The 60,948-nt window shown below is 43.5% G+C and overlaps 1 long non-coding RNA gene across 1 annotated transcript; it reads left to right on the plus strand.

Moving 5' to 3' along the window:
- Window positions 1–19,547: 19,547 nt before the first annotated feature.
- Window positions 19,548–44,651, plus strand: LOC142212657 (uncharacterized). The gene is made up of 3 exons (XR_012717206.1): window positions 19,548–19,601; window positions 19,637–19,757; window positions 44,406–44,651. It is a non-coding gene; the product is annotated as an uncharacterized LOC142212657 (long non-coding RNA).
- The last annotated feature ends 16,297 nt before the right edge of the window (window positions 44,652–60,948 follow it).

Genomic DNA, 60,948 nt, shown 5'->3' on the forward strand with positions numbered 1-60,948 from the left:
TGCCCGTACATAACTCTTTGGATTGAGGGTGTACCATTAGAAGCTTTAGTGGACACTGGGTCACAAGTAACAACTATTGGGCAACAAGCCTTTGAGAAATATTGGGACTCTGACATACTAAATTCTGGGGGTAAAGCGAAGTTATGTTTGATTGCAAGTAATGGTCAGCCTATATCCCAACTAGGTTACTGGGAACCTACCATTCGTATTGGTGATCGTGAATTACCACGACAAGGTGTAATTGTTACAGAGTCTCAGGGAATGGCTACACCAGTGGTATTAGGCATGAATGTTATGCGTCATGTATTCACTGAATTGCTAGATGCTTTGCATGCTTCTCTCCCTACTGCTACTCTTTCTTACAGGCAAGCTGTACAACGTACCATCAAAGTGCTCTGTGCCCAGCAGAAGTTTGCTAACCGTAATGGTGAAATCTGTCGTGTCCATATCCAGGATGCCAGACCCGTCACTCTGACTCCTAACAGTGAGACTCTCATCTGGTGCCGAGTTCGTCCAGGCATTAACAACGAAGATTACAAAGCTCTTCTTGATCCTATTCAGATTGTCGGGGGAAATCATAATACCCCAGAGATATGCTGTCTGTAAAGGAAAATTAATTAACAGGCCAAGATCGGCTGCCGCCATCTTTAGCCCGGAGAATCAACAGAGACACATGGTGGTCGTGTATCAAAATGGACTCTGATTTATTGTTACAGAAAGTTAGCATTTATACAGACAAAAGCAGGTTGGACTTTGACGTGATTGGTTATACATAAGCTGTGGCCCATAACTATTGGATAAGGTCTGCATCTCATTATTATACTCCAACCTGGGATGACCTTTCTCATGACATACAGAAGAATTTACAATATTTATGTGTAAACCAACATCTTACACTAATTCTAGATGTATATATCACAGCACGAGAGATAATGATCACATGCTATCTGTCCAGTCCGGTCTGTGGCTAAGGGTCAACTGGTTATAGAACCTGTTATGAGATTCTCACCACAAACAGATAAGGAGTTATAACCCAACCATCAACATTCCACACACCTTATCCCCTAAAGGGGTCTCTTAAACTCTAAACAGACATCCTTATGAAGCTTATATAAGAAAAAGCTTACAAAATGGCTGACAGAATACAAGATGGAAGATGTGATCCTAACAATTCCCCCATTTTGAGATAATTGGATACAGGAATTCATATTTAGGTACTTCAGTGACTTAACGTCTACTGCTGGACCTTTCCAGATTCCCCTCATATGTTCCTGTATTCCAAATTAATCTCAATCATAGTTCTGGCCTGTTATTTTCAGTCTGCTTTGTATTTTTCAAACACTATGTATCATTACTTCAAACATTTCCTGTTGTGTTATGAAAACAGCTATATATAACATGACTGAGGCTAATATGGGGCTATGAGTACATATCCTACAGGCTGACACATTCAAATCTTCATTCAAGATCATATGATGTTTAAAGAAAAAAACTTATTGTCCCACTCATTGTCAAATGTTCTATGCAGGCTTATCGCCAGAATAATCTATAACAGTAACATCAGGAGAATCTTCATCGCTGTGTGTAGAGACTTCTTTGCAATGTGAAGCATGGATACAGTTAGGCTTTCCGTCAAGTCTCATAGAAGTATTAGTAGTTAGCAGCACTTGGGGCGAATCATCAAATCTTGGTTCAAGAGGATTTCTCACGTGTCATCAATCTCTTGGTTCAAATGAATAGGTCCGGTCCACTAACTTAAAATCTGAGAGGGAGGAGAAAACTCAAAGCCATACATTAGTCAAATGTTTTTGCCAAGACATCACATAGTCAGTCAGTACACCATAATACAACTCTAACCTAGGGGCTGACCCAAAGAAAATTTGCTATGGGTTAAAACCAATTCTTCTGTCAGGAGGGTACCTTACAGAAAATACAAATACAAGTGACACACTACATCTTCAGTATCTGCAGCCCGCTTGTGATGGCTTTCTTCACCAGATATGCCTCAGGCCATCCTGAAGAGAAATAACTATACACACAAGCACGTACTTATACCGTCTCACCTTTAGTAGTTACTAAAGTTATAGTTATAGCATATAGTTATCCTGCAATCTCTGGAACAGGTACAAGGGCTCTGGGCATGGCTAAAAAAAACACTTTTCACTTTTTGGCCTACTTTGCACTTACCACATGTCATGCAGGCTCACATATATCTGTCAGTAGTGATACTAAATCCTGCAGCCGCCCATCCTCCGCTCACCAGGTCACACATGGCTACTACTAAACAGTGCACTTAGAAATGAGCTGCTTATGCCATCAGTGGGGACAAATGCTATCAGTAAAAATACTCTCTTACCACCGGAGATCAGGACTTGTACATCCTCTTTCAGTCCTGGACCATTTTTGGTGCTTCAGTGTTGTAAAACCTGAAAAGAGAGCTAAAAGGGGTTTTTGGGCCTAGTATAGTGACCAATTATCAATAAAGCATATCCCCTAGGCCTCTGCAGCTGGTTAGCAGCAGTGTCTGCCCACATGTTACCTCTACTTTCCTTCATATCAGCCTTGGTGTGTGTCCTGACTTCTGACTATACCCACCTGTGTGGGGGCAGCAGCAGGGTCCATCACTACCTGAATAGCCTGGAAATCCTTTTAGGCTTCACATTAACCCTACAGAAAGCTCTCGCTCTCCAGATTGGACCATAGTCCCACTATATCAAACACCTACCCTCAGGCCTTGTACCCTGTCTCAGTGATGGCTTCTAGTTCAGCTTCATGAGCTGAGACCCATACAGTTCTATAATGGTTCTACTTGTGCTTGGTTTTACCCTTGGTTTACCTCATATTCAGTGACCATGACATATCTGGTGCAGAATCCACCATCATTCCTAAATCGAGAATCATCTAAAATGAAAGAACTCTCATCAGAGTTAACAATAGATTCATCATTTACATAACCAAATTAGCAAAAATAAAATTAATTTTAAGTTATCTGACTTTTTCCTCCCCTGAAACCATTGTTAACAGGTTTAGATGGGACTTGTAGTGCAGCACAGAATGCAAAGCTTACATTAGAAGACATAAATAAGACACTGCAGTCTGAGATTGTTATCTTTGTTTCCACTGCAAGCAATCCTTGTGTCTTATCATGGAAGCAGCTGAGCTGGCTTTTCCCAAACTTGTTATACCTGTAGTACTACATATCCCAGCAGCTTGTTTAGACAATCCCAAATAAATTCAGTTCTCTAAAACTTCTAATTATTCCAGAATTACAAACTAATTCATTAATTAGATAAAACTTTTTCACAAAATAATTCCCGATTGTTAACATTCATAGATTTATAGTATAAACCCATAACCAATAAACATTGAGTACATAGCACATGTACAAGGTATATCAAGTACATCTCATATTCACCAGAAGACATATACTGTATATATATTCAACGATGGAAAGGAACTCATATCTACTTATCACCACCCTCTGTGGGGCTATCAATATCTTCATCTGCTCCCTGTGGAGACTGAAAATGTAACAATACAGACATAGGCAAACAGAGCATGTGCATATAGCAAATACATGTAACACATATGGGCCCATTTACTTCATACATACATGCAACCTTCACACTGGAGCTCCAGACAACACACATCCATTAAGTCATAAAGAACTTGTCAAGTTTTCATATATTTTGTACAGTGATATCATCTTATTCTTTTTTTCCTACAAGTAATCACAGGGTTAGTTATAATTCCTGCACAGCTCAATATTGAAGAAAAATAAACAAAACATGTGATTTAGATGCCTTCGTCTTCTCCTCAATGTGTATATCACTGGAAAATAAACATAATGATGATTATCTAAAATTTATGACATTAATCCAATTCTAAAGACATTAAATATGATTTAAACAGCCAATACTGATACCAACATTACATATTAATATTTCTGTGCAGTCTTCGAATATTTCCATGGCAGACCCCACTCATCTAGTTGCTACAGATGCTCAGAAACTCTTACACTATATCTGAGATTTGCCTTGAGGGCTGACTGCAAGACTTTTTGACACTTTACTTTACAAGATTCCAATCAAAGTTTTTACCATTGTAACACATCACAATAATCTTACACAAAGTCAAATACTGGTTAGAAACAGCTTACACTATACAGTTCACTTATTATTAAACCATATATTCCTAATTCTCCATACATTATACCAATGATGTTACATTGTATCACTCATAGCTGAAATCTTAGCTACCTGCCGTGTCTCCCCTCCCCCCTTCTGTTGAATCCTAGCAAAACCTGTCTCCTGTATACCTCTGCTGTGGATATACAGAGGACAATAGGAGGTGTGTGTGGGGGGGGGGGAGGCCTGACATTCATTGTGAATTATCCTGACCTCCATTAGAGACACACAGGAGCTTCTGATCTTTTTCTGCCATTTTTCCTTGCATAAATGCTTCAACAATCATGGTGTTTTTCAAAGCATTATAGACCTGATTTCACCCAGAATCTACTACCTTGGTGAGTAGTCTGCCACAATATACTTCAGCGGACTCTCCCTATATCTTTATCTAGTTACCACTCATATATAGTGCTAACATCACAATTCAGACCACATTTAATCCTTTAGCTGGACTGTGAGTGGGGGCTCACTATACATTCCCTTACACTAAGGAAAATATACAAACACTGAATACCTTATTTCTGTAACCATTCCTTACTTAATGTTTATCCAACTATCCAACATCTTATCAGCAGTTTCTCACCTCCATTTCTAACTGCTCTTTCCTTAAACTATCTTTTGGGTTGATTTCCATACCGGCTGACTCTGCACTCCCCCCATTCTGTTCTTCAATTAGAGCACATATCCCTTTGTAACTTATGCTCCTGTATCTGTCCTGCATGCTCTAATCTCCATTGGTTCCCAAAATTTACTATCAAACAATCCTGTTCTTAGGAACCCCTGCTCTCTTAAGGATTTTTATTTATTCTTTTTTTTTTTTTTCTTTTTCTCGGGCGGCAACTTTTTCTCGCTCTCTCTCTCTATTAGTTCATATGGGGTGTACCCTTTCTCAGAGGGTCCCTTCCCCATACTAGCTGATGGCCAGTCAGCTGTGAGCTCCCACCCCTCTAGGGCAATTAAGACAATAGAGGGTCACTCATGACTACTCGAGGGTCATACATATTTCTCCCCAGGGTCACACAGATCGCTCTGGGGGTCATACTGACCTCTCTTAGTGGGATCTCCCAAACAGTCACTCTGTTTTCACTGAACTAATCTCTAATGTACAAGTTTCCGGTATCTGTGCTCAAGGCAAAACCTATTCCGAACACCCCTGAATCTTTACACGTACTTGCGCAGATTCTACTCAGTCCTTAGTGCTTAAACAAGGACTTTTCAATCACTCAGTATTACGAATGGAGACTGACTCTCCCTTCTATGCCTCCCTATACACTTTATAACAGATGTATCAATCAAATCACAGCATGGACAGTATACAAAGAATGAGGTATAACATTTCCCACCCCCTTTACAGACAATACATATTCTTTTAGGTTCTTTGCAAAAAGCTTGAGCTATCTATATAAGGTACATATGTGTTTACCTCACACTCGGACAGGAAAACAAAAGTCCCTAGAAACACAGATCGGATTGGTAAGAAAAAAAGTTCTTACCTGCAGCGCTGACTTTTGTTGGATCTGTGGTCCCAGGAACTTCTGTAATCACTGGTTGTCCGGGGGATCAGCAAACCGTCTCCTTATTTCTCAAGCCGCACGTTGGAAGCGCCAATTTCTGTCGGGGGAAATCATAATACCCCAGAGATATGCTGTCTGTAAAGGAAAATTAATTAACAGGCCAAGATCGGCTGCCGCCATCTTTAGCCCGGAGAATCAACAGAGACACATGGTGGTCGTGTATCAAAATGGACTCTGATTTATTGTTACAGAAAGTTAGCATTTATACAGACAAAAGCAGGTTGGACTTTGACGTGATTGGTTATACATAAGCTGTGGCCCATAACTATTGGATAAGGTCTGCATCTCATTATTATACTCCAACCTGGGATGACCTTTCTCATGACATACAGAAGAATTTACAATATTTATGTGTAAACCAACATCTTACACTAATTCTAGATGTATATATCACAGCACGAGAGATAATGATCACATGCTATCTGTCCAGTCCGGTCTGTGGCTAAGGGTCAACTGGTTATAGAACCTGTTATGAGATTCTCACCACAAACAGATAAGGAGTTATAACCCAACCATCAACATTCCACACACCTTATCCCCTAAAGGGGTCTCTTAAACTCTAAACAGACATCCTTATGAAGCTTATATAAGAAAAAGCTTACAAAATGGCTGACAGAATACAAGATGGAAGATGTGATCCTAACAAGATTGAAGGACAGCCGCTGGTGAAAGCCGCCAGAAGCATCGTCACCGTCTCCAACGGTAAAGTACCAGTACGGCTAGTCAACCTAAGTGATGCACCTATTGAATTGCACAAGTTTAAGTCCGTTGCTCAACTGTATCAGCTCGATTCAGAAGACATCCTAGATGATGAAGCACTTGCTTATCAAAAGTCAATTCATGTCCCTGCCGGAGGTACTCACAAACCTACTACCTTCTGGTGGAATGAACTCAACATTGGGGATGCGAATACCCCTAGGGAACACATCAATGGTGTCATCAAAGTTGCGAAACGGCACAGCCAGGCTTTCAGCAAACATCCACTTGATTTTGGGAAAACCTCTTTGATCCAGCATAAAATCAACACAGGTGATCATCCTCCTATCAAGGAAAGATACCGTCCAATCCCTCCTGCTAACTACCAGCAAGTAAAGAAGCTGATAAAGGAGATGAAAGACACCAAAGTCATCCAAGAAAGTCAAAGTCCTTGGGCAGCACCTATCGTTTTGGTAAGAAAGAAGGATGGTAACAGCAGATTCTGCATTGACTACAGAAGATTGAACGACATCACACATAAAGATGCCTATCCTCTTCCACGGATTGAAGAATCCCTCACTGCTCTTGGTTCAGCTGCATACTTCTCAACTCTCGACCTAACCAGTGGCTACTGGCAGGTCCCCATGGCTCCTGAGGATAGAGAAAAGACAGCTTTTACCACCCCGATGGGACTTTATGAGTTTAATAGCATGCCTTTTGGGTTGTGCAACGCCCCAGCAACATTCCAGCGACTCATGGAGAGATGTCTTGGCCACCTCAATTTCCAGAGTGTTTTGCTGTATCTTGACGATGTTGTTGTGTATTCTCGCACTTATGAAGACCATCTGAACAACCTAGCAGAAGTGTTCCAGGTTCTTATTGAACACGGCCTGAAGATAAAATCTTCAAAATGCCACCTGCTAAAACCAAAGGTCAATTACTTAGGCCATGTAGTCAGTGCTGAAGGTATCCAGCCTGACCTTGACAAGATCTCTGCTGTCAAAGACTGGGAAACTCTAAGGACAGTAAAGGAAGTCAGAAGTTTTCTAGGATTCGCGGGCTACTACCGCCGCTTTATACCTCACTTTGCACAGGTAGCGGAACCACTGACAGAATTGCTACGTGGTTGTCCTAAAGAAAACTCAAACAGAAGACTCCTAATTGATTGGTCTGAAAGACAAGAAACTGCATTCCAGACTTTGAAAGCCTTATTGACTTCTCCTCCAATTCTGGCTTATCCTGACTACAGCCATCCTTTCCGTCTCTATACAGATGCCAGCTATCAAGGCCTAGGAGCTGTACTGTCACAAGTCCAGGACAACAAAGAGAGAGTCATCGCTTATGCCAGCCGAAGCTTGAGAGGTGCTGAGAAGAACGATCAGAATTACAGTTCGTTCAAGTTAGAGCTACTTGCTGTTGTGTGGGCCGTCACAGAGAAATTCAAAGACTACCTTGCGGCTACACCATTTACCGTTTACACAGACAACAATCCTCTAGCTCACCTAAACACAGCATGGCTAGGTGCTCTCGAACAGAGATGGGCTTCCAGATTGGCGAACTATTGTTTCGACCTCAAATACCGCAGTGGTAAGACCAACGTAAACGCTGATGCGTTATCCCGTTTGCCTATAGGAGAAGAACCTCCTGAAGAAGACATGTGGGAAGATGTTGAGATGCCTCCCTTCTATCAGAAGTTTGCTACGCAGAACGTCATTGCTGCTACACAGCCTGAAGAAGGTCCTCAAGAGAAATCTGACCCACTTCAAGAACTATCTAGATGGCAAACCCTCCAGAAAGAATCTCGTGTCATAGGTGAAATCTATGATTACCTAATCACTGGAAGAATACCTGTCAGACTCAGAAGACGGTATACGGATACTGAGCTCAAACGCCTATGGAGGCAGCGCAAAAGACTTTTCGTCCAGAAAGGCTTGATTCTGCGCAACACCTTAGATCCTGTTTCCGGTGAGAGGTTGCACCAAATTCTCATTCCTAGGCGGGATGCCAAGATCATTCTTGATGCCTACCACGATCAATCTGGACACTTTGGAGTGCAGAAAACTGAAGCCACCATACGCCAACGCTTCTATTGGATTGGAATGCGTGCTGACATTGAGAGTTGGTGTAGTGAATGTCCAGCCTGCAACCTTACAAAGGCTGGTAAGAAGGATGCTAGAGCACCACTACATCCCATCCATACTCAGAGACCAAACAAACTAGTTGCTCTTGACCATGTGAAGTTAGCCCCGACTCGTTCAGGCTACTCATATGCCCTTACCATGGTGGACCACTACTCCAAGTGGGTTGTCGTTGTGCCAGTTAAAGACCTCACCGCACGTACCACAGCCATCACATTCTACCGCGAATATGTGAGACACTACGGGTGTCCTGAAGCAGTCCTAACTGACAGAGGACCTGCATTCGAATCACAGCTTTTCCAAGAACTATGCCAGTTCCATGAATGCAAAAAGCTGAGAACAACTGCCTACCATCCCCAAGGGAATGGACTTTGTGAGAAGGTTAACCAGATCTTCATCAACATGCTGAGAACAGAATCTGTCACCAAACAAGCAGAATGGCCTCAACTACTTGATGAATTAGTGGAGATCTACAATAACACTACCCACTGTTCTACAGGCTATTCACCATACTTCTTAATGTTTGGAAGACAAGGTCAACTTCCAAAAGACCGTGCTTTAGGAATTCGGATACCAGATGTGATCAACCCTCTGCCAAAGACTGATTGGGTTCTAGAACATCAGCGCCGAATGCAAGAAGCGCAAGAGATAGTCGACTGTCGCATGAAGGAAGCTCACAGACGACAAGAAGAGAACTACAACCAAAGAGCTAATGCTACACCTTTACACATTGGTGACAAAGTATGGTTAAAGAAGTACCACAGAACTGGAAAACTTGATTCCCTTTGGGAAACAGAGCCATACACCATTACAGCAATTCCCTATCCAGAGTCCGATGTTTATGAAGTAAAGAAACCAAGCATGGCTCCACAAACAGTGCATCGGAACCGTATCAAATTGTGCACCAGAGAGGACTCACTGAGGATGTCAGCACCACCACAAGCTACAACTGTCTACCAACCAGTTCCTGTGATGGCAACTCCTCCAAGACAGCCTTCTGTAGATGAATCGATCTTCAGATCTCAATTTCTTATCCCCGGCTGTTACCAGTTTGTCCCTGTTCCGGTTCCTATCCCGACACATGTTCCAGTTCCAGTTGTTGCCCCGGAACCAACACAAGAGGGAATGCCGGACTCCAGTGTTGCTGCTCCAATTGCTGCTCCTGAACCAACACAAGATGAAATTCCGGACTCCAGTGTTGCTGCTCCAATTGCTGCTCCTGAATCAACACCAGATGAAATTCCAGACTCCAGTGTTGCTGCTCCAATTGCTGCTCATGAACCAGCACAAGATGGAGTTCCAGTTTCCAGTGTTCCTACGCAAGTAGAAGACCAAGTGCTGAGGCGATCAGAGCGAAGTACCAAGGGAACTCCCCCAGCTCGCTATAGAGACTGAGCAACCATATCCTTTCATGTATATATACTTTGCCTCTTTCATATACCTATGTTCTTATTAATTAGTTAGTTAGCAACTGTTTAAGCCTCCGTACCTGGGTAATCCCAAGCATTTTGTTATGTTCTTGTTTTGCATTACATATTTCTCTACAGCCTATGGACTACTGAGGACTGTATTTTGCCACATAGTGCCTACCCTGAGCCTTTCCATGGACAATGCCCTATTGCTGAAAGAGACTCTACTCACCTATTGGCATTATGTTTCCACTGTTTATTATGTTTTGGTTTTGCATATAATCACGGGGTATCGTTCTTGTACATAAGTCATGTCACATTGTTGTTTGCCATTATTCTGTTTATTGTTTCTCAGGTATCCAGCCCTACTACCTGTGCGCATCCCATCTCTCTAGGTTCCCCCGCGCTAGTTAGTCGCCAAGGACGGCTCTTTTCTTAGTGGGGGTGTATGTAATGTCCCGGTACTGCTAGTCCAATTCGCTCTACTGCAGACCGAGATAGCATGGACATTTTCATATAAGGTAAATATTTTCCTCCCCCTTCATTCCTTCTATATATTTCTATTCTTCCAGAGCCAGCACACAGGGGGTCTATTAATGCGCCATCTTGTGGATGTTTTTGTGAACTGCACCTGCCTATACTTTGCCATTGTAATTTGAGTTGTTACTGTAAAGGGAGTGTCCATTATGATTAGCTGACCTCCAGGACCAATCAGGCTCCCTTGACTGGCCTGGAGGGAGAGTTGAGTGACCACCCCTCTAGAGGGGGTTGGGGACGTTTTTGGCTGAGTTCTTTTGTGTGGGGCTACAAGTCTAAGACAGGAGACAGCTAGCAGACTGAGCACATGGAGCATGGATGATGGCTGCCCACTATCAGGGTACACCAAGCAGAGATGCCTTCTCCTCTGTCCTCAAGGCCCTTCTCAGAGAGTGTTTTCCTCTGAAGCTCTAATCTTACAAGCGCTGAAGTTGATGGACTTGTCTTATCCGTACATCTGGGACCTCACACGTATGTCTCTATCCAAGTAAGTCCTTCGGACCAATCTATAGTTAAGAAACCCATAGCTAGTCTGGCAGAAATTGAGGGTCTCCCGCTGACGAATTGTATCTCCTCTTCTATATACGTGTACCCAGTTTGTGAGGACTAACCCCCCTGGATACAGGCCATCTTTACAAGTATATACAAGTTACCTGCCAAGCAACTACTATCCAAAGCATTCTGCCCCATCCTCTGCTAATTGGACACTACCTACAAAGATTGCTGTATTGTATGTGAAGAAGTCCTCCATATGTACATTTGTATTACTTTGTCCTGCTAGTAAAAAGAAAAGCAACGATTACCCCCGAAGCCTGGTTGTCTGTTGTCATTGTCAGATATCACGCAGGGGAGGGTAGTCGGGGACATCAAAAGGGAGAGTTTGTGCACATTTGGGACCCATGATTAATCCCCTGAAAGCCGACCACATCGGATATTACCTGTGATACCAGCCCTGGCCCTCCTGAGTGTTGCAGATCCTAGATTATTTGACAATACCGTGTGCGTTTTCTTCTAGATCATAATCCAGTTATTAGGAGCACAACATTTTGATTTGCGTCTCTGTATGAGACCATTTTTGACCAGGTGTTTGGTAGGACTAGGTCATATTTGGTTTCTCAAGCCAGTTACATCTCAATGGTCTGGTAGAACCACAAGCGGATGGGTTCAGGTCTGGGATTTTTTAACTTTTAAGTTTTTATGCTTCTTTTGTTTACTATCTTAAAGGGGTTTTCCTATCTCTCTGTTTCAGCAGTTTGCCTGCTGTCTCTTCTTCTCACTTACTGTATTTCTCCTCCTCCCACCAGCTTGCTGAATGCAGCTTGCTGAAAAGGATACTTGAATTATCACAATACTTATGCAGGCCAAATAATATGCACATGGTTCTAGGGAATGGACTGAGTGTTAACTGTGTTTTTACATAGAGAGATAGCAAACAGGGTTTTATCAACAAACTGCAATTAGCTGATCTGATTGTCCTGCTGGCAGAGCTGTAGATAGCAGTGAAAGCAGTGAGTGATGTCACTTGTCCTATCACACAGGTCTGTGGTTATGAAAACGCTGTGTAAACAATGGGAGGAATAAGTTCACATAGCAGGCAAACAAAGCAGCATTTCTAAAGAATATATTTAGGAAAAGTCAATTTACATAAGCTACCAGTATAGATAGGATCTTTGAGATAGGAATACCTCTTTAACTAAAGAGGATATGTTTTTGGATAACTAACTCTGGACTGATTTATTTACCTTGAAGAACAAAGGCCTTAGTGATGCCTAAAAAGGGAGTACTGTAAAATTGAGTCCACATTTTCATTTTGTGCGTTTGCACATACCTTTTCTAGTTTTTGCAAGGTCTAATAAAGCATTGGATAACACAACACCTATCAAAAAATAGTGCCAGACTCAGTATATGAAAAAAATTATCAAAGATTTATTGAAACAATCACTAAAATTACAATATTTGTAAATGTAATGTTGGACACCTGAGAAGGGACAACAGGTAGATGAATGGTTTGTTTGCTAAATAAAAGTATTATTACTAACAACTCATATTACTTGTATCTAGATTTAAACCCATATCTGTATTTGTAAAACAATAAAAAGATTGGTTATGGATATTAAATTATTAGAGATGAATATTCGATCGAATATCAGGCCGTTCGAGGTGTTCGATTCCAATCGAACACCAAATGGCAAACTCACTAAAAGTTCAATTCCCCTCCCACCTTCCCTGGCGCGTTTTTTGCACCAATAACTGCTCAGGGGAGGTGGGACAGGAACTACGACAATGGAGGCAGTGAAAAAAATTGAAAAAACCTATTGGCTGCCAAAAACATGTGACCTCCAATTTAGATGAATGGTGAATTTACCATTCCTTTAATTTGGAGAAGTGAACTATGTGACTGTGAGACAGGGACAGATCTACAGGCAGGGTTAGCTAGGGATAACCTTTATTTAGGGGGGAATGTCACTCACCTAGCTCTTTGGGGCTCTATCTTGTCGGGATCCCTGTCAGCTTGCGATATGCGCGAGCTGACTTTTTCCCATAGGGATGCATTGACCAGCATTGATTGGCCGAATGCCCGTACAGTGGCCAATCAACGCTGGTCAATGCATTCCTATGGCTCGGAACTACTAAAGGAATACCTGAGCTGAACGTGTTAGTACTACTTAGGAATAGCCAGCTGAGTGTGCAGTGTGGGAGATTATCCTATTCACTACACAGCATGTACTCCATGCTGTGTAGTGATTAACCCCCTCCCCCCCACCCCCGGTGTCCGCTTACCTGAAGCTCTTTGCTCTTGGTCCACTTCGGTCCATGGTCCCAGTTTCAGAGCGCCCTGCCCCCCTCTCCCCGACTATTATTATAGAGAACACTCTCCTAAGCCCTGCCTTCTCTATAATAATAGTCGGGGAGAGGGGGGCAGGGCGCTCTGAAACCGGGATCATGGACCGAAGTGGACCAAGAGCAAAGAGCTGCAGGTAAGCGGACAAGGGGGAGGGTGGGGGATAAAGTGTTAATCATTACACAGCGTGGGGTACATGCTGTGTAGTGAATAGATAGTCGTTACAATCCCATCTCTGCTTAATCAACAAACAGTAGTGTCCGATACTACAAACTCAGCTCGACTATCCCAATAAACTGATCGTGTAGTGTCCGATACTACAAACTCGGCTATACCGATAAACTGCAGCTCTGCACTACACCCAACCATCCCTCCATCTACTCCTCCTCAGCTCAGCGCACACTCAGCTCTACTACATCTCTACAACAGAGTGTAGAGATGTAGCAGAGCTGAGTGTGTGCTGAGCTATGTTACACCAGAGATGTGTGTGACAGGAGGAATAGCCAAGCTGAGCGCACGGCCAGCTCTGCTTCATTTTGCCATAGGTATGCATTGACCAGCGTTGATTGGCCAGTCTTACAGCATTCGGCCAATCAACGCTGGTTCTGCTGGAGGAGGCAGAGTCTAAAATCGGACCAGAATGGAAACTGCTGTGGACGGCTCTTAGACTCTGCCTCGTCAGGCAGAACCAGCGTTGATTGGCCAAATGTCGTAGACTGGCCAATCAACACTGGTCAATGCATTCCTATTGGAAAAATTCTGCTCCGGCATATCGCAAACTGACATAAAGGTACTTGATGCCCCCAGACATGCTTCCCCTGCTGTCCCAGTTACTTTCCAGGGTGTTGGCATCATTTCCTGGGGTGTCTTAGTGGACTTGGTGACTCTCCTGAGTTGAATGGTGGGATCCCCTGTAGCGAAGAATTTTCTCCCATAGACTATAATGGGGTTCGATATTCGTTCGAATAGTCGAATATTGAGATGCTATTCATAACGAATATCGAATCTCGAACATTTTACTGTTCGCTCATCTCTATAAATGATATATGAATAGAGTGATTATACAAGGAAGTGTTTGGGTGACAGATATCTAGAATGGGTGTATGGCCGCCTCTGCCCATACAGATATCTAATTTCTACAAATCAAGACAATATCAGTGTAAATTGATGTGTGTAAATGGCCAACTGACCTGACCACAGCTGCCGAACAGTCCTAACACCTGGAGAGCTGAGTTTGGGGGAGACCAAACTGGGACTTACGTTTTGTTTGATCATGTGGCCAGAAGTAAGCTATATGTACAATTAGCCTTATTCTGTATTAGTTAGAGCTCGGACGAGCAGGAGTTTTGTTTTGCCTGAAGTTAAGGTTGTATTTTATTTTGCTTATTTTTGTACCTTACCTGAAGTTTATTTATATTGTTGTTTTTACTAAATAAACCTGTTTGCACCAGATTTTGTGTCACTGTCTCTGGCTGGTTGGGTCCACACCATTGCTGCTACCAAGCTAACTTCCCAATAACAGTGAGGTGCAATAACCATTCAATTGCATCAAAATCCCATACACAGTAGGTTTTGTTGTTTTAGACAGATGTCTGGTAGTCCCCTAGTTCATTTTCAGTGAGCTGCTCTAAATGTAGCCTGTCAGGCAGCTCTTTGTAGCCAATATTCACCTCTCACATCAATGGCACATTGTTTACTGCCAATGATGCCATATGTCCAATTCGGATTCATTTTTACCACTGTACCATTCAATCAGTTCACAAAATGTGCTGCTTCAGAAACACTGTTACCCTTGGTCCAAAAGCCAAAAATAATTCGCTTTTTTATACCGCTGATAAATGTCCTTTTTTACCCATGTGTGATATATGTTCATACAGGCTATCACACAACTTGTATACCCACCAAGCCAGCCCATGACACATCACTTCATGTATGGGCTTTGCAATGTCAAAAGCAGGAGATGACATAATAATGTGACTTGACTGTGTATAATACATCTGTCATAAAATCTGATGTCTGTCTGCCTGTAATGACCATGTAAACAGTATCTGAAAGTGATCTAATAGACAACTCTATTATATTTATTAGAATACTTTTAATTTAAGAAAACCATTAAAGAAGATGAAGATGAAGGGTTATTAAAGGGTTATTTCCATCTCATAAAGCAATAGCACTGTTTCTAAAAATAACAGACTCAACGCTGATTAAACTGAATGGGGCCATTACACAGTTCCCTGCACAGCCTCTGGAAAACTTTGCAGAGGACACTGTGGCCCCTCCATTCTCTCCATTCTGTCCATTTGTCCACAGTTTTTGTCCTGTGGACAGATGGAAACTTTGATAGAGGCTCACGTGTGAACATGGCCTAATTATTGGCAATTAAACTCTACAGATATTTTTTATATATATTTTTGGATAACTATTAAATAGGAATAAAAACACTTTTGCAAACAATCAGAAAGTAGAAATATTAAAGAATTTCACTAGACAATTGTATCACTCAAATCTGCAAAAACTTCTTAAGGATGGGTCCCAATGTAGCGTAAAAAATGCAATTTGGCAACAAAAAAGGGAGCATTTTAAGTACCAGCAAATTGGTTGGGATTTTGGATATTTCCATTCACACATTGCTGACAAATATTTCTTGCGTTTTTGTATATCACAGCATGACAAATATACCTACGGAAACATTGCAGACTTTGTGAAATGCGCTGCAGGAAAAGCAATTTGTTTCCCGAAGAGCTTTTAGGCTACAGCTTGCTATGTGGAGCCTTAGTCTAAAATAATAATAAAAAAAAAATTAAAAAATCAACATATTGAAATTAATGTATAAGGTTAACAATGTTCTGGGATGTAAATGTTCAAAGGGATTATGTTAGTGTAAATGTTTGCAAACTAACTCTTACTCATTGAATGCTGAATATATTTTTAGGAATGCTGTTGGGAACATTAATACATGCATGTACTTATAAGTGCGGTAAATAAAATACATGTATCTTGTTCTTTTCTAATGGAAAGTAGATAAAGTAAGACCCCTAGTGGTGAAAGGGAAATTAATATGCAATACTCAGTACAGTGATAATGTGATAACATAACATCAGTGACAATATTTTATTTCATTACTGCAAAAAGTAGATAATGTACTTCAGCAGTAAATATATTTTTGATACCAGGACGGGAATTGGAATGCCTATGGGCCACTGGTAACATACATTTTGGATGCACACTGTACCTTTACATGCTAATATTACATAATACTCAATGACACATATATACACATTTTGTCAGTAGTAGTTTGCCAGCTAGTCATTGCCTATGACTGTTTCAATCGTGAAAGCTCTCTCAGTGTTCTGCTGACTGGCTCTTGACTAGAGCCCTTATACCTCTATGTATTGGGAATATATTTTCACACAACGGCAGGTGCCAGGCAGCAGCAAGACCCTGCAAGATGACCGTCAATTGTGCCAATGCAGCAATGTTAAAACAACATGGCCCAGAGAGGGAGGATACTGGTTTGCCTGCCTCTGCACCTTGATGTTATCAAAACCAGCCAGAAATCCATATAATGGGCTGGGCGGTTTATACAGTACACTGTCTACCTGTACATTATGTAATACATTGAGCACAATGTTGTGTTTACTGCTCATTCAGGGGATGGAAGGCTGGGGGAGCACACGGCTCAGATGCCCACCCTGTCACCTGTGATTTTGTCACCCTTTTACTGCAAGCTTCTTTACAGGGTAGCCCATGTTCACACCATAGCAGACAAGACAGTACCTGAACATTGCAACTTGATGGTTGTAGTAGCAAGCACATCTCTGGGAGACAGGTACCACACTTCCGCTAACATTTGGGAAATAGAGGATCCTTGGTATTCTTTAGATTTAGATGATGGATGTAAACATATGGAGACATATGGAGACATATAAATCTGAAATTGCTGCTATCCAACTAAATTTCAAGTTAAAGAGGACCTTTCATGGTTTGGGGCACAGGCAGTTCTATATACTGCTGGAAAGCAGACAGTGCGCTGAATTCAGCGCACTGTCAGCTTTCCCGATCTGTGCCCTGGGTGAAGTGCTAGCGGTCCCGGTACCGTAGCTCTTCACAGTCAGAAGGGCGTTTCAGTCTGTCAGGAATGTCATTCTGTACAAGCAGCACCAATAGCGCTGTGCTCTGAGACCGGGGAGGAACGCCCCCTCCCCTCTATGGATGAGTACTGAGAGCAGAGGGAGGAGGCGTTCCTCCCCGCTCACACAGGACAGCGCTATTGGCGTTGCTTGTACAGAAGGACGGTCCTGACAGAATGTCAGAAACGCCCTTCTGACTATGAAGAGCTACGGTATCGGGACCGCTAGCCCTTCACCCAGGGCACAGATCGGGAAAGCCAGCAGTGCGCTGAATTCAGCGCACTGTTGGCTTTCCATCAGTATATAGAACTTCCTGTGCACCAAACCATGAAAGGTCCTCTTTAATGACAAAAAAGTGCTGATTTTCTAGACTGCAACTGCCCCATTCATACCAATTTGTCTATTAGAGATCCTCAAGCTCATCACTTTCTCTTACAGGGTACATACAATGCTGTGTAAAAGTTTTATGCAGGCATGGAAAATGTACTGCAAAGTAAGAATGCTTTCAAAATATTTGGTGTTCATCAATTCTTCTAGGTACACTTGGACCCAATCTATGAAGGAATTTTGCTGGTGTGTTGTTCCAAACCAAATTAAAATATAACCAATATCGATGGACTTCTATCCTTCATCTGTTGGCCATAATACATAAGAACTTGAGTCAACGCCCAGGGCATCACTATTGTCCCAGGGATTGAGTCAGTCCTTCAGCCTCTTGCTATATATATGTTGATTGATTTCTCTAGAAATTGAATAGAGGTTACCTTACTGTATGTGTGACACCATTGATTTGTTTTAATACATTGGTGAGATTCGGTCATAAAGGTGTTACCGTACTCTGTACATTAGACTTTAAACGTCTGGTGGAAGAAGGTAAAAATGTGGTTTACAATTGATTAAATGTTTCGTTATCTACTATACAAATTGGTTTTATTAAGGAATTCATTGATTTAATTTTCACAAGGGATTATTTCAGATATGTGCGGAATGCAGATTTACTGTATATCTGCAGCTACTGGTAACTTCAATGGGGCCCCTGCAGCTGCAACTTTTAGCCAACATTTTTAAGACTTATATTTTATATTTGAGAGGTTTTTACAGCACCATGCACAGTCACCACATCAAGCAAGGCTGTGATTTGTAGATCAAGTGCTTTTGCTGTGATCAAGGAATAAAGAGGAATTGGAGGAGTCTGTTCTTTATTGTGAACGGATGCCATGAACTCATTGAATTTACTCTGGAATGTGATCCCGCTGTGATGCATTATTTGGATCTTGAGGTCTGAATGACGTATGACAGACAAGGATTTGTGTGAACGTTGTTTTCAGAGCCAACAGATCAAAATAATTTACTGTGAAGAGATCATTTCCATGCTCCTAATATATTTAAGGGTATTGCAAAGGGACAGTTTGTTGAGGCCAGATTAATTCACAGTATAAAAATATGATAAAGATAAGGATAAACTGGTGATAAAAATGGCTGAAAGAGGCTATGATAAAAAAAAAAAAAAAGTAGAAGCAAACGGTGTTGAAGTTGGGAACAGACCTTTTTGGTATTGAGAAGACAAGGGACCTTTCCCCGTCTCTCTTACCAAAGCTGCAATTTGACTATTTACGGTAATTGTGTAATACAAACCTGTCAGGGGTTTGAGATACATAGGTGTGTGGTATACCAATGATACAAAGAATGTTGTACTGTGGGTTACGGAAAGTATTCGGACCCCTTTAAATTTTTCACTCTTTCTTTCATTGCAGCCATTTGCTAAAAGCAAAAAAGTTCATTTTATTTCTCATTAATGTACGCTCAGCACCCCATCTTGAAAAAAATAACAGAAATGTAGATATTTTTAAAAATTTATTAAAAAAAGAAAAACTGAAATAGCACATGGTCATAAGTATTCGGACCCTTTGCTCATTATTGAGTATTTGCACCCTTTTGAGCTAGTACAGCCTAGCCATGGGTCTTCTTGGGAATGATGCAACAAGTTTTTCACATCTGGATTTGGGGATCCTCTGCCATTTCTTCCTTGCAGATCCTCTCCAGTTCTGGCAGGTTGGATGGTGAAAATTGGTGGACAGCCATTTTCAGGTCTCTCTAGAGATGCTCAATGGAGTTTAGGTCAGGGCTCTGGCTGGGTCAGTCAACAATGGTCACAGAGTTGTTCCGAAGCCACTCCTTTGTTATTTTAACTGTGTACTTATGGTCATTGTCTTGTTGGAAGGTGAACCTTCGGCTCAGTCTGAGGTCCAGAGCACTCTGGAAGAAGTTTTTCCTTCAGGCGACTCTGCCATAGAGCTGAAGTGATAGCTGACTTTGTGGAACTTTCTCACATCTCCCTACTGCATCTCTGAAGCTCAGCCACAGTGATCTTTAGGTTCTTCATTACCTCTCTCACCAAGGCTGTCCTCCCATGATTGCTCAGTTTGGCTGGAGGTCTGTTAGGACTGTGCGGCAGGTGCAACCAAGGGATCAGGGTCGCAGCCTGTTCCGCTGTTACTGCTCAGTCCAGCATAGCAGGGGTTAAGTCCTTGCAGCCAGGTGGGCGTGGTTGGTCGCCAGACTGACAGGGGTGTCGTCCAGTGAGTGCTCGGCTTGGGCACCTGGGCTGGCTGCTTAAGACCGCCCTTTCCCTATTTAAGGAGGCAAGTTTGGCAGCCAAGTGCCTTTAGCCTCAAATTACAAATGCCATATGGTGCTGAGGCTCTGTGTGTGGCCCAGCATTGTTCTATATTTTGTCTGTGTCTTATATGTTTGTAGAAGTGGGTCTCCCTTCTGAAATTGAAGCTATTAGTTTAGGACATAGTTCACACAGTCTGTCAGCTTCCGGGCTGTGCTGTAACAGCAGGTGGCTGTAGTGGGTGAGGCCGAGTATAGTAACTGGGAGCACATGGTCATAGCTCTGTTTGTCTTGCACTGGAGTAACTGCAAGTCTTTGGTATTCATTTGCAGCTGTGCTGTCCTGCAGAGATCTTATATTCAGTTTCTGTATTTACCCAGATGGTGTTCTAACCCGGCAGTGACATTAACTGCCGGGTCCTGTTCACACCAGGGTAGCTCTGCAGTTCAGAGCCTAGTTGGGCTCCACAGGATATTATTATTTAGTAGAGATGAGCGAACAATGAAATATTGGAGACTCTATATTCGTTTCGAATAGCCCCTCAATATTTGTGTCAGGATACGGAGTCGCCGCAGTCTCCTTGCTGCGCGGCGTCTCCCTGGGAGACGTGTTAGGAGTTCTATTGGGTGTGCTTAGGTCATTAAGGGTTAATCTTTTCCTTACCTTCAGTCTCCATGTCATTAGCCATCAGGTGTGTTCTCTGCTGCTATTTAAACCCCACCCAGGCTTGGATCCTTGCCAGCCATTCACTTTGGGTTTCCTGGTCCCCCTGCTCAGTCTGTTTCCCTGTCTGGTTGTATTCGGTCTGTTCCTTGGTTATATACCCGGTTTGTATTTTTGACTATCCCTTGTCTTTTGATTCGGTACCTTTATTATATCTCCTGGCTCGACCTCTTGCTCGTCTGACCTCGCCTTCTCTTCTGTGTCTTGCTGGGACTTGTGGTCCTCCCTGGTTCCATGCTGTTTAGTCTTTTGTTTTGCATTGCAGTTACACTGTGCTTTCTGTTTAGGTGTGACCCCTGTGACTCCAGTCCCTAGGACTTTCAGGGCCTCCTCTTCCCTTATCCTAGCCACCGGGATAGAAGCGTAAGGAGTCGTGGTAGGTAGAGATGAGCGAACAGTGTTCTATCGAACACATGTTCGATCGGATATCAGGGTGTTCGCCATGTTCGAATCGAATCGAACACCACGTGGTAAAGTGCGCCAAAATTCGATTCCCCTCCCACCTTCCCTGGCGCCTTTTTTGCACCAATAACAGCGCAGGGGAGGTGGGACAGGAACTACGACACTGGGGGCATTGAAAAAAATTGGAAAAAGTCATTGGCTGCCGAAATCAGGTGACCTCCATTTTAGACGAATAGTGGATTTCAAATCCGGGTCATATGAGAATGTGAACTTTGTGACTATGAGACAGGGATAGCTGTACAGGCAGGGATAGCTAGGGATAACCTTTATTTAGGGGGGAATGTTATTAAAAATAACTTTTTGGGGCTCTATCGGGTGTGTAATTGTGATTTTTGTGAGATAAACTTTTTCCCATAGGGATGCATTGGCCAGCGCTGATTGGCCGAATTCCGTACTCTGGCCAATCAGTGCTGGCCAATGCATTCTATTAGCTTGATGAAGCAGAGTGTGCACAAGGGTTCAAGCGCACCCTCGGCTCTGATGTAGCAGAGCCGAGGCTGCACAAGGGTTCAAGCGCACCCTCGGCTCTGATGTAGGAGAGCCGAGGGTGCACTTGAACCCTTGTGCACCCTCAGCTCTGCTACATCAGAGCCGAGGGTGCGCTTGAACCCTTGTGCACACTCTGCTTCATCAAGCTAATAGAATGCATTGGCCAGCGCTGATTGGCCAATGTATTCTATTAGCCTGATGAAGTAGAGCTGAATGTGTGTGCTAAGCACACACATTCAGCTCTACTTCATCGGGCTAATAGAATGCATTGGCCAGCGCTGATTGGCCAGAGTACGGAACTCGACCAATCAGCGCTGGCTCTGCTGGAGGAGGCGGAGTCTAAGATCGCTCCACACCAGTCTCCATTCAGGTCCGACCTTAGACTCCGCCTCCTCCGGCAGAGCCAGCGCTGATTGGCCGAAGGCTGGCCAATGCATTCCTATGCGAATGCAGAGACTTAGCAGTGCTGAGTCAGTTTTGCTCAACTACACATCTGATGCACACTCGGCACTGCTACATCAGATGTAGCAATCTGATGTAGCAGAGCCGAGGGTGCACTAGAACCCCTGTGCAAACTCAGTTCACGCTAATAGAATGCATTGGCCAGCGCTGATTGGCCAATGCATTCTATTAGCCCGATGAAGTAGAGCTGAATGTGTGTGCTAAGCACACACATTCAGCACTGCTTCATCAAGCCAATACAATGCATTAGCCAGTGCTGATTGGCCAGAGTACGGAATTCGGCCAATCAGCGCTGGCTCTGCCGGAGGAGGCGGAGTCTAAGGTCGGACCTGAATGGAGACTGGTGTGGAGCGATCTTAGACTCCGCCTCCTCCAGCAGAGCCAGCGCTGATTGGCCGAATTCCGTACTCTGGCCAATCAGCACTGGCTAATGCATTGTATTGGCTTGATGAAGCAGTGCTGAATGTGTGTGCTTAGCACACACATTCAGCTCTACTTCATCGGGCTAATAGAATGCATTGGCCAATCAGCGCTGGCCAATGCATTCTATTAGCGTGAACTGAGTTTGCACAGGGGTTCTAGTGCACCCTCGGCTCTGCTACATCAGATTGCTACATCTGATGTAGCAGTGCCGAGTGTGCATCAGATGTGTAGTTGAGCAAAACTGACTCAGCACTGCTAAGTCTGCATTCGCATAGGAATGCATTGGCCAGCCTTCGGCCAATCAGCGCTGGCTCTGCCGGAGGAGGCGGAGTCTAAGGTCGGACCTGAATGGAGACTGGTGTGGAGCGATCTTAGACTCCGCCTCCTCCAGCAGAGCCAGCGCTGATTGGCCGAATTCCGTACTCTGGCCAATCAGCACTGGCTAATGCATTGTATTGGCTTGATGAAGCAGTGCTGAATGTGTGTGCTTAGCACACACATTCAGCTCTACTTCATCGGGCTAATAGAATGCATTGGCCAGCGCTGATTGGCCGAATTCCGTACTCTGGCCAATCAGCACTGGCTAATGCATTGTATTGGCTTGATGAAGCAGTGCTGAATGTGTGTGCTTAGCACACACATTCAGCTCTACTTCATCGGGCTAATAGAATGCATTGGCCAGCGCTGATTGGCCGAATTCCGTACTCTGGCCAATCAGCACTGGCTAATGCATTGTATTGGCGTGATGAAGCAGTGCTGAATGTGTGTGCTTAGCACACACATTCAGCTCTACTTCATCGGGCTAATAGAATGCATTGGCCAATCAGCGCTGGCCAATGCATTCTATTAGCGTGAACTGAGTTTGCACAGGGGTTCTAGTGCACCCTCGGCTCTGCTACATCAGATTGCTACATCTGATGTAGCAGTGCCGAGTGTGCATCAGATGTGTAGTTGAGCAAAACTGACTCAGCACTGCTAAGTCTGCATTCGCATAGGAATGCATTGGCCAGCCTTCGGCCAATCAGCGCTAGCTCTGCCGGAGGAGGCGGAGTCTAAGGTCGGACCTGAATGGAGACTGGTGTGGAGCTATCTTAGACTCCGCCTCCTCCAGCAGAGCCAGCGCTGATTGGTCGAGTTCCGTACTCTGGCCAATCAGCACTGGCCAATGCATTTCTATGGGGAAAAGTTAGCTTGCGAAAATCGCAAACTGACAGGGATTTCCATGAAATAAAGTGACTTTTATGCCCCCAGACATGCTTCCCCTGCTGTCCCAGTGTCATTCCAGGGTGTTGGTATCATTTCCTGGGGTGTCATAGTGGACTTGGTGACCCTCCAGACACGAATTTGGGTTTCCCCCTTAACGAGTTTATGTTCCCCATAGACTATAATGGGGTTCGAAACCCATTCGAACACTCGAACAGTGAGCGGCTGTTCGAATCGAATTTCGAACCTCGAACATTTTAGTGTTCGCTCATCTCTAGTGGTAGGCGCACTTCAATTAGGAAGTGCATTGGTCTGCCTCATCTCAGATATTACAGCATAGTTATAGCTGCAGGGCCTACGACCCCTTTTGTCATTAGTTGCACAGTGTTGCTTTCCCAGCTGTGTCACTTTGCACTGCCTGACCCTGACTCCAATCCTTACAATTTGACTATTCAAACGAATATTGATTCCCATTATAGTCTATGGGGAAAAATGCTCGTTTCAGGGAAAACCACTATTCAACTAAAGGAGAGTCACCAAGTCCACGAATAGCAGGAGGAAAGTGTTTAGGAGGAGTGCTGTGCAGTTAAAGCACACAGGCCCCATTATAGTCTATGGGGACCGTGTGCTTTAACTGCACAGCGCTTGCAGTTGCGCTGATAAAAAGTAAGCTCCCTCGTAACCGCAAGCTGCCAGCTCTCCCGACTAGCAAAGACGAACCTGCGGCAAATCAACGCTGGTTCTGCAGCAGGCTTGTCCTTGCTAGTCAGGAGAGCTGGCAGCTTGCTGTTACGAGCGAGCTTACTTTTTCTCATAGGAATGAATTGACCAGCGTTGATTGGCCAGTGTACAACATTCAGCCAATCAATGCTGGTTCTGCCAGAGGCTCGTCTGTGAGGAGGTGGAGTATAAGATCAGACCACAGCAGTCTCCACAATCTGGTCTCACAGCCTCTCACTTAAACCAAATCAGTTCTCTCTATGCTGCGCTGATGACGTCCAAAGAGACAGAAACGGTGCCGTCCGTAGCTGAGAAACTGATTTGGTTATAACCTCGCATCATGCAGCAAAGGCTTCTGGGAAGTCGGGCATGTTGTTCAGGGTTGCTTGCTATAGAGGGCAGCAAACAGAGGCACTGTCTCCCTGTTTACATCTTGGGAGACAGATTTGCATATTCTTCCCATGTTCCTTTGCAGTGGAGCAACTATGGCTATAAGTCTCCACACACCTGAGAAGGTGGTCTCTCCCTAAGGAGTAACGTTATCCCCACTATGAGAAAGAGAGTCAGCTACCTCATAACAGCAAGCTACCAGCTCTCCCGGCTAGTCAGGAGAGCTGGCAGCTTGCTGTTACGAGCGAGCTTACTTTTTCTCATAGGAATGAATGGACCAGCATTGATTGGCCAGTGTACAGCATTCGGCCAATCAACGCTGGTCCTGCCAGAGGCTCGTCTATGAGGGGGCAGAGAAAAAGTAAGCTCGCTTGTAACAGCAAGCTGCCAGCTCTCCTGACTAGCAAGGACGAGCCTGCTGCCGAACACTGTATAGCATTCGGCCAATCAACGTTGGCTCTGAATCGAATATTTACTGCAAATAGCTAGTAGTATTTGATCGAGTACAAATATTTCGAATACCGTAGTATTCGATCGAATACCTACTCGATCGAATACAATTCTCTCATCTCTATTACTTAGTTGTTTTCTTTAAGTATCCTGCTGACCGTTACAATGGCCAGGTCTAGGAAGAGTTCTGGTCAACCCAAACTTCTTCCATTTAAGAATTATGGAGTCCAATGTGCTCTTAGGAACCTTGAGTGCTGCAGAAATTCTTTTGTGTGGCAAGAGTTACAGTAATTAGTGCGTGGTCTGAAATGAGGATGGAGTCAACATTTGCAGTGATAACGGAGTAGAAATGTTGGTGATGTTCAAAGAAGTAATTAATGCGAGAATACATATCATGTACAGGGGAGTAAATACTTCAAAGTGCAACATTTGTCTTGGGCTCAGGTAGAATCCCATTGGATTAAGTCACAAAAAGCTGGGCTACCCACAGGGTCATATCTTGAAGGTTCAAGATAAGGTCCATAAAACAACCTAGAGGGTCAAGTGGGTGGGCAATAGACCAGTTATATGCAAGGGCTTCCCACATGTGAGTGTCAAGGGTAGCAACCTTTGGAAATAAGAGCTGGTGGAATTTAGACATAAAGGGGACTGGAAGTCTAGTCATAAATGCTAGTGCCTGGACAAACTAAGAAGTGGGTAAATAGGGCCAAAAGGTTCACTTATGTTTTGTTGTTCTCAAGGAGACATCCCAACTTGGTACAGTCATTCTTTGGCAGCTGGTAAATTGATAAGTTCCTTGGAAGTTGGCTCAGTGGTGTAAGATAAACTGCATTGAAGTGGTCCAGCTACATGGTTACGAACTTGACATCTGCATCCTTTCAATATCATTTGTGTAGAAGGTCTCTGGATGAGCCAATTGGAGATAGGTATCAGGTTGGTTTGTAGTAACCTAAACAAGTCCCTAGATCTTCATAGTGCTGAAGGGCATAGGGTGGCAAGTTCCTCCTGACTACTATGCGGAAGGGATGGCCCCAGTGATAGGAGGCTACCTGGCTTTTAATCAGGTCCAACACAGGGTGGAGAGTGTGTCTCATTGTCAGTGTACAGGTAGATTCATCAAGGAGCATGTAGACTGTTGTGCTATCCACTGACTGTGGAATGCTGGCCAGAAGCCTTCAAGATTGCTTCCCTATTTGTGTAGCAATGCAGGTGGAGTATCTGGTTTAGGAGAGCCAGCATGTTGTACACTATGAACTGTCTCTTAGGTATGTAGCCTCTTCAAGGCTCAGGGTGACAATTTCACACAAATTTTCTCCGTCCCCAATTGTCTTGATCATACAGGTGGAGTGTGAAATTTTGGAGTCTGAGAGCATGTATGAGGCTGCTTTAAGGATGCCATGCAATCCTCCAAGGAGGTATCAGCCAGTTCAGTCACTGTCCCAGTTCTGCTGGCCAACCCAGTTCAGCTCATACCTCTTCTAAGGCCTGCTGCTGAGCTTGCTTCATCCATGTAGCCACTGTATCCAAGTCATGTCTAGTAGGTAATACATGGATTAGTTCTCTAAATCACCTCTGCTCAGATGCTGCTGTTTGGTGCTTGGAAGATGGCAGCTGCCGACATCGAGGCTGGAGACCTACAGATGTCAAGAAATAATCAGCAGTATTTGGGGTCAATAATGGATCTGTGCCAGGCTGAAGATATTGTGTTGCTGGGGCAGCAGTGCCATGTCTTCTGTATTAGTGTCAGGGCTCATTCACATCTGCGCCCGTACTCTGTTCTGCAGGTTTCCGTTTCCTGCACAAAACAGGGGCAGGAGACGGAAACCTGCCGGCATGTTTCAAGCTCATTCATTTGAATGGGCTTGAAAAGTCTCCGGCCGTGTGCGCCGGTGAGCGTTTTATGCTCTCCATGGTGAAACCATTTTTTTTTAAACCGGACACAGAGTCGGACATGCAGTACTCTGTGCCCGATTTAAAAAAAAAAACGGTTTTGCTGTGGAGAGCATAAAACGCTCACCGGCGCTCACAGACGGACTCAGCATGACAGGTCTCCGTTTTCTGCATGCAGAAGACAGAAACCTGCGAACGGAGTGCCGAACGCTGGTGTGAACCCAGTGTCAGCCGCCACAATGCTTCGATGGATGAAAGAGCCCATGACTATGGCGATCAGACTGAGGTCGAGGGGTGTTCCTGCTTCCTTTTCAGCATAGTTGATGGAAACAAGGTGGATATCTGTAAAGAGGCACTCATGGCCAGGGAGCTTTCAATACATGTGGCTGCTCTGCACCATTGCTAAGCCACACCACAGGATACAATTCTAACTGTAAATGCAAAAAAGAAATATGTAAACCTGAAAAGTGAATAACATTTTCATTAAATAATGCATTAATGCATAATGTATTGAAAATTGCGTTAAATAATTCCTAACGCAATACAATAATACATTATCTAATACATTAAATAATGCATATCTAAAGCTATATATCACTTATCTTTTTCAGATGTCTGCAGGTCCGAAGATGGTCTCATGTAGATCTAAGGACGACTGGAATGCTCCTCCCTAATGATCTTCATCCAAGATGGCTGCTGATGGGATTCTTCTAGAAAATTCCCACTGCTTGGGAAGGCAGAGAATTAAACTTACATGACTGAATCCAGGGGGCAATATTATTCTGCTTCCCATTTCAATAGGAAGTCCACAAATGGATTCCGCCTAAAGATCGAGTATGACTTTTTTTTTTGTGGCTAGCTAAAAACACAAGCTAGAGGGACATTGAAATGAATGAAGATTGATTTCATGCAGAATTTGGAGCTGATCTTGAGGTGGAATCTGCATCAAATTCAGCACCAAATTCTGCTTTGTGAACATACCCATAATCACCTTTGAAAATAGTATTTAAAGAGGACTTTTCAACACTTCCATCAACTCCATTTGTTATCATGTTAGTAAGCGCAGCTCCACTGATTCTGGTGCAGTTGGGGGGTTTTTTCTCTAGTATCCCACCATTCCCAATGGTGTTCCCTGTTATCTTTGGTGTCTGATATGCTATTTAGGCTCTGCACTGTCAGCAGGGCAGTGTCAGGCAGGAGCAGACAAGGGTCTGATTCTGAAAAATGACACTGACTGCCTCTGAATCACACCCCCTGTCTGACAGTGCTCTTCTGGCATTATAGAGCTTAGATAGCAAACTGGGTACCAAAACTAACTGCAATTGTTGCTCTGAAACCATGGGGGCTAGAAAGAAAATGGTAAGAACTGGAGTTAGTGGAGGTGGAGAAAGGGCTTCTTTAAATTCCAACCCAGTGGACCAGCACCTATTAACAGATGCTGAGAACTTGAATTGGTAGTGGAAGGTCTTCTTTATTAATAATATCGTACCCGTCGTTCACATCTGCATTTGGTAATCCATTTGGGGAGTCCGCATGGGGACCCCCGAACGGAATACCAAACACATTTGCAAGCGGTGAGCAAACTATAATGGGGTCTGTGTGCTTGCCGCGCTCTACTCGCATAAATCACGCGGACGGGAAAGTAGATTGTGAACTACTTTCCTGCCCGCATGTTCTGTGTGGAGATCTGGCAGCAAGCACACGGACCCCATTATAGTCTAAGGGGATCGTGTGCTTTTACTGCACAGCGCTTGCAATTGCGTTTGGTATTCCGTTCGAGGGGGGTCCTCATGCGGATGTGAAGAGGGGTTACTCTTTTGTGTATACAAATCTAATGCAGTTGTATGTGTATCTAGTTAACTGCTATAAACAAACACTGTATAGCTTGATACTTCAGCTATATACCTTCTCATTTGTCTGTGCACTTTGCAAACATAATAATCCACAAAATATTTGGTAGGTTAGCAAGGTAAGGGACAAGATATGACAAGGTAAGAGACAGATAGAATGGAATGTAACTGTGGTATCAGACTACATACATGTAGTTGTATTTAATCATAAGGAAACAAAGGTCTGCAAAGCAGAACAATGCAAAAATATAGAATATTATATCTGATTTGAAAAAAAGACCCATAGCTAGACGGCTCAATAAAGCTGTCTACATATGGACAATTGAACACTTATAGGTAGAGTTGAAGAAAAAGCTGTATTTGTACCCAAGTGAGTCGACCAGTATGCACCAACATTGGAAATGTGTAGAAGAGACCTGGGATAGGCTTCATCCAGTCCCATAATGTTAAAGGGGTATTCCCACGTCGCATACTCACCAGTCTTCGTTGTTGTAAAATCTTCTGTCTTCCGGCTTTGTTGCGTCATTGGTGGGCGGGGTCACATGTGCAAAGCCAAGCGGCGAGATGCCGCTGGCCCTGCGTGCACGCTCATAGACCAGTCTAGCCTTCACAATGCGAACACAGACCCGGCATCCGCCTCTCTCTATTACAGCGGATGCCGGGTCTGTATTCGCATTGTGAAGGCTAGACTGGTCTCACCATCTATGAGCGTGCACGCAGGGCCAGCGGCATCTCGCCACTTGGCTTTAAATATGTGAATACAGACCCGGCATCCGCTGTAATAGAGAAGCGAATGCCGGGGACGGTTAGACGCCGGCACAGATGCACAGACACTGGCACAGATGCCATCAACAACGCTATGCTTCTGCCCTGCATGAAGCCAGCAGCGGCAGAAGCGATGCTGTTATTTCGCTCCTCCGCCCCCCCCCCCCCCTTCCCCCCGGAATAGCACCATCGCTCCTGCCGCTGCTGGCTTCAAGCAGGGCAGAAGCATAGCGATGTTGCTGGCATCTGTGCTGGCGTCTAACCCTCCCCAGCATCCACCTCTCTTTTACAGCGGATGCTGAGTCTGTATTGGCGGCCCCTTCCCCCCAAAGGGTAAACTACCCCCCCCCTCCAGGCTTGCTCCCGTGCACTTAGCACCTCCTCCCTCCCCCCTCAGAGCAGCAGATACATCACTTGACTTATGACCAGATAAGTCAAGGGATGTGTCCCAAAAAAATGAATAAAGTAAGATAGTGGACAAACAAAGCAGTTTTGCTGAAGCAATGTATTTAGGAAAAGTCTTACATTCACATTAACAAACAGTATAGATAGGATCCTTGTGATGGGCCAAACCCCTTTAATGACATTGGACTATTGTTATTCACTCATGAAATTCAAGACTGCTCCATTACATTTTTTGATCTCACCATTACCAAAACTGTGTCAGGCAGGCTATATACAACTATACACTGGAAACCCACAGCTGCCAATATCCTGCTTAGATGGAACAGCTGGAATCCCAGACCCCTAAAGGGGGTAGGCATTTCAGAAGGGCAATATTTGAGTATACGTAGAAATTGCACTACCTTAGCGGACTATCAAACTCAATCAATGAACTTTGTTCTGAGTTTTGAAGAAGGGGTAATGTATTTATTCACATAATCTTAGGCCTGGTTCACATCTGCATTCGGTATTCCAGTCGGGGAGTCCACTTAGGGACCCCCCAAATGGAATACTGAAAGCATTAAAAAACGGTTAGCTAAGAAACCATACAGACCCCATAGACTATAATGTGGTCCATGTGGTTTCCGCTCGGTGTCCACATGAATCATGCAAAGAGAAAAGTGCTGCTTGCTGTACTTTTCTTTTCACATGATTCATGCAGACACCGCATGATAAACACACAGACCCCATTATAATCTATGGGGTCTATATGGTTTCTTAGCGAAGCACTTAGACATTTCCCTTCTGTTAAATAAATTCCTGACTTTAGCACAAAAAACCCCAGCAAAATCTGCAACAAAAAAAACTGTTTCTGCAACATGGGGCCTCAGCCTCATACATACTTTACTTTTAACTAGACTGGCGTCTGCAGGACACTGATCTCATTAAAATGCATCCTCCATCTAAGGCCTGGTTCACATCTGTGTTTGTTAAATTCGTTTGAAATCAGTATTTAACATCTTCAAAAAATGATTTCAAACTGTCCGGATGAAAACTGTGTCAGTATGTAGTCAGTTTTTGACTAATCAGTTTTTCTTTTTTTTTCCCCCTTCTTCATTCTGAGCATGTGCAAAACAAATACAAACTGATTGCTATCAGTATGTAAGGGTCGGTTCACATTAGCGTTTGGCTTCCGTCCAGAAGGAGTCCGCATGAGGACCCCCCGAACAGAATACCAACGAAACTGCAAGCACTGTGCAGTTAAGCACACGGACCCCATTATAGTCTAATGTCTGAAAGCAGACGGAATGGCACAAACTGATTACATACTGATTACTTTTAAAATTTTTACATTGAAATGAATGGGTTTTCACCCGGACTGTTTGAAATCAGTTTTTGAAGATGTCAAGTACTGATTACGAATGGAATGGCCAAATGCAGATGTGAACCAGGCGTAACTGTCTTATCCAATGCAAGCCACTTCAGGCCTTTGGTTTACAAGTCACAGAGACCACAGAAAGAAGACATTTGCTTCTGATGGGTGTGATGACACCAAAGCATCACGCCTCCTATACTGAGACACAGATATCCTTCGTGGTCACTGCACATAGAGAGCAGGTTAAGCAGAGGCTGTGGTTTTGCTCATAAAGGGATTGCAAATAGGGCAGTATAACTTTTCTTTTTAGCAAAGATGTGGGTATTTTTATAGTATAAAGAATCATTAGGAGGGGGATTTATAACTATAAGGGGGGATTCATTAGGTAGCATTATGACGATGGAGGGTCATTATATGTGAGGGCATTATTAACATAAGGTGGTCATCCTAGCATTAGCATAATGTGTCACATATATCATCCCATCCCAGATCATACGGTTACACAAAACGGTAAAGTATATTTTAGGTGCGTACAACTACTATTGTAGTGTAGTTTGAATAGTCTGATTGATGGAAGAAGTTGGGTTTCTTTGTAGAGTTAAATAAGTATTGTATAAGCTAACTGGAATTGTATTTCTTCTATGTTATCCTGTTTGCCCATCACTACTAGGGCAACACCTTTATCGGCTCATTTTATAATTAGGTTGAAATTAGTCCACAAGGTGTTTAACGCTATTTTTTCTATTTGGGTTAAGTTAGAGTGACATCGTAAAGTTCCCTAGGATATACTGGATAGAAGTGCATTAATGTCTTCTTCTAGTGAGGAAACAAAGATTTGAGGAAATATAGATCTCTATATGAGAGTGGGGGATTGAAGTGACTAAGTGTCCTTAATCCCAAATTAGAGATTGAGAAATTCAGAACTGTGGAGTTTGTGGAGAGAAGGCTTGATGTTATTGAGGTATGCTTTCAGTCTTATTTGTCATAAAAAATGGTGAAGATCTTCATCAAGGGTAAATGCAGCTGTATGCCAAAAGGATAGGCCTTTTCCCAAAACAGTTAGTTGAGTAGGTGGGGGCAAGGGAGGATCCTGCCCTACAATGTCCGCGAGAATACAGTGGAGACCCGTGCTGCAGGAGAGCAGCCGCCATCTTTAACCCCTTCATTTTTACGGCATTCACTGTGCAGCCAAAATGACATGTCACCTGTATTCTATGTTTCGTTATGATTCCAAGGATGCCTAATTTATATGGTTTTATTTACATTTTAAGCCCTTAAGAAAAATCCAAAACTATGCCAAATTTTTTTTTTCTAAAAGTCGCCATATTCTGACACCCATAACCCATATTTTAAACTTCTGAGTACAGGGATGCATCGGGCATCTTTTTTTGCGGGATCAGGTGTACTTTTTAGTTATACCATTTTGGGGAATATCTATTGCTTTGATCACTTTTTATTCAAATTTTTATCAGAGGCAAAACACTGAAAAAACTGCAGTTTGTTACTTTTAAATTTTTTTCCTGCTACGACGTTTACCATTCAGGAAAAATATTTTATAGATTTGTAGGCCTGGCATGTTTGGACCTAGGGATACCTAATGCCCAGACAGTCAGAGACAGACACAAAAATGCAGGTATGAACAGGGTTTTACCCTGTGTATTTATTTTGAAAAAAAAAACTGTGAGAAAATAAACAAGCCTTAACTTCAGGCAAAACGATAAAAAAAACACCTTGCTCAGCTGAGCAGCTAACTAAATAGGCAAATTCCTAGCTATACGTGTGGCTTGCTCCAGGCACACGGACAGAACTTAAGCAGCAGTTCACACTGGAGTCCCACCAGTCTTCACAGGGAAGGACAGAGCCCAGCACCTTCTCACTCCCCCAGGAACTGCCCAGAACTGAGGTCTTGTCAGGCTTTATAGGCCTGTAATGAGGCCCAGCTCCCACCAGTGCTTGAGCTCCTTTCTGCTATAGGAAAGAAGTGGTTAAAAATCACAGGTGAAGTTTTGCTACAGCCCTATAGTGACCTCGCTCACCACACATAAGATAGGACTCTGGGGGACATATAGTGTCCTTCCAGGACTCTATCTATCTATCTATCTATCTATCTATCTATCTATCTATCTATAATTTTTTTATTTTTTTTTACTTTTCTTTACATTTTTAATGCATTTATTAGACCCCCTAGAGGCCTTGAACCCCAGGAGGTCTGATCACTAATGCAATGCATTACAATGCTAATACATTGCAATGCTTTGCAAAAAAAAACTGCAACTCTATTGCAGGCTACATAGAATAGCCTGCAATAGAATCCATTGAATGACAGGCCAGGGAGCCTTCACAAGGCTCTCTACTGTCATGGCAATGGGATCCCGGACCCCTTCTTTGCCCCAGACACCCACGCACTGCCAGGAAAATGGCGCCTCAGTCAGTTTTGACCAAGGCGCCAGAGGGGTCAATTCCCGTGATCGGAAATGGAACATAACTAATACTTCCACCCCATAATACTTACGTGTCTTCCTTTTTAGACTTCCTCCTGCGGGACATCTCCTCCCTCTTTTCTGACTCTGCTGGTGTGCGCAATAGTCCTGGTGTTGATCTGCGCTCTGCAGCTGGAAAAGGGGGTGTGAGAGGGAGGGGGAGGTAATGAGAGGTGCAAGTCAGCCTACAAGTGCCAAGATGCCTTAGGTAAGACAGCATGAAGCTACACCGTGTACAAAACACATAATTCACTCAAAACATTGCTAAAAAACATTTTTTGCCCAGAAAACGCCTTTAAGTACTTTGCTAAATCATAAACAGATATAGAGAGTAGAGAGATCCATCTACTTTCTCAGCACCCTTAAATGAAGGGAAATACAGTGCTGTTCAAATGTTAAAGGTAGGTGTGGAAAAAAAATGCTCTAAAGTAAAAATGTTTTCATAACTAGAATGAACAAAAAAAATAAATCTGGGGCCACGCGGTGCGTCAGTGGTTAGCACTGCAGCCTTGCAGCGCTGGTATCCTGGAGTTCAAATCCCGCCAAGTGCAAAAAACCATCTGCAAGGAGTTTGTATGTTCTCCCTGTGTTTGCATGGATTTCCATCCCATATTCCAAAGACATACTGATAGGGAAAAATGTACATTGTGAGCTCTATGTGGGGCTCACAATCTACATTTAAAAAAAAAAAGAAAAAAAAAAACCTAAATCAAATTATAATTTGGTGTGACCACCCTTTGCCTTCAAAGCAGCAACAATTCAGGAACTCAGTTCACTCTTCAAACATTTTGGAGATGTCGGATCTTCTACGGATGTAGTTTTTCTTTAATCTTTCTGTCTCTTCATGTAATACCAGCCAGGCTTAATATTATTTTGATCAGGGCTTTTGTTTCTCTTTACTCTGAAGATAGTTCTTAATGACATTGGCTGTGTATTTGGCGATGTTTTCCTGCTCAGAAAAAATCTGTAGTCCATCAGATGCCTCCCTGATAATATTGCATGATGGAAAACGATCTTCCTGCATTTCTCAACATTATTCCTGACCAAATCCACAACTCAATTTGCTGAAATACAGCCCCAAGCTTGCAAGGAACCTCCACCAAGCTTGACTCTTGCCTGCAGTCACTCACTATTGTACTACTCTTCAGTTCTGTTACAGCCAAATATTTCACATTTTGACTCATCAACCCAGGGCACCTGCTTTCATTATTTGCACCCCAGTTCCTATATCTTTGTACATAGTTAAGTTGCTTGGCCCTTTTTCCACATCAAAGGTATGGCTTTTCAGCCATAAGTCTTGCATGAAGGCCACTTCTGGCCAGGCTTCGCCAAAGAGTAGATAGGTGTACCTAGGTCTCACTGGTTTCTACCAGTTCTGAACTGATGATACTGCTGGACGTCTTTGGATCTTAAAGAGTAGTAAGCTTAATGTATCTTTTATCTGTTGCACAAAGTCGCTTCTACAGTCCTCAACATGGCCCATGTAGCCAATGTCATTAATGTAGCCAATGTCATAAACAACTATCTTCAGCTTAAAGAAGAAGAAGGAGTCCTCAAAGTGAAGATATGGTCCCCACAGATCCCTGATCTCAACATCATCGAGTCTGTCTGGGATTATATCAAGTGGAAGAAAGATATAAGCAAGCCTATGTCTACAGAATTTCTGTGGTTAGATCTCCAATATATTTTGAGCAACATTCCTGTTTTAGTTCCTTCAAAAACCGTGTACAAGTGTGTCTAGAAGTATTACTGCTGTTTTAAAAGCAAGTCAGACAAAATATTGATGCGATTTAGATTTCTCATCTGTTCATTCACTTTGCAATTTGTTAGTTGATAGAAATAAACTTTTTTTGAAAGTATTATTTTTTTGCAGCATTTTCCACCTTTGCACAATTCTGCATGTTTCCATGTCTTTTTATGGATTCATGTAGAAATTTCAAAGGATAAAAATAAAGACCATATGACTAGAAACGGAAGGGGAATGATCATAGAGGGTTACCCACAGGTCTGTGGTATGACATATTCTGAGTGGAGTGGTGATGAGGATACTCTTTGTGACCTGTTCGTCAGAAAGGAAGTAAACCACTAAAGAATTGTGTTATCAATTTCACAAAAAAGACTTTAGTCTATGTATTAGGATTTCCTGGTCAACGGTGTCAAAAGCTGCTGAGAGATCTAAGAGAATTAAGATGATGCCTTCACCTCTGGCCAGAAGGAAAATGGTTCTCATAGATAGCATTACCATATAGTCTGGTATCTAAATGTATACCAAGTGCATTTTCTATAATTAACCCTAAGAGGGCCACGGTAAAGAAGGCCAGAAGCTACTGAAGGCACGTGGGTCCATCCAGGACTTATTATAGAAAAGCTTAATGACTGCTGCCTTGAGTAGTTCAGGGAAGATTCCTCTGCATAGAAGAATTACCTATGTTTATGATTGCCAGAAGAAGCAGGTCAGACCATTCTGACTTAAGTCCTGAGTCCAATTCACATACAACCTTTATAAAACAGTAGCTCAAAGATCGCTTTAAAATGTTTTATCAGATATAACCCATACTAAGATATGTCTCTATAGGTTCTTGCCTTTTTGGTCCATGGGGAATGAAACTATAAACACTTACATGTTCTTCAATTGGTTCCATATTTTCTTCACCCACGGATGTTCACTAATCCCCACATCAAATAGCCGAATTTCTCCCATCATTGCTGAAGTTGAAATCAATTTAAAGAGAATTTTACCACCATTTGCAGTAATCGTATTATAAAATGAAGTCATACAAAAATATAATTCATTTCACCTAAGAATTTAAACATTTAATTCACTGTCTCCTTTCATTTTTTTAATTAATCCTTGACCTGGATTTCCAAAAAATACATTTAGATATAAGAAACTGTATTGGTCAAAGGTAGAGAAACATTTAATTTAAGGAATTTCAGTAATACCATTCCTTAATGATTATCCCTCAGTCTGACATTTCTAGCAAGCACTACAATCAGTTACAGTTAGATGTGCAAGGTTGTCTAAGAATATACTGGGCAAATTCAAAGGGCCTAGACTTAATTAAATTTCTTGCTTTACAGAGGAATCCACTAAGTTTGCAATGTCAAGACAGGTTAATATTACCTTAAAGCATACCACTAAGATTAAATCCAGACTTAGACATTCAAAATGTATAAAATCACTTGTGTTACTTCTCAGATAATGAAGTGCAAAGTCAAAAGTTGAAAATAAACCTCCTGAACTTTTTGTTAAATAGGACAACTTATTACAATATAAAGTATATAAATATTCTTACAGTAATCAAAGGCAATAAATTATTATTCCAGATAATTTTGTAGGGGTGATGAATGTATTACATTTATAAATATTAGTTCTATATTACATATCATTACAAATGTGACCAAATATGACAATCAAATATACAATTATCTCCATGGCCTTCCAGCAAATGCTCTCGCTTCACTCCACTCTAAACTCTGCCACTCGCTTAATCCTTCTTTCCCCCTATTTTTCATCAGCCTCTCCCCTCTGTCAATTCCATCACTGGCTGCCCATCACCCAGCGAATGCCGTTTAATGAACTAATCTCCCACTACTTACCCTCACATAACTATAATTCCTCTCAAGAATTCCTACTCCCTTCTGCTCTTATCCGCTCTTCCCACAATCTCCTCCAACACTTCCCCCATGCATAACCTATACTCCAAAACTTAATACGCATTATGAAGCCAATCTGGCCCACATGACATCTGTGCCTACATTACATACAGAGGGCTGAAAGCAGCAGGGAGTGCGCCGGAGCCCAGGAGTGATAAGTACCACTGTTTTTTATGTTTGTCACCTCCTCTGGGCCTCCGATCATTATACTCTAGGGTCTGAAAAGACGCCAGAGTATGATAATAGTTCTTGGTGGCATAATACTATATGCAGGGGCCACTATGGGACATAATACTGTCTGTAGGCGCCACTGTGGAACATAATGCTGTGTGCAGGGGCCACTGTGGGACTAAACACCAAGTGCAGGGGCAACAATGGGACATAGTACCATGTGTAAGGGCCACTGTGTGCCATATTAACATGTGTAGGAGCCACTGTAGAACATAATACTGTGTGCAGATGCCACTGTCCGACATAATACCGTGTGGAGTGGCCACTGTAGTACATAATACTTTGTACAGGCCACTATGTGGAGGGGCCACTATGGGACATTATACTGTCTGGAGGCCATTTTGGGACATTATAGCATGTGTAAATGGGGCTTTATACTGTGTGAGGACCAGGAAAGGGGGCGCTATGCCATGGGAAGGACCCAAATCAAAAGTTTGCTGGGAGGCACAGTCTTTGCTAGTTATGCCCCTGCCTCTACCCCACTGTACCAGTTGGTCACTGTTAGCATTATACTTATTTTGTGTATTGTATATATTGGATCTAAACCCTCAAATGTGCAGTACCGTGGAATTAATGGTGCTCTAAAAATAAATAATAATAAAATACAATGATCAGCATATTAAAAATTTTTATATTAAAAAGAGGGAAGAAAACATGATCATTATGATGTGACACGTTCTGCAATGCTTTTCCATACTAACTTTGCAAGCAATAGCATTTTACTGCATATTTTTACTTTTTCAATGTTCATTCCAAAGGACCAACAAGTGATTGGTAAGTGCAGCCAAAATAAAATAGAAAATAAAGTAGAATAAAACTTTATTAATCCGGATGGAAATTTGGTTACCTTGACATCTGCAGAGAGAATACAGTAGGGTTATTATTAGAGATGAGAGAACACTAAAATGTCCGAGGTTCGAAATCCGATTCGAACAGCTGCACACTGTTCGACTGTTCGAACAGATTTCGAACCCCATTATAGTCTATGGGGGGAAATGCTCGCTTCAGGGGTACGCAAAATTCAATAACATTATACTTACCAAGTCCACGAGTGACGGTCGGGCTGGATTCTCCTTGAAGTCTTTTCCCGGCGCATTGTCCCCGCGGCGTCTTCCGGCTGGAATTCACTCTGCCTAGGCATCGGGGCCTAGGCAGAGCTGACTGCGCATGCGCGGTCGGCTCTGCTCGGCCCGACGCCTGAGCAGAGCCGACTGCCCATGCGAGGGCCGGATGCCTAGGCAGAGTGAATTCCAGCCGGAAGACGATGCGGGGACGCTGCATGGAGAAGACTTCTAAAGGTAAGAGAAGAACCAGCGTTGATTAGCAGAATGTATTGCATTCTGCCAATCAACGCTGGTTCTGCATCGAACCTTAAACTTCGAACAGCTAGTAGTGTTCGATCGAGTACGAGTATTTCAAATACCGTAGTATTCGATCAAACACCTACTCGATCGAACACTACTTGCTCATCTCTAGTTATTATACTTACATTACATTGCAACAAAGGGTTGGGCCTAGTGGAGTTAAGGGGGCAGGTAACAGTGGACATTGGTGGATAGGGTAAAAGGTGGGGGAGGTCAGAGTGAGGAGGAATGGAGGCCAGTCTCATGTTGTATGGCAGCTCAGGTGTTGTGCATGATCCTCCATCTAGGGCCCGCATCTTTCATGTTTGATGGCTTTGGAGTTGGGTAGCTTGATGGGCATGAGAATGAGTGATTGGTGGAACCTCTCAGAACCACAATTCAATTGTATCAAGCAGCCGCTGAATTTCCTGTGCTGTGACATCATTGTTGGGTTTAGCGGGTGATTAGGGTTTTTCATGATTGACTTCACCTCCTATAGGGTTCTGAACAAGGAAAAGGGGAATGGAAAATCACAGCCCACTTACGTGACCTTCTTTGTTGAGATTCTTGCTCATATGTGTCACTAACCAAAAGGAAGGTGGATGCCCGAATCAATTATTCCATCGGCTTCGGAATGGATTGGATACAACAGCAAGGAGGAATCCAATACCACACCCGAATCCTTAAAACTTTAACTTTTATTAACTTCCAGCTTTAAAATCCATGAGACATGAATGCCATTAACAGATTGGTTCTTTCATATTGAGAAAAGAAACGTCCAGCTGACGCGTTCAGGGTTCTCCTCTTGACGGTCAGACGGTATTTTGGTGTCAATGAATTGACTCTTAATTGATTTTTCCAGTCTGTTCCTGTCCTTTTTCCTTATGGCACATCCTCAGCTGGTCGCAGCAAAGAAGATTGCACTAGTCAAGGCTGTGTGGTAGCATATTTCCAGTTTGTTCCCCACATGGAATGAGCATAGCTTCCTTAAGAAGTATAGCCAGCTATGAATTTTCTGTCATCCTCTTCAGTGGATACTCTCCACCACGACTAAATTGCCCGAGAATTTCTGGAGGTGGTAGCTAGGTCGAGTTACATTTAAAGTTGGCTAGGTATAATGTGAATAGCAAGGGGTATCTCTGATTGAACTGAGTACTATACAGTGGGCTTTCCACATTTTCACATTCAAACCCTCAACACTTCCTGCCGCCTCCAACTCAAAAAACATCCAACGAATCCGCTCCTTCCTCACCCCTGAAACTACTAAGATGCTCGTCCAGGCCCTCATAATCTCCCGCCTAGATTACTGCAACACCCTTCTCCACGGACTCCCAGCAAACACCCTCGCCCCCCTCCAGTTCACCTTAAACTGTGCTGCTCGTTTAATTCACCTCTCCCCCCGATCTTCATCGGCTGCTCCGCTCTGCCAGTCCCTCCACTGGCTACCCATAGCCCAGCGAATAGAATTCAAGCTACTAACGCTAACATACAAAGCCATCCACAACCTGTCCCCTCCATATATCTCTGAACTAACCTCCCGCTACCTACCCACACGTAACCTCAGATCCTCCAATGACCTCCTACTCCGCTCTGCTCTCATCCGCTCCTCACACAACCGTCTCCAAGATTTCTCCCGTGCATCCCCCATACTCTGGAACTCCTTACCAAGACACATAAGATTGAACCCCACAATCACAGGCTTCAAGAAGACCCTGAAGACTCACATATTCAGGAAGGCCTACAACCTCCAATAACATTATCACCACACCACTATCTGTACAGTCTCCCCCTCTCCTTCTGTCTCTACCCCCCTCCCCTCATAGATTGTAAGCCCTCGCGGGCAGGGCCCTCTACCCCACTGTGCCAGTCGGTCATTGTTAGTATTATATCTACCGGTATATTTTGTGTATTGTATGTAAACCCCCAAATGTAAAGCACCATGGAATTAATGGAATTAAATAAATAAACAATAATAATAATAATAATTTTCACCAATTGTGGCTTGTTGATCAAGCAATCTGTGATCCATTTGGTTAATGTGCATGATACCACCATTTTATTTAGTTTTTTTGCAGTCAGGCTAATTATGTTGAACACCCTTGAGAAATTGAATTTTCTTGTATCTTCCAGGTAGGAGTGCACTCTGTGTAGAAGGTAGGTCACTGTGTCCTCCAACCAATAATCAGTCTGTATATGAATTGAATGGTCAAGTAGTCATTGGAGGACTATCTGTTCTAATGCTTTCTAATGCGTACCCTGAAGATCTCGCTTAGTTGGGGGCTGTTTTGCATAGGACCCTAACTACCATTCCATCTGTGGCTATTGCCTTACCTGGTTTGATCTTGAGCTGTTCCTTCTCAATCTCATGGGGATCTAGTGCTATTACTTTGCTTGGGTTGTTACGTTCCTACCTGGATCATTGCTACATTGCTGAATCTAATGAAATGGAGGGGGGGGGTTTCTATCAGCTCTGTATCTAGCTTTGTTCAATGGTTGGTTCTGCAGTCGCATAGCTTCCATTATAGTTTCTTCAGGGTCTCCACTAGTAGGTCCCTCTTTCCCAGATTTGACCTTTTTCCTCTGGACTATGTTGTCCTGCACAATTTTATTTAGCCTGTGACCAGAAAGGGCATTCCAATCTGTGCAGCTGAAGCATGCTTCCATCTCCTCATTGCTTTTATCAGCCCAAAATCGCACAAGCTTCACCTCCACTGGCTGAGTTTTGACAACAGGGCGGTACCCGGTCTTCTGCATGGTCATGTTGTAAACAGACCCTCCCAGTGGGGGGAATGGTCTGGCCAGGTATGAATTTTCTACGTTGCAAAGCATTAGGTCTAGTGTGTTAAAGTTTCTGGGTTGGTCTTCAAAGTACTGGTGGAATCCAGTTATCTGATCCGCAACTGGTAAGTGATTAGAAGTCACCAGCAAAGATCATAATTGCATTTGGTTTCTCAGATTGTATTTTTGACAATGTTGTGAGCTAAGATCTCACTGGTGTTGACTGGTCATGGAGGAATATAGATAGCTGTGACCAGGACTCCCTGGCAAGAAGAAGAGATGGACTAAGATTGGGTTCACAACAGCGCTCAAACTCCGTTCAGGGTTTCTGTCCCTGGACCCACTTAAAAAATGCAGGGAGTTGGGGCCACACGGTGGCTCAGTGGTTAGCACTGCAGCCTTGCAGTGCTGGAGTCCTGGTGTTCAAATCCTGCCAAGGGCAAAAAACCATCTGCAAGGAGTTTGTATGTTCTCCCCATGTTTTCATGGATTTCGATCCCATATTCCAAAAAAAAAGACATACTGATAGGGAAAAATGTACATTGTGAGCTCTGTGTGGGGCTCACAATCTACATTAAAAAAAAAAAAAAAATGTGGGGAGAAAAGTGATGCAAGCAGCACTATTCTCTCTGCATTTTTTGCCCTTTTCGGGCAGAGACTCAGCGGAAACAGGTCGGAACCCCTGCAGATTCCATTATAGTCCCCAAGTGGACCTCTGAATGGAAACTCGAATGCAGGTGTGAACCCAGCATAACCATGTCACAACATGTGACAGTTGGATGTCATGTCTGACAAAAAAAGCTATATAAACTGTAAGTGACCGTCTAATGTTTTACCTGTGCCTTATCATTCTCATATATTTTAAAAAAGAGTTATAACAAGGTTACCTATTAAATAATCAGAGATGTACTGAATGTTATGAAAAAAACTAGAAGGTGTCAAATAAGGTCTTCAAGCGTGGATAATTAAGGCAAAACATTGGCTGGATCATGAGAGAATTAAAGATAATGAATGACTTTGTAACTGGTCCCCTAAGAATTTGCAATACAGACAGCATGTGTTTAATTGTCCAAAATTCAGTTTAATTGATTCCACTTCTGTTCACATATTTTAGCTTTCAACTGCATCCCACGAGGTGAACTCATTTTATTACTTTCGAGCATGTAAAAAATTGTTTTTTTGGGGGGGTTGTTTTTTTTTTAACACATTACGAATGAAAATGCTGTGAATCATATTCACATAGGGGAAAGTAAGAACTATGAAAAAACCTGGTGCTGAGCAGTATGTACTGTATCATACACCTGAAGGCTGTCTGTCAACAATGTAAACAAAATTATGCAAGAGGATGTTCAATGCATATTATGATACACAAGTCCTAGATATTTCAGGGTAGGGGATCTAAATTTAAAAAAAAAAAAAAAGAAAACTACCAGACACCAGTAGAAAGAGTCCTATGGGTAAAAATCTAATTTTCTAATCAGATGCAAATGTTGCATTAGTATATAATGTAACATAATATAATATAATATAACATAACATCACATAATATAATATAATATACAATCCCAATTCCATCAGAAATGTAGGTTTATTAACTGTGCTCTGATAACAAGCTGGGCAGTCCCAAATATGCAGGACACAGCGGCCATGGCAACTTTCTTAGGGGTTTTGTTTTTATGGTGTTCACTCGGCAACCAAAATGACATTTGGTACAATTCCGGGGATACCACGCTTACATATTTTTATTTACAGTGGGTATGGAAAGTAATGCGACCCCTTAAAATTTTTCACTCTTTGTTTCATTGCAGCCATTTGCTACAATCAAAAAAGTTCATTTTAAAAAAAAAAAACAGAAATGTAGATATTTTTGAAAATGTATTAAAAAAGAAAAACTGAAAATTCACATTGTCATCAGTATTCAGACCCTTTGCTCAGTATTGAGTATTTGCACCCTTTTGAGCTAGTACAGCCTAGCCATGAGTCTTCTTGGAAATGATGCAACAAGCTTTTCACATCTGGATTTAGGGATCCTCTGCCATTCTTACTTGCAGAACCTCTCCAGTTCCGTCAGGTTGGATGGTGAACATTGGTGGACAGCCATATTCAGGTCTCTCCAGAAATGCTCAATTGGTTATTTTGAAGCCACTCCATTGTTATTTTAGCTGTGTGCTTGGAAGGTGAACCTTTCGCCTAGTTTAAGGTCCAGAGCACTCTGGAAGAGGTTTTCTTACAGGATATCTCTGTACTTGGCCACATTCATCTTTCCTTCAATTACAACCTGTTGTCCTGTCCCTGCAGCAGAAAAACACCCCCATAGCATGGTGCTGACACCACCATCATGTTTCCCTGTTGGGATTGTATTGGGCAGGTGATGAGCAGTGCCTGGTTTTCTCCACACATACCACTTAGAATTAATGCCAAAAAGTTCAATCTTCGTCTCATCAGACCAGAGTGCTTCATGTGTTTTTTGGCAAACTCTATGTGGGCTTTAATATGTCTTGCACTGAGGAGGGGCTTCCTTCAGGCCACTCTGCATAAAGCCCCGACTGGTGGAGGGCTGCAGTAATAGTTGACTTTGTGGAACTTTCTCTCATCTCCCTACTGCATGTCTGGAGCTCAGCTACAGTGATCTTTGGGTTCCTCTTTACCTCTCTCACCAAGGCTCTTCTCCCACGATTGCTCAGTTTGGCTGGACGGCCAGTTCAAGGAAGAGTTCTGGTCATCGCAAACTTCTTCCATTTAAGGATTATGGAGGCCACAGTGCTCTTAGGAACCTTGAGTGCCGCAGAAATTCTTTTGTAACCTCGACCAGATCTATGCCTTGCCACAATTCTGTCTCTATACTCCTTGGGCAGTTCCTTTGACCTCATGCTTCTCATTTGCTCAGACATGCACTGTGAGCTGTGTGGTCTTGTATAGACAGGTGTGTGCCTTTCCTAATCAAGTCCAATCAGTTTAATTAATCACAGCTTTGACTCCAATAAAGGAGTAGAACCTAATGTGTATGTGTTATACAATATTTAATTAGTTTTATGTGTTCTAGGGAAAGGGAGGTGATTTGAACTTTTTGGGTTTTATTGTTTTTATTTATATTTTTTTAAACTGTTTACTTTTTTTAACTATATTATTAGCCCCCCCTAGGGGACTTGAACCTGCAATCATTTAATTGAAAGTCCCATAGACTGTAATACATCTGGGGAGGGTCCTGGCCTGCAATACCTGCGATCTGTGTAAAGTCTGATCGTGGGCATTAGCACTGGGTCTCAGTTGTAGAATATAGAGGAGACCTGGTAGTTATGGCGCCATACTGCAGCAGAGCAGCCACCATCTTTAAAGACCTGGCATTCGCCATACTATTACTATGTGGATGTCGGGAAGGAGTTAAATGAGCTTTGTCTCAAAGAAGACAGCAAGATTTCTGGATTGTCTTGCTTCTTCTTTGCAAGATACATCTTTAACTTGCATTAGTGAACCATGTTATAGACAGTGAGTTATAGAAATATTCCTGAGCTTATGCAGTGATTTGTTTATGGCTGTTTTTAATGCAGTCCCGCCAGATTGCCTGTAGATCACGAGCATCCAATATTGACCGTTGGCCCTGTCCCTTGTGCACATGGATTTCTTCAGACTCTCTGAATCTTTTGATGATATTATGTGCTGTAGATGATGGGATATTTTAACTGTTTCCTATTTTAAGTTAAGGAACATTTTCTGAAATTTTTCCACAATTTTTCGATGCAGTTTTTCACAGATTGGTGAACCTCTGACCGTCTTGCTTCTGATAAATTCTCACATGCTCTTTTTATAGAGTAATGTGATTTAGTTGAAAATTAACTTTCCAGCTGTTTTTTTTTTTTTATTATTACCACTTATTTTTCTAGCCTTTTTTTTGAGATTTCGTGCTGCCATCAATTTCTGAATGAGTTATTTTTTACAAACGTATGTGTTCTATGTTCTATTGTGAATAAGATATGGCAATGGCCATTTCGCATTACCACATTTACTCCGGCCCTCAGATGTATACCACGTCGCAGCCATCTTCCTTTAAATAATAATGCAACCACTTCTTCAAGACGTTGCTACTTGTGTGCATACTTAATCACATGCCTGTCAGACCTATCTCCCATCTTAAGCTAAAGGCAAATGGCTTCCATCTGAACATTTTTTTACACAATTTCGAACAACATATCAAACATTAAATATCAAATTTATAATATCAAACTAAATTAATTATTAAAGGAAAACACTAAGATCATTGCGATGATTGAGTCCTAGTGGACTCATACCATATGTTTGCATTATCCATTTATCCTCTTTTTTCAAATAGGATTTTATTCCTATCGCCTCCATATTTAGGAGGGTTAACTCTTTCCAGTCCGAAAAACCTTAAGACATTACTGACACTATTATGTAATTTACAATTATGCTCTATCAATCTAGGACAACCAATACCAGTTGAAATAGACTTGAAATGCTCTTACATTCAGGCACCGAATAGCTTTCCCTATGTAAAACCTCTTACAGGGACAAATGTATACCAAAAACTGAGATTTGAAGTTTATAAATTGATTGACTGACCTAGATAAACCTCCCATCTCACAGTATTTATTTTGCAGAGTGGTAAAAGAAAAATTATAGTTACCACATTTAAAATTTCCATTGGGATTATTCCTATGTAGCCAATTGTTCTCCCTATTGTTCATTAATTGTGTATTTGCTAAGATATATTTTAATGACCTACTTCTAAAAGATACTACTGGTTGTGATTTTACTATTTCTTTCAGGACGGGATCCCTTCCTATCATACACCAATGACTTCCAATAATGCTCCTAATTTTTTTGCCATAGAATTAAATTTGAATGAAAAAATTTACCATTTTGCTCTTTTTGTTAGTTTGTTCCTTCTATGTATCTTTATTGCATGCTACCTTATCCCATGCTTGATCAAATACTTTCACAGGGTAATCCCTTTCTATAAACCGTGCTTTTATTTCCGAAGCTTGTTTTTTTTTAAGAGTTCATTATCGTTATTAATTGTATCTAACACTGGCTGTAGGGAATAAAACTTTTTGTGTGTCCCAGATGACAACTCTCATAATCCAAATATGCATTAGTTGCAGTTGGCTTAAAAAATCTCCTTGAACCTCCACCAGGACATCCACAAATTCTAATGATTCTAATGATTGTAACATGTAAATGTAAAATGCTCACCTCAAGGATATTTTTTCTAATACTTAGCAGTTTGTTTTGTCTATAGCTCAGTTTTAAAAATTATCAATTCAAAATCTGTTTATAGTCTATTTTTAGGGTTAATAGACCCATTTATTAACCTGCCCAACATGAAATAAATATAATTTACCCTTCATGTTCCTTTATTCCTTTCAATTAAGAATATCCAATGACCTATTAAAACGTCAACCCAATACATATTTGTTGTTGTCACAAACAATTTTTCACTACAGTGTTTACCATCAAATGCTATTAATATTCTTGACAAATGCAATTAAATGTGTTCCGTGAAAAGACGAGATTAAATAGCATCTGAATCAGTTTGATATTTTCATACAGAGTGTCATGTTTTCTCTCTCGACGGATCTACTGACATGCTTTTGGCACTAACACTCACACAATTAATGAGTTTACTTAGATTTAGGATGACATTTTTAATTGTATGCAAGTTGAGATCCCATATGTATAGCAATGGCAGAAATGAATTCCAGGAGGCCTAAAGCCTGGAAAATAATAGCAACAATAGCTCCTTTATATTCTATTGTACATCCCAAATAGAGATGATCAAACTTCTCAAATTTCATTTCAGGTTCGGGTGGCTTGGGACCCAGAATTATTTTGAGATATGTAAAAATCACAACTTAAATTGTCACAAAACATAGTGTCAAGCCTATCTATCCAAGTTCTAGCTCACTAAATCAAACACAACTGAAATTATGTCAAAGTGAAAGTGATATGTATGTCTATAGAAAAACAGTTGTGCACCCCATAGCGTCATCGCTTCTGCACGCCCACCGCTGCCTCCAAGCCCCCCCCCCCCCGCTCCTGCTTACTCACGTTGGTTTCTATTAAAAGCTATTAAAAACATGCGCGTGTGCAGTAGTGCTCCCTCCAGCGCACTACTGTGCATGCTCCACTGGAGCATGCGCAGTAGCGCACCGTAGGGAGTGCTATTGCGCTACTGTGTATCCCAATGCTTTCAATAGCTTTTAATAGAAACCGACGTGAATAAGCAGAAGGAGGGGGGGCTTGGAGGCAGCGGTGGGCGTGCAGAAGCTATGACGCTAAGGGGTGCCTGACATGCCCACTGTGCATGATTCAACTAATTTACATATCGATTACCAAGGTAATTAACAAAGACAGGGGCGTCTTTTTACACACTAATAGCAGCACCTGAATCGCCTTTTTAAAGCCCCTAACAGGCTCTATTTTCTTTTCGATCCTCGCTGCTTTTCAGACCTCCGAGTATAATGATCAGAGGGCTAGGAGAGGTGAGGAAACATAAAAAACACAGTTACCTCTCCTGGGCTCTGGCAGGCTTCAGGCCTACTTGGTGATGTCCTAGACATCATGTGGTCTGGGCTTGCGTCATAATGCATCACGACGCAGGGCCGGCTCAAGTCTCTTCAATCATTGAAGATGGCTAACATCAGCAGGGAGTGCGCCGGAGCCCAGGAGAGGTAAATAACAGTGTTTTTTATGTTTGTATACTCTGGGGTCTGAAAGTACTTTTTGTGTAGGGGCCACTATGGGGCATAATAGTGAGTGAGGGAATGCAGTTTATGTGCATGGCAGGGAGGGGGTTTGGGTTGGTCAGTTGGAGGGGGGGCCCCATGTCAAATGTTCGCCTTCCTAGTTATGCCACTGCCTGTGAGCAGGGTCGGACTGGGGTGTCTAGGGCCCACCAGTGGAATTATTTCTAGGGGGCCACCATCAGGATCCCTGCAAACCAGCAATACCAAGACAGGGCGGCTGAAGGTAATAACATATCAGGAGCCATGCTGCTCACCCGCCATACGATGTGCAACAGACACAGGCGGGGACAACGGAGTGCAGGGGACAAAAGCTCAATGAAAAACACTGTGGAAAAAATATATTGAGATTCACTGCAATTTTTTTCCCACGATGTTTTTTTAGTTGCATCTCGCTGTTGCGCCTAATCCTTAAAGAAGACCTTTCACCATCTGGGGCACATGAGGTTTAATACACTGCTAGAAAGCCAACAGTGCGCTGAATTCAGTGTACTATTGGCTTTCACATTCTGTGCTGGTACCGTAGATCTTCATCGTCAGAAGGGCGTTATGACAGTCAGTCAGGAACGCCCTTCGTCACGGTAGTGTCTATAGCGCTGTACTATGAGAGGGGTCGCTGCTTACCAGGCAGCGATGACGCTGAGCGCACAGTACAGTGCTATAGGCGCTGCTGTGAGGAAGGGCGTTCCGGACTGACTGTCAGAAATGCCCTTCTGACACTGAATAGCTATGGTACCGATAGCTCTTCACCGGGGGCCACAGAACGGGAAAGCCGAAAGTGCGCTGAATTCATCGCACTGTCAGCTCTCTAGCAGTGTATTAAACCGCATGTGTCCCAGGAGGTGAAAGGTCCTCTTTAACATCTCAATATACTGTACACCACACTATAAGGACAAGGCCTAATGCAGCGTCCCGCAGCAAAAAAGCGCTGCAGGAAAACCCCTGGCGCCGACACATCAGTTTTTCCTGCAGCGCTTTTTGCAGAAACTCCACAGAGGTTTCCTCTGAGGACTTTCTGCTTCCATTATACCTATAGGGACACTGTAAGTGTTTCTGTAGGTATAAATGACATGCTGCGATTTCCAAAAACTGCACACAACATATACATATTAAAGGGGATGTCCAGGCTTAATTATTTTTATGGCGTATCCTCATGGTAGGCCATAAATACCTGATCATTAGGGGGCTGATACGCGGCCCCATCAGCTGTACGGAACCACTTCTGGCGCTTGTTTTGTACACAATACAGGACTGGAAGCAGAAAGTTTCATCCACTGTTTAGTTGCCTGGCAGATTCACTGCAGCTCAGCTCCCACTGACTTTAATAAGTGCCAAGATGCAAAGAAGGTGCCGGCTGATATACAGTGGACAGAGCTTTCTGCTTCTGGCCCCGTATTGTGTACAGGACTGGTGCCAGAAGTGGCTCCATACAGCTGATCGGTCTGAGGGCTGGGTGTCGGCCCCCTACAGATCAGGCATTTATAGCCTATGCTGACAATAAACCATAGAAAATTATGCCTGGACAACCCCTTTAATTTTCCCCCCGAATGCCCCACACTTTAAAGAGGTTGTCCAGAATAATTATTATTTTTTTATTATAATTATTCCGGGGAGGTGAAAAACAAAGCACACAAAAAAAACCCACACTCATGTGTTCCCAGTGCTCCGGTCCTGCAGTTCTGCTGGTAGTTACATGCCGGACTGGACTGCACTGGAAGACACTGGGAACAGGAGAGTATGCTTGTGTGCTTAAAAAAAATAGAAAGTGTTTTTAAGGGCTCTTTCACATCTGCGCCCCGGCTCTCCACTTTCAGGTTTCCGTTTCCTGCCCGAAACTGGGCAGGAGATGGAAACCTGCAGGCATTTTTCAAACCCGTTCAAATGAAGTGTGCGTCCGTGAGCGCCTGTGAGCGTTTTGTGCTCCCTGCGGCAAAACGTTTTTGTTTTTTTAACCGAACACAGAGTCGGACATGCAGGACTTTGTGTCCGGTTTAAAACGGTTTTGCCGCAGAGAACATAAAACGCTCACTGGCGCTCACGGCCAGACTTGGTCCGACAGGTTTCCATCTTCTGCATGCAGAAGACGGAAACCTCAGAACGGAGACCAGACGCTGGTGTGAATCCAGCGTTAGCTGTGTTTTGCTCAGTAGGGCCTAATCCTTGAAGGGTTTGCCCAGGAATTAAGGGTTTGCCCAGGAATTACAGGTTTCTACAAGGAGGCCGGTGAAGGAAAAAAAATAAAACCCACACTCACCTGTCCCTGATTCTCCTACCCCTGTCCGCTCCAGCGGTGCCCCAGAGTTTTTTCAGTCCTCGCCACACATAACTGATTGAGTCAATCATCTGCCTCAACAGCCTAAGGAAAGAAACCGCGATATCACTCACATATGTCACCTGTGATGTCACGTGTCCTTTCCTTAGGCCGCTGATTGGCCTCAGCAGTCACGTGTGGCGATGACATCTGCCAGAACAACGCTCCGGGAGCCACTGGACCAGACGGACGTGGGAGACACCGGGGACAGGCGAGTATGGGTTTTGCTTTTTTTCTTATTTGTGACCTTTCCCTTGCAGAGAACTGTAATTCCTGGATAACCCCTGTAACATCTCAATATACTGAACATCACACTATAAAATACAATGTATGCATAATGGTAGACATGTACAGAAGAAAACAGAAACACACTCATATGCTGGATAAACTTAGGCCTGGTTCACATCTGCATTCGGTATTCCTTTTTGGGAAGTCCTCTTGGGGTTCCCCCAAACAGAAACCTATACGCATTAAAAAGCGGTGAGCAATGAAACCACATGGACCCCATAGACTATAATGGGGTCCATGTGTTTTCCGTGCAGTGTCCGCATGAATCGTGTGGTGAGAAAAGTGCTGCAAGTACTCCTTTTCTCTCCACGTGATTCATGTGGACACCGCACAGAAAACACAAAGACCCCATTATAGTCTATGGGGTCCGTGTGGTTTCATTGCTCACCGCTTTTTAATGCGTATAGGTTTCTGTTCGGGGGAACCCCAAGCGGACTTCCCAAAAAGGAATACTGAACGCAGGTGTGAACCAGGCCTAATACATATAACATATATTTACACACATACATTCATATACAATATACATACACATATACACACATCTATCTACAAACATACAGGGCTCACACAGTATATCAGACACTTTACACAAATATACACACATTAAATATACATATTTTTACCCAAAAAATGTACTTACATTTGGCCTGGTGCACTGGATATGGAGGAGGCTCCTGTGCAGCTTTGTCCTGTCTGGCCTGTGGTGAAAGCTCTTGCTTCATTGCAGTAGCCGGCAGACTTCCCCCTGCACTCTCCGATCTGTGTGAGGGAGGGGCAGCACACGTCCTGCTACATGCCGGCAGTGCACAGCGCAGGGAGGAGAAGCCCTGCACCTGCTAATTCTCACACACTCGCAGGGAATGGTACAGGGGCCCATTTTGGGATGGTCAGGAGCCCGATCGGTGGAAGGAGCCTCTAAAAACCCCAGTTTGGACCAATTCATGGTGGAGGGTGCCTCTAAAAACCCCAGTTTGGACCAATTCATGGTGGAGGGAGCCTCTAAAAAACCCAGTTTGGACCAATTCATGGTGGAGGGAGCCTCTAAACAGCCCAGTTTGGGCAAATTCATGGTGGAGGGAGCCTCTAAAAACCCCAGTTTGGACCAATTCATGGTGGAGGGAGCCTCTAAAAACCCCAGTTTGGACCAATTCATGGTGGAGGGAGCCTCTAAAAACCCCAGTTTGGACCAATTCATGGTGGAGGGAGCCTCTAAAAAACCCAGTTTGGACCAATTCATGGTGGAGGGAGCCTCTAACCAGCCCAGTTTGGACCAATTCATGGTGGAGGGAGCCTCTAAAAACCCCAGTTTGGACCAATTCATGGTGGAGGGAGCCTCTAAACAGCCCAGTTTGGACCAATTCATGGTGGAGGGAGCCTCTAAAAACCCCAATTTGGACCAATTCATGGTGGAGGGAGCCTCTAACCAGCCCAGTTTGGACCAATTCATGGTGGAGGGAGCCTCTAACCAGCCCAGTTTGGGCAAATTCATGGTGGAGGGAGCCTCTAAAAACCCCAATTTGGACCAATTCATGGTGGAGGGAGCCTCTAAACAGCCCAGTTTTGGCAAATTCATGGTGGAGGGAGCCTCTAAAAACCCCAGTTTGGACCAATTCATGGTGGAGGGAGCCTCTAACCAGCCCAGTTTGGGCAAATTCATGGTGGAGGGAGCCTCTAACCAGCAGAGTTGTGGGAAAGCAGGGTGGAGGGAGCCTCTAACCAGCAGAGTTGGTGGAAATCAGGGTGGAGGGAGCCTCTAACCAGCAGAGTTGGGGGAAATCATGTTGGAGGGAGCCTAGTATTAGCAGAATTGTGCAACGCTTATGGTGGATGAGTATGAGGATGCGGAGGAATTGGAGAGGTTGAGTACAGACATGGAGTTTCATGTTGGGGTGCTTTACACAGGTGGGCACAAAAATGAAGGCTCTATCCAGTGGTGGTTCATTTTTATCAAAGTGAGCCGGTCGGCACTCTCAGCTGACAGACGGGTGCGCTTGTCAGTGATGATGCCACCGGCTGCACTGAACACCCTCTCAGATAGGACGCTGGCGGCAGGACAAGACAGCACCTCCAAGGCATATAGGGCAAGTTCAAGCCACAGGTCCAACTTCGAGACCCAATACGTGTAGGGCGCAGAGGGGTCGGAGAGGACAGGGCTGTGGTCGGAAAGGTATTCCCGCAACATGCGCCTATACTTCTCACGCCTGGTGACACTAGGACCCTCCGTGGCGGCACTTTGGCGAGGGGGTGCCATCAAGGTGTCCCAGACCTTAGACAGTGTGCCCCTCGTTTGTGTGGACCGGTGAGAACTTGGTTGCCTACTGGAGGAACTGCCCTCCCTGCCGCCAACGTCACATGCTGGAAACATCTCCATCATATTCTGCACCAATTGCCTGTGGCAAGCATTGATGCGATTGGCCCTCCCCTCTACCGGAATAAAAGACGAGATGTTGTTTTTATACCGGGGGTCAAGGATAGCAAAGATCCAGTACTGGTTGTCCTCCATGATTTTGACAATACGCTTGTCGGTTGTAAAGCACCCCAACATGAACTCAGCCATGTCTGCCACAGTGTTAGTTGGCATGACTCCTCTGGCCCCACCGGAAAGTTCAATCTCCATTTCCTCCTCATCCTCCATGTCTACCCATCCGCGCTGCAACAATGGGACGATTCGAAGTTGCCCGGAAGCCTCCTGTATCACCATCACATCATCGGACAACTCTTCTTCCTCCTCCTCCTCCTCCTCCTCCTCCATTAAACGCAGTGAAGCGGACAGATGTGTGGACCTACTCTCCAGCTGTGACGGATCGGATGCTATCCCTAACTCCTCTGTGTGATCTGAGTTATCCCTGATGTCAATCAGGGATTCTCTCAGAACACACAAGAGCGGGATTGTAAGGCTCACCATCGCATCCTCAGAGCTCACCCTCCTTGTGGACTCCTCAAAGACCCATAGGATGTCACAAAGGTCTCTCATCCATGGCCACTCATGGATGTGAAACTGAGGCAGCTGACTTTGTGGCACCCTAGGGTTTTGTAGCTGGTATTCCATCAAAGGTCTCTGCTGCTCAACCACTCTATTCAACATCTGAAACGTTGAGTTCCAGCGTGTGGGGACGTCGCACAAAAGCCGGTGTTGTGGCACATGCAGGCGTTGCTGGAGAGATTTTAAGCTAGCAGCGGCTACTGTCGACTTGCGAAAGTGGGCGCACATGCGCCGCACTTTCACCAGTAGCTCTGGAACATTGGGGTAGCTCTTTAGGAAACGTTGCACCACTAGGTTGAAGACGTGGGCCAGGCATGGAACATGTTGGAGTCCGGCAAGCTCCAGAGCTGCTACCAGGTTCCGGCCGTTATCACAAACGACCATGCCTGGGCCCAGGTGCAGCGGCTCAAACCATATTGCCGTCTCATCGAGGAGGGCATCCCTCACCTCGGAGGCAGTGTGCTGTCTGTCCCCCAAGCTGATCAGCTTCAGCACAGCCTGCTGACGTCTACCAACGCCAGTGCTGCAACGTTTCCAACTCGTAGCTGGGGTCAATCTAACAGCGGAGGAGGAGGCGGTGGCGGAGGAGGAGGCGGTGGCGGAGGAGGAGGCGGTAGAGGAGGAGGAGGAGGGGGGTGTTCTTCTCGTGTCCCTGCCAGGAATGTTAGGCGGGGAGACGAGGTACACCGGGCCAGTTTGGGAAGCAGTCCCAGCCTCAACTACATTCACCCAGTGTGCCGTCAGTGAAATGTAGCGTCCCTGTCCGCATGCACTTGTCCACGCGTCGGTGGTCAAGTGGACCTTTGTGCAAAGCGCGGAACTAAGGGCCCGCCTGATGTTGAGTGACACGTGCTGGTGCAAGGCGGGGACGGCACACCGGGAGAAGTAGTGACGGCTAGGGACGGCATAGCGAGGTGCCGCAGTTGCCATCAGGTCCAGGAAGGCGGGAGTTTCAACAAGCCGGAACGCCAACATCTCCTGGTCCAGCAGTTTAGCGATGTTGGCGTTCAAGGCTTGCGCGTGTGGGTGGTTAGCAGTGTATTTCTGCCGCCGCTCCAATGTCTGAGAGATGGTGGGTTGTTGTAAAGAAACGCCTGATGGTGCCTTTGATGGTGCAGGAGAAGGAGATAAGACAGGACCAGGGGAGGATGAGGTAGAAGTCAACAAAGTGGCGGAGGCAGATGAAGTGGTGTCCTGGCTCGTCCTCTGGAGTGCATCGCCAGCACAGTCAGCAGTGGCAGTGGCAGAGGTAGAGGCAGTGGCAGAGGCAGTGGCAGTGGCGTGAACGGCAGGCGGCCTTTGTCCTGCCGTTGCTGCCTGCCACTGATTCCAGTGCTTGGATTCCAAATGACGGCGCATTGAAGTGGTGGACAGGTTGCTCTTCTCAGAGCCCCTAATCAATTTCGAGAGGCAAATTGTGCAGACAACACTATATCTGTCCTCGGCGCATTCCTTGAAAAAACTCCACACCTTCGAGAAACGTGCCCTCGAGGTGGGAGTTTTTCGGGGCTGGGTACGAACTGGAACATCTTGGGAGATTCCGGGTGTGGCCTGGCTTCGCCTAAGCTGCTGACCTCTGCCTCTGCCTCTAGCTACCCTTTTTGGTGCTGCACCTGCCTCAACATCCACACTACTTTCCCCGCTTGACATCCCCCCTGTCCAGGTCGGGTCAGTGTCCTCATCATCCACCACTTCCTCTTCCAACTCCTGTCTCATCTCCTCCTCCCGCACAATGCGCCGGTCAACTGGATGCCCTGACGGCAACTGCGTCACATCATCGTCGATGAGGGTGGGTTGCTGGTCATCCACCACCAAATCGAACGGAGATGGAGGAGACTCTAGTGTTTGAGCATCTGGACACAGATGCTCCTCTGTTAGGTTCGTGGAATCGTGACGTGGAGAGGCAGGTTGAGGGACAATGAAAGGAGCGGAGAACAGCTCTGGGGAGCAGGGACAGTTTGGGTTATTGTTCTGTAAAGCTTCGGAATTTTGGGAGGAAGGAAGACAAGACTGTTGGGTAATAGGAGGAGAGGAGGCAGAGTCTGACTGGCTGCTGGACAATGTGCTGTAAGCGTTCTCTGACAGCCATTGCAAGACCTGTTCCTGGTTCTCGGGCCTACTAAGGTTTGTACCCTGCAGTTTAGTTAATGTGGCAAGCAACCCTGGCACTGTGGAGTGGCGCAATGCTTGCTGCCCCACAGGAGTAGGCACGGGACGCCCTGTGGCTTCACTGCTACCTTGCTCCCCAGAACCATTCCCCCGACCTCGCCCACGGCCTCGTCCACATCCCTTTCCGGGAGCCTTGCGCATTTTGAATTCCTAGTTAGAAATTGGCACTGTATACCAGTAGTAAAAATTGTGGGTGCACGTAACCCCAATATATTCTTTGAATTCCCAGTCAGAAACTGGCACTATATGGCAGTAGCAAGAAATGAGGGTATTTGTATTCCCAATATACTCTTTGAATTCCCAGTCAGACAATGGCACTGTATACCAGTAGTAAAAATTGTGGGTGCACGTAACCCCAATATATTCTTTGAATTCCCAGTCAGAAACTGTCACTATATGGCAGTAGCAAGAAATGAGGGTATTTGTATTCTTAATATACTCTTTGAATTCCCAGTCAGACAATGGCACTGTATACCAGTAGTAAAAATTGTGGGTGCACGTAACCCCAATATATTCTTTGAATTACCAGTCAGAAACTGGCACTATATGGCAGTAGCAAGAAATGAGGGTATTTATAACCCCAATATATTCTTTGAATTCCCAGTCAGACAATGGCACTGTATACCAGTAGTAAAAATTGTGGGTGCACGTAACCCCAATATATTCTTTGAATTCCCAGTCAGACACTGGCACTATATGGCAGTAGCAAGAAATGAGGGTATTTGTATTCCCAATATACTCTTTGAATTCCCAGTCAGACAATGGCACTGTATACCAGTAGTAAAAATTGTGGGTGCACGTAACCCCAATATATTCTTTGAATTCCCAGTCAGACACTGGCACTATATGGCAGTAGCAAGAAATGAGGGTATTTGTATTCCCAATATACTCTTTGAATTCCCAGTCAGACAATGGCACTGTATACCAGTAGTAAAAATTGTGGGTGCACGTAACCCCAATATATTCTTTGAATTCCCAGTCAGAAACTGGCACTATATGGCAGTAGCAAGAAATGAGGGTATTTGTATTCCCAATATACTCTTTGAATTCCCAGTCAGACAATGGCACTGTATACCAGTAGTAAAAATTGTGGGTGCACGTAACCCCAATATATTCTTTGAATTACCAGTCAGAAACTGGCACTATATGGCAGTAGCAAGAAATGAGGGTATTTGTATTCCCAATATACTCTTTGAATTCCCAGTCAGACAATGGCACTATATGGCAGTAGCAAGAAATGAGGGTATTTGTATTCCCAATATACTCTTTGAATTCCCAGTCAGACAATGGCACTGTATACCAGTAGTAAAAATTGTGGGTGCACGTAACCCCAATATATTCTTTGAATTCCCAGTCAGACACTGGCACTATATGGCAGTAGCAAGAAATGAGGGTATTTGTATTCCCAATATATTCTTTGAATTCCCAGTCAGACAATGGCACTGTATACCAGTAGTAAAAATTGTGGGTGCACGTAACCCCAATATATTCTTTGAATTCCCAGTCAGACACTGGCACTATATGGCAGTAGCAAGAAATGAGGGTATTTGTATTCCCAATATATTCTTTGAATTCCCAGTCAGACAATGGCACTGTATACCAGTAGTAAAAATTGTGGGTGCACGTAACCCCAATATATTCTTTGAATTCCCAGTCAGACACTGGCACTATATGGCAGTAGCAAGAAATGAGGGTATTTGTATTCCCAATATATTCTTTGAATTCCCAGTCAGACAATGGCACTGTATACCAGTAGTAAAAATTGTGGGTGCACGTAACCCCAATATATTCTTTGAATTACCAGTCAGAAACTGGCACTATATGGCAGTAGCAAGAAATGAGGGTATTTGTATTCCCAATATATTCTTTGAATTCCCAGTCAGACAATGGCACTGTATACCAGTAGTAAAAATTGTGGGTGCACGTAACCACAATATATTCTTTGAATTACCAGTCAGAAACTGGCACTATATGGCAGTAGCAAGAAATGAGGGTATTTATAACCCCAATATATTCTTTGAATTCCCAGTCAGACAATGGCACTGTATACCAGTAGTAAAAATTGTGGGTGCACGTAACCCCAATATATTCTTTGAATTCCCAGTCAGACACTGGCACTATATGGCAGTAGCAAGAAATGAGGGTATTTGTATTCCCAATATATTCTTTGAATTCCCAGTCAGACAATGGCACTGTATACCAGTAGTAAAAATTGTGGGTGCACGTAACCCCAATATATTCTTTGAATTACCAGTCAGAAACTGGCACTATATGGCAGTAGCAAGAAATGAGGGTATTTGTATTCCCAATATATTCTTTGAATTCCCAGTCAGACAATGGCACTGTATACCAGTATTAAAAATTGTGGGTGCACGTAACCCCAATATATTCTTTGAATTCCCAGTCAGACACTGGCACTATATGGCAGTAGCAAGAAATGAGGGTATTTGTATTCCCAATATATTCTTTGAATTCCCAGTCAGACAATGGCACTGTATACCAGTAGTAAAAATTGTGGGTGCACGTAACCCCAATATATTCTTTGAATTCCCAGTCAGACACTGGCACTATATGGCAGTAGCAAGAAATGAGGGTATTTGTATTCCCAATATATTCTTTGAATTCCCAGTCAGACAATGGCACTGTATACCAGTAGTAAAAATTGTGGGTGCACGTAACCCCAATATATTCTTTGAATTACCAGTCAGAAACTGGCACTATATGGCAGTAGCAAGAAATGAGGGTATTTGTATTCCGAATATATTCTTTGAATTCCCAGTCAGACAATGGCACTGTATACCAGTAGTAAAAATTGTGGGTGCACATAACCCCAATATATTCTTTGAATTCCCAGTCAGACACTGGCACTATATGGCAGTAGCAAGAAATGAGGGTATTTGTATTCCCAATATATTCTTTGAATTCCCAGTCAGACAATGGCACTGTATACCAGTAGTAAAAATTGTGGGTGCACGTAACCCCAATATATTCTTTGAATTCCCAGTCAGACACTGGCACTATATGGCAGTAGCAAGAAATGAGGGTATTTGTATTCCCAATATATTCTTTGAATTCCCAGTCAGACAATGGCACTGTATACCAGTAGTAAAAATTGTGGGTGCACGTAACCCCAATATATTCTTTGAATTACCAGTCAGAAACTGGCACTATATGGCAGTAGCAAGAAATGAGGGTATTTGTATTCCCAATATATTCTTTGAATTCCCAGTCAGACAATGGCACTGTATACCAGTAGTAAAAATTGTGGGTGCACGTAACCACAATATATTCTTTGAATTACCAGTCAGAAACTGGCACTATATGGCAGTAGCAAGAAATGAGGGTATTTATAACCCCAATATATTCTTTGAATTCCCAGTCAGACAATGGCACTGTATACCAGTAGTAAAAATTGTGGGTGCACGTAACCCCAATATATTCTTTGAATTCCCAGTCAGACACTGGCACTATATGGCAGTAGCAAGAAATGAGGGTATTTGTATTCCCAATATATTCTTTGAATTCCCAGTCAGACAATGGCACTGTATACCAGTAGTAAAAATTGTGGGTGCACGTAACCCCAATATATTCTTTGAATTACCAGTCAGAAACTGGCACTATATGGCAGTAGCAAGAAATGAGGGTATTTGTATTCCCAATATATTCTTTGAATTCCCAGTCAGACAATGGCACTGTATACCAGTAGTAAAAATTGTGGGTGCACGTAACCACAATATATTCTTTGAATTACCAGTCAGAAACTGGCACTATATGGCAGTAGCAAGAAATGAGGGTATTTATAACCCCAATATATTCTTTGAATTCCCAGTCAGACAATGGCACTGTATACCAGTAGTAAAAATTGTGGGTGCACGTAACCCCAATATATTCTTTGAATTCCCAGTCAGACACTGGCACTATATGGCAGTAGCAAGAAATGAGGGTATTTGTATTCCCAATATATTCTTTGAATTCCCAGTCAGACAATGGCACTGTATACCAGTAGTAAAAATTGTGGGTGCACGTAACCCCAATATATTCTTTGAATTACCAGTCAGAAACTGGCACTATATGGCAGTAGCAAGAAATGAGGGTATTTGTATTCCCAATATATTCTTTGAATTCCCAGTCAGACAATGGCACTGTATACCAGTAGTAAAAATTGTGGGTGCACGTAACCCCAATATATTCTTTGAATTCCCAGTCAGACACTGGCACTATATGGCAGTAG

The sequence above is a fragment of the Leptodactylus fuscus genome, chromosome 1, assembly GCF_031893055.1.
Source record: "Leptodactylus fuscus isolate aLepFus1 chromosome 1, aLepFus1.hap2, whole genome shotgun sequence".
In the NCBI taxonomy this organism is placed as follows: Eukaryota; Metazoa; Chordata; class Amphibia; order Anura; family Leptodactylidae; genus Leptodactylus; species Leptodactylus fuscus.